The 71,202-nt window shown below is 45.9% G+C and overlaps 5 protein-coding genes and 2 pseudogenes across 5 annotated transcripts; 3 read left to right on the forward strand and 4 right to left on the reverse strand.

Moving 5' to 3' along the window:
• Nucleotides 1–1,288: 1,288 nt before the first annotated feature.
• LOC136550444 (E3 ubiquitin-protein ligase RKP-like) lies at nt 1,289–10,979 on the reverse strand. Its single transcript, XM_066542020.1, has 11 exons — nt 10,537–10,979; nt 7,924–9,536; nt 6,332–7,150; nt 4,692–4,852; nt 4,194–4,332; nt 4,020–4,103; nt 3,464–3,742; nt 3,231–3,362; nt 2,786–2,985; nt 2,286–2,490; nt 1,289–2,160 (listed from the first exon to the last, which is right to left on the reverse strand). The coding sequence occupies exons 2-11, from the start codon at nt 9,430–9,432 to the stop codon at nt 1,861–1,863; spliced, it is 3,828 nt and encodes a 1,275-aa protein (XP_066398117.1). The 5' UTR covers nt 9,433–9,536; nt 10,537–10,979; the 3' UTR covers nt 1,289–1,860.
• A 3,777-nt stretch (nt 10,980–14,756) lies between these two features.
• On the reverse strand, nt 14,757–16,755 carry LOC136552778 (uncharacterized). Its single transcript, XM_066544345.1, has 3 exons — nt 16,000–16,755; nt 15,755–15,905; nt 14,757–15,639 (listed from the first exon to the last, which is right to left on the reverse strand). Exons 1-3 carry the CDS (start codon nt 16,453–16,455, stop codon nt 15,071–15,073), a joined length of 1,176 nt encoding a protein of 391 aa, XP_066400442.1. The 5' UTR covers nt 16,456–16,755; the 3' UTR covers nt 14,757–15,070.
• Nucleotides 16,756–19,161: 2,406 nt separating this feature from the next.
• On the reverse strand, nt 19,162–27,936 carry LOC136549159 (E3 ubiquitin-protein ligase RKP-like; annotated as a pseudogene).
• A 4,107-nt stretch (nt 27,937–32,043) lies between these two features.
• Nucleotides 32,044–34,042, reverse strand: LOC136552779 (uncharacterized). The gene is made up of 3 exons (XM_066544346.1): nt 33,287–34,042; nt 33,042–33,192; nt 32,044–32,926 (listed from the first exon to the last, which is right to left on the reverse strand). Exons 1-3 carry the CDS (start codon nt 33,740–33,742, stop codon nt 32,358–32,360), a joined length of 1,176 nt encoding a protein of 391 aa, XP_066400443.1. The 5' UTR covers nt 33,743–34,042; the 3' UTR covers nt 32,044–32,357.
• A 4,180-nt stretch (nt 34,043–38,222) lies between these two features.
• On the forward strand, nt 38,223–39,609 carry LOC136549160 (uncharacterized; annotated as a pseudogene).
• A 703-nt stretch (nt 39,610–40,312) lies between these two features.
• Nucleotides 40,313–45,250, forward strand: LOC136552781 (putative MYST-like histone acetyltransferase 1). The gene is given in 10 exon segments (XM_066544347.1): nt 40,313–40,425; nt 40,427–40,646; nt 40,977–41,065; nt 41,257–41,316; nt 41,502–41,714; nt 42,155–42,223; nt 42,824–42,985; nt 43,148–43,241; nt 43,344–43,486; nt 44,834–45,250. Coding segments are annotated over 10 exon segments (1,332 nt in total). The 5' UTR covers nt 40,313–40,347; the 3' UTR covers nt 45,038–45,250.
• A 5,263-nt stretch (nt 45,251–50,513) lies between these two features.
• LOC136550445 (probable inactive receptor kinase At5g10020) lies at nt 50,514–55,204 on the forward strand. The gene is given in 5 exon segments (XM_066542021.1): nt 50,514–51,663; nt 52,524–52,768; nt 52,770–53,051; nt 53,053–54,199; nt 54,437–55,204. Coding segments are annotated over 5 exon segments (3,177 nt in total). The 5' UTR covers nt 50,514–50,741; the 3' UTR covers nt 55,018–55,204.
• The last annotated feature ends 15,998 nt before the right edge of the window (nt 55,205–71,202 follow it).

Genomic DNA, 71,202 nt, shown 5'->3' on the forward strand with positions numbered 1-71,202 from the left:
ACATTCATTCAATTCGATTCTGGGAACATACAGGCACACACACACATTGCTTCCTAAAAGAAACTGGTACAGTATGATCACTTCCACATTCCAGCGATAATCCACTGTTTGTTTCAGCTGTTCACTTCTACATACTAGCAACAACCACACCAATCATGACACCTGCAAAGCCTACAAAGACAGTGGCTAAAAAAGAAGAATCAAGCACAATCTGCATGTTCTTGTTGTTGACTTTAGGCTTCACTGCAGGCATCACCTCAACATGTAGCATCTTTATTTTTCAAACCTCTGCTACAACACTATCCAGTGTTTGCTTCACCAGTTCCAATTCTTCCTTCAAATCGGCGCAACAAACACCAGTTGCATCCTTCACTAACTGCACCCTCCGTTCCTGTGCTTCCAAGGCCATATACTCCTCAGAGCGGATGTATAGGCAAGTACTATCATCATCCTGCAATTGAAACAAAGGGCATAAATCAGAGATGAATCAACACACAGCGAGCACAATAATGTCAAAAATCATAACCTTGATTTTATACGGGCATTTGAGGTACCACTCGCCCTTTGTCGCCGGATGCTTGCTCTGGATGCGGACCAAAGCAACATGGCAAAAGGGGCACTCCCTTCTACCGCTGGTCGTCGAACTCGAGCCATTGGAAGTTGCCTTCATGGTGCTGCGACTCCACTTCCCGGACATGGCTTCAAAGTTGGGCGCCGCCATCGAACCGAGCCTCCAGAGCACCAGATGCCGCAGATCTCAGGTGGCCGTGCCAGACTGCTCCACCGTGGGCTGCGACGTCGGCTCAGGCAGGGGGATGGACGCTGGCTAGATTCTAGGGTTAGGGTTCTTAGAGGAGGGGAACGGAGAAGGATGAGCGCGGGTGGGGAACGGAGTCGGACGGGAGACGAAGACCGATAGGGCCACGGCAGCTTCTAACGCTAACAGGCAGGGGCATCGGTGTCCATAGGAAAGTCACGTATGCCTTCCTCGACCTGACAGTGGACCCGAGCTATTCACATACATAGAAAATGGCAAGCACCAGCAACACCCAAAACTGTAACAACATGTTTCAGAATACCCGAATTGTAATAGCATTTCTCCAACTTCGAAGAATTGTAATGGCTTCAATAAAAAAAACCAGAAAAACGCTTCTTCCTCAATGTTTTTCATTTCATTCATGGACTTTGCGTACACCGCCCTCCAATATTAGGTGTGCGAATAAATTTCACTTTGCACACTGTTATACGTGTTGTCGTACGTATACGTATGATGTGTACCCAGAAACACTTGAACAAGTAACCCTTTTTGCTGAAGCTAATTTACTGAATTGTTACAACTGACAGCATGTTACAACCGGGCAGGAAACAGAAAAATTGTTCACTCTTGACGCTACACCGTAGGGAGGAACAAAAAGAAGACTAGAGCTCTGATCAATATAAAGCATCTAGTTCTTTTATTTTGGCTAATTACAGAAGGTTGATGTTGATCTGTCACCCCTTTTTCTGTTTCATATCTCATATTTACACAATCGTGGAATCTCCCTACAACCTACAAAAATTGCGATTCCATGGATCCTTTCGGTGGTACTGGCTTCCCACCGTGTACAGAAACCTCCTTCTGCAGTAATGTTATTGAATCCTTTCTACTATTACCTGACCTTTACATACAAGGAAAAAGAAGAACCGTTTCTGACCTATGTGCACAAAGGTAATGCGGTCTTCCTGGAAAAGCAATGGAAAGATCTCCAAGCCGCCAACGCCTCAGCCCTCAGGTCAAGCAAAATAGATAGACAAATCAGTGGCATGATCTTCCTTCGGATCACGACACCGAAGGGGACCATGAGTAGAGTAGTGCATTTCTCACGAATCGGCTATCCTAGTAACTGATGTTACCACTGCATTGCAGAAGAAGCACCTCTGGTTGTTCAGGAGATGCCTGCTTATGCAGCCAAAACAGGACCGGTGATGGCATGGCTGGAATGTTGCATCAGAATCACAGTTGTAGCAAATGCAACAGGTGTCATCTGCTTCTTCATCACCCATGTTAATGCTATGGTCTTTTTCATCATCCACAGACACTGTAATGCGTCGGAAGTAATGGGAGAACTCTTCAAGCTGTGCTAGCTTTGCAAGGGAGGAATCCCCTAGAAGAACATTGCTCTACAGAAATACATAAATAATGGAACACTGTGTCAACAAAATAGAAAAGAAAATAACATAAAAACTAAAAATCAAACAGATCAAGGAAATAAGATACAAAATATAGAATGAGAAAGAAAACAAACCCAGTTGTAGCTCAGTAGGTACTGCAGCCCAAAATGGATTGTGGCAGGGCAATCCATGCTTGCAAACACTGCAATCACATCATTTAGCTCCCTTTGTTCTGATGTGCTGCTACATTCCATAAGACTGAGGATAATTCCGACAAGAGGAGCCAAGATCATAGTACGATTTGTTTTCTCTTGAAGCTGCCCTGGCCGTCTTAGTGTCCTGCATCCACAAGCTTCCTACTGGTTAAAAAAAAAGGCCCACCTACTTTCTTGTTGCATAAGCAAGAGAATTCCTATATGTACCATAAAACATAAAAATAGACCTACCAAGATGGAAGCATAATTAATTGACTCAGAATCAGCTTCAATTAATAAGCTCAAAGGAATCGCGGTAGCAATTTATTTAGGTACTGAACACAATATAGCTTTCAAAGATTGTACACCAAGCAGACTTTCAGTAAGAACATTCTACCTCTGAAAAAAAATCAGAAACTAAGATTAAGATGTTTACTTACATGTCAAAGAACTCTGCATCAGCTGCTGATATGATGTGGTTGAGAATAAAGACAACCAATTCAGTCAACCTCCGCAAATTCATATCTGGTCCCATGAGAAATGCACAAGGAATCTCTCGGGTACAGAATTCCAAGATTCTCGCAAGACAACATGATATATCAAAAATTACACTGCACTTTCTCTGCTGCAAATCAGCAACCTGAACATAACAGATGGTTGATCATATTTTTCATAATTGCAGGGTCACACCAGAGGAACAAAGGAACACATTGGTACTCTCATGATAAATCATATTGGAATAACTGGAGCAACCAAATCCCACAACGATTATATTAACTATATTTTATTACTATACAGCTGCATCATAGAGAAGAGGTTAAAGGATATGACTCCTGCAGGCTACGACCAACCAGCACACAGGTATAAAAAAAATAGATAGTCCACCTGGTTTTTATCTTGCATCTCCCGGATGGACATAGAGAACTCGGTCATTGTCCAGCTGAGTGTATTGAAAAGTCGATTGAGGAAGGAAAAGAACAGCTCTTGTTCATGAATACATGTCTCCCTCAGTAGAACCTTCGGAGGAAACCAGATGATCAAAATATTTGTTTGCATAACAATCAAATTGAACAAAAATAGGAGCGAATTAAATCAAAAGTAACAATATTTAAAAATACCTGAAAAGTTGCAGATGATGAGGATTCACCATTCTTAGAGGAAGCAAATCCTGAGCCTTTGCAGAACCGGGAAAGTATGTTTGTAACAGGAATCCATGATCTGTTGTTAAAAGCTGATAAAAGTGATCTAGGCATCTTATTTATAGCCTCCCGATTGTTTTCGAAAACAAGCATGAATTCTTTGTATTGTACAAGGACTGATATGGATTGAAGAAGAAGATCTTTCAAGTCAGGATTCACTATCCTTGTATCATCGAAGTGCTTGACAACCAGAGTGACCTATTATTGATAAAACAGAACCCTTAGATAACTTTGAAGCACTCAAAGAGTATGCTGAAACCTATCAAGAAATTAATCATGATTTGGTTCAACCGAACTATATAATTTAAAGTTTAAAATAGGCTGTTTATCTCTATAAGCTAAAAGACCTGAACTATAGCTACTATTAACTGCAAACCTTCAATAATTAATACTATTAATGTCAAGAATAAAGGTGCAATTAGGTTTCAAAGAAAAAATAATGAACTAAGAAGCATCAAGATGATTCAGTACATACAAATGGGGCCAGCCCTTGCATGAGAAATAATGCAGGGGAAACAAAAGGAGGATCGCTCCTTCGCAGTGCATGGAAACAATCCACCTGCAAAGGTAATAAGAAGAAAAGTCTCTTGGGTAAATAGATTCATTGTGAATGAAGAAAAAACAACGCCAAAGGAAACAATAAACCTACCAGTGATTCCACATAGAACTCAGGAACATAGTGGAAAATGTTATTTGAGTTACTAAGGACCAAAAGAAGCTCCACAACCCACATGCAAGTTGCATACATTCCCCTTTGCTTCCACTGGGAGAAAAGGGCGGCCCGGTACCTGAATGCACCATAAGAAAAAAAAGGCTGATTAACTCGGCGGCCTAAAAAACTATCATAGTGCTACTTGGATATCCATACCATAGAAATCAAAAGAACATAAATCAATGAACATCTCCATAAGTCATTTAGCTGCAAGGAATCTCTAAACTTGAAGGGAATGCTTTCCATCTGTCTCTAGTACCACTAACCAGTTGAATCTATTGTGAATAAGTTAATATGAACATCCCAGATCAAAACTAAATCCGAAAATCATGTCTGCAGCACAGTTCTAAACATTGCTAGCAAATGCGAAAAAAATTATCATTTGCCCATGGTAGTAAGAAAGCACAGAAGATTTATCATTTCAGAAAATCATACCAAACACAATGGCGTACACAATCCACCAAATCCTCATGATAGCTATTCCGGGCTTCTTTCAAACGCCTTACTTGCTCTGAGCATGATTTTTCTCGTATCTGCCTGTCAGTTTCTTCTAGTAAAGAAATGGACTGCGACTGCTGAGACATGAAATAAAAAGCCTGTACAGAACTAACTTAAATCAGTACTATCATTTGAATTAAAATCAACATATACTAATATCCTAGTAAACTGAGTATCAATGGATAATGAATGTATCGTTGACTCACTAGGGTCGTGTGGTGCATTTTATGTCAAAGGATGGCAAAGTCAATGAACAAGTAAATACTGCCCATTTGCAAAAACACAAGGCGTATTTATTTTGGGAAACTTCGTCTGTTCTGACCAATACTTAGTCAACCTATAAGAATTTTTGATAGTGCATAAAAATTACACAACCAGATATACTATGAAATTCTTTCAAAACATATTGGTTTTGTTGATAAAATAATATATACTGTGAGAAAACAATGGTAAGAGATTAACTTTGAAGAGTAGGTCAAAATATGCCTTGTATTCTTGGATGGATTTCTTTACAGTTACATGAGGACACAATGTTCAATAGTTCACCACAAAGTGAAGTCATCTAGAAAAAAATCCAGGTGTTGGCCGATGAACATGGCACATATTTTCAAGAAAAATCCCTCACTGCCACTCAAATCTATAACTATCCCTTCATTGCCATCCAAAATTATAAGTTCTCCTCGCTGCCATCCATTTAGAATTTTTATCCCTTCATTAACATTGCCGTTGCATGGACGTACCTTATTCCCCGAGCTGCCATCCATATAGATAATTTGTTCCCCTCAATGCCATTGAGGTAACGGAATGGCGTTTTCACAGTCGCCACGGTGTTGCAGGAGCTCACAGCGTCTGCCAAGGTGACGCCGCCGCTGATTGGCGTAGGCAGCTGTCGAGGCAAGGAGAAGCGCAATAGGGGCAGGGCCCGTGATGGGACGGATGATGCAGGGGGGCTAAGCCCCAACCACGTCTCATGGATGGACGGCGAGCTGCTTTGAGCGGTGCAGATGGAGCAGGAGAAAAAGGTCATGGCCGCTGCCTAAGACAGCCGCACCAACCATGTCAGGCCCCCAGAAGCCACGGTGCATGGACACATCACGCTCATCGAGGCGCACGCCGTAGCTCTTGAAGATGGCGCGCGCCAGGTAGCAGTCTCGTACATGGCACAATGACGTTCCGTTCCCTCCATGACATTGAAGGGAACAAATTATCTATATGGATGGCAGATAAGGGAACAAGATCTATTTAAGCAATGGTAATGGCAATGAGGGGATCAAAAATTCTAAATTGATGGCAGTGAAGGGAACCTATAACTTTCGATGGCAAATTGGCAATGAAGGGGTGGTTATAGAAGTCAAAGGCAACGAAGGATTTTCTCCAGGCAAAATGCATGCATGTACAAACTTGTACACCTAAGGTGATTGGATACATGCAGTTTGTAGGTGACTGAACATACACAGAACTAAGACAACTTATTCCGTGGCAAGTTGGGAACAGGTCATGAATACTCCACTGAAACAAAGATATGAATCCTTCCTGCAACATATATGTGTTTGTATGCTTAAAAAAATATCACTTGCCTGCCTAAAATTTGGTGAGATGCCCAGATGGTATAACAACAACATAACATCAAGCAGCTCTTCTTCTTTAAGTGCTTCCGACGAAGATTGAGTTTCCATTGGCATGTTTTCAAGACTATGCAGTGATTGGTATCCATATTCAATTTCTGCTTGAGCACTAGAGCTAGGTTTGTCTTCGATCTCATCACTCAGACCTCTACCATTGCACTCAGCAGCTACATGAGCAGACCTTTCAGGCATAGGCTTACATGGGCCTTTTGAAGTTGATGGCACATACTTAGCAGTTTCTTTGTATCTTAGGCCAACAGCAACATCTGTCACTGAGCAGCAACAAGGCTTCTGTACTGTAGTGTGTGTAACACGTGTCTCTTCATCATTCATGCAGCCTTCATCCCATTGTACTTCATTTTCCACAGCATCAAATTGGTGATGCATCAAAATACTTGGTGGTCCACCAATTCTAGGAATTACACTGTAATAGGCATCATTCCTAAAAAGCAATTGTGTCGGAAACTTGCGCTTTCCACCTTTGTGAAGAAATCCAACACCATTCCCACAGTTCGCTTTAGAGGATGATGCAGATCCAGCATAATCCATAGAAAATCCTTCAGACAACAAATGTAGGATTACTGTGTACAATGAAACAAGCACAGTGTTGTTGAAAGTCCCATTGACAACCATCCTATGATCACCACCTCTAGCTTTCAGCACCAAACTTTGTACAAAGGACCTAAATACAGAGCCTGGAGGCTGAGGCGAAGACATTGGTGGAATAAAGCATATTACCAAGCTGCAAAGCTCACGATGCATCTCCTCAATCTGCAAAGAAAAATAGCAGCCTGTGAGTATATGACAAGACAGAAGGGAGGGAGAGAGCTTTAGATATCTAGAATCAATAGTGTGCCAAAGTATTCTATTAAGCAAATGACAAAGTTAAATTGCAGGCCAACTGACTTGACAAAAAATCGTGCCTTGTCAACCCTAGTATGGGTGCCATGCACTAATGCCTTGCAAGGACATAGGCAAAGGGTATTGAAAGGTCAACCCCAAAAGCAGAAAGCATGAGAATCAGGCAACATACAAGTATAGAAAATAAAAGGTAGCAGAACGCATAAGTTCACTAATGCAATAATATCCAATCACAGCAGTGCAGTTTACTAAGAGAAATGAAGAACTCTAAACTAGGTCAACTACAAACACAATGCTAGTCAAACTATCGAATGGTGTAGGCATGTAGCATTGATGTCCACATGTCAAGTGCAACCAAATAATTGGAGAACATGATTCAAGTGAGCGTGAATATAGATCATCAACCTGAAACATTATTCGATGGTAGGATAGAGGATAAGTTCACAGAACAGTAAAAACTGGAGCTTCTTGTTGCTGTGGCAACATTATGTAAGAAGTGAACAGGAAGAAATGAAAACATGCTTCTTCTCTGTGCAAAACTCTTGCTGCTGTGTTAACATCATGTAAGAAATCAATAGGATGAAACAAATACATATTTATTCTTTGTGCAACACAGAATTCCTAGTTATCAGGAGAAGAAATGACTGCTTACAGCAAAATCTGCCGAGATGAAAGGAATTTACCTTTTTGATTGCATCTGAGAGTGTTGTCATCGTCAGTGTCATGCTAACTTCATCCTCAGAAGACCCAGGCCACCAAACAGATGGTACAAGGCACTGTAAATCCTGCTTATTTGGAATCTTCCTTGTAAGGAACCCTTCAAACGAGAAAGTGAAATCTTCTGCTTTCCACCATAAACACATTACATCTTTATGCCTCAGAAGGTGGCAAACCAGCGCTAAAAATGGATATGACCCAGAATACGGGCATTCTGTCAACACAAGTGGTGCAGCTTTGCACATGCAAGAAAGAGCCACAATGAGCTCGTGAAATAATGAAGTGCAGCCTGGGAACCGGAGGAAAAGGTCAAGAACCTGATCAAGGCATGAGAAATCATGTGGCTCACGAGTCCTGAAAACATCTAAGAGTAGAGTGGTCAACGAGCCCCAGGCAATATACTCAAGGCACCCCTGGCTCACTTCAATAGCACTGAAAAGTTCTGCACATATCCCTTCTGAAATTGGTCGAAAGAGTTCTTGCAGTGGTGCGAATTTTTTGACCCTCCTCAGTTTCTCAAAGTATGCTGATTCAGATTTCTCCAGGTTGTGAACTTCTAGCAATCGGAACAGACATCTAAGAAGATATGTCACAAACGACCAAGAGCGTGGTGGCACCTCCAATGGATCAAACCCATCAACAGGATACCTGAATGGATGTGAGCCAAAGTTCAGATAACAGCGCTCTCCTTCCGAGAGGGAGATTGCAGCATAATATCCCTTCTTAGGTTCCACATTGCGAATTCCATCAAAAGCAACACCAAGAGAAGTCCCATTCCTGTAAAAGGAGATTTCTCCTGCATCCAAGTTGATGCAGCAACCGATCACGTCACCTACTGCCCATGGCTGGCCATATGGCTTTTGGTCATTGTTCCACTTAGTCACCCTCCGGCCATCAAAGGAATATGAATCATCAGCATCACCAACACCTTTCTGATCAGTAAAAGGGCAAGAGAGAGTAGCCCATCCAAGCTGCTGAACTCCAGATGTCTCCAGGGTCACCTCATACATCCATTTTCCTTTCCACACACAGGCATTAGCCCTGGCACTGCTGAACGGGGCGGAGCTCTCAACAAGTAAAGGTCCCCTGACATTCCTGAAGCTACCGCAAATGCTCGAATCATCAAGAACCACCTTGCTCTGCCCAGCACCTTTGTCCACAATCAAGACTGAGCCATGGTATCCACGGTATCCACGGATGCATTTTTCCCAGTCAATATCAAATTTTCTAGCTTGATTCCTCAACACTGAGCGCACGAAGCCCGTATCAATTGGTCCAGGAGGCCGGACCACTGACCTGTGAGGGAGATCAAAGATGTGCTCTATCGTCCTCTCAACAGCCTGGTGCCCAATTTCATCATGATAGGACACCAAGTGCGACTTCTGGTGGCTAATTTTAGCTTCGTCACCAGACAATAACACAGCCAGCCCAGGGGAGAATGTACTCCTCCTATGGCTACTGCTTCCTTCCGCCATCAAGCTCAAGGGTGGCCTTAACGTGGAGCATCTGATTCAGTTGAACCCCATGCACGACGGAGAAAAGGAAGGATTGATCTTGCACGACGGAGAAAAGGAAAAACCTGATCAAACCATGGACGGATGGGTTAGACTAGAGTGACTAAACTGGATGTGCTATATTAAATTATCAAGCTACTGAGCAACAAACAAGACGAAGAGATTTGGGCCCTGTTTGGAACCACTTGTATGACAATTTTAATCTGATCAAAATTTAATAAGAAGCTGCGGTCTAAAGAATCTATTGTCTGAAAAAATCTGGGTGTTTGGCAATCCTGATTATTGCGTATAGATTTTCTGTATTCAGTGTAAAATGACTTGTATGCCTCTTAGGTTAAGAGTAGCTCATTTGTTGACTGAATACAAGCTGAAATCAATAATAATAATTTAGTTTGTTACAATAATAAAATCATCAATCAAATGGACAAAAAATGGAGCATTTCATTCTCTAAATTTTAAAGAAATCGAGATGGATACAACAATTAATCACTCATAGTGTGGCCAATTCAATTTTTCACCCAACAATTAATCTCCTGTTCTCTACAAAAAGTATAACCGACCAATTTGAAGCATGGATCTGGATGAGCCTGACAAAAGACGAGAGCACCAAATTCAATTTTCACGGCACAAGTATGATCATACTCTTATCTTGTGATGAGGATCACCAATCAAAGTAGCCTTTCCCCCGTCTGTTTAGGCCACAGGAATTCACCACACGCATGGCAGATTGGGAGCAGCAGCGCAGGAAGCCGTCTGACGGACCAAGCACGGTGGTGATGGATCTAACGGGGCCGCGGCGTGGGGGACGGGCCAATGAACTGGGGAGGCGGGGAGCGGCGCAGCGATGCACGGCAGGGCGGAGAGGAGGGGTGAGCGGGGGAGGGGCGACGGGAGGAATAAAGCTCGCTGTGGAGGAAACGCGGGCGTGAGCTCGCGGTACAGAGAACACGGACTACTACTGATTAATAGAGAAATAATCTACGCGTTTGGGTGGGATTTTCGCTTATTTTCATCTAGAATCTGATTAAACAGAAACAAACAGGATCAGCAAAACAGATTACTTACTGGCAAGAGATCGGTCAAGGAATCTCCACGCCACGCAACGCCACTTCAACATGATAAGAGGATGGAACGAGGACGTCGGCGCCGCCTTTCCATCGCCGACCGTGATGTCCCTGCTGATGCACACCGATTGGGGAGGCGGCAGAACAGGGGAAGGGTGAGAGAGGCGAAACTCTCAATTGAGAGGTCCCCGATATGAACGGGCTGAGGGCTCTCCTGTTGACCTGTTGCCGGCGATAGTCGGCGGCGATGGCGCGAAGGTTGGGAGCAGCTAGGGTTTCACCTTGGAGAAGTCACGAGGAAGACGACGCGATAGAGAAAGAGAACAAAACAAAAATTGAGACTATTTTTCAGATTAGACCTTTCCTTTCACGGAAAATACGGTTCTATTGTGGGCATGCTGCCTGCATACTCTGTATATACGGTTCTAAATTGTCCTATTCTGCTGGACTATTTCCGTAATCTTGTGATGAAAGTGGGGGAAATCCTCGGTTCTACAAAATGCTGCCTGTATGCAACTCAGCTCTTCCTTTTTTTTCTCCGAGAGTGAACTTCCCTTTGCATGTCTCTATACTTGTGGCTTTTACTTGATTTTTCCACACTCACCTAGTGCTGAGATAAGAGGATATCGACCTTTATCTCTTTTTTTTTTGCATCCAAAAGTAAAGTATTTATATACGTTGATGTTTTTTTCTTTCATACTTAATTGTAAAATTAGCCTTTCGTTGGCTTGAAGTGTTAGGGCCAACTGTTCGAGCAAGTCCATTAAGTTTATTTAGTTACTAGCAAACAATTCATATGTACAATCAACTTTGCCAAAATTCATTAGGCGGTGTAGGATGTCATCCTTAATCATTTACTATTATCTTCCTGAATTACTGGAACAAGAATTACAAGGATACCATTTGTCAAAGTTGCTTATATCAAGAAATAGACAAAAATAATTGAATAAGAAAGTAACATTTTTTAGCATGTGCATTTGATCTATCTATCATTATTTCTTCTATCATTGCTGTGTTACTGAAGTTGTTATTGCAAAGATACAACATGGGTCATCTCTTTGCTAAAAAGATGACTATGTCTTTCTAAATATGTGCAAGACCCAATTAAATAACTCGAGGGAAAACAGAAAAAAAATCTAATATGTTGTATTAGAGATATCATGTAATAAACAAAACCACTATGCAAATTCTTACATGGAGATTGGTAGGCGATTTAATTTGTTCACAGCATGTGTTATCTTGTTCCAGATAAAGGTTTCTACTTCATTATTCACCAATGTGAATGTTTTCTGTTTCTAATGATTTATATGTAACATTATAATATTATTAAACCACACAATATATGAGGGTGCCTTATTGTTTACTCTTTATGTCCACAAAAGAATGCAATTCTCGCATTTTGATGAGTCAAACAGTTTGAACTTTGACTGAATTTATATAAAAAAGTATTAACATTTTGTATACAGAAATAAGTACCATAAGATTAGTTATAAGATATATTTTGATAATAAATTTATTGAAGATATAAATGCTAAACTATTTACTATAAACTTGGTCAAACTTGAGCTAATTTACCGACATGGGTCCATTAATTGCATTCTTTTGTGGATGGAGGGAGTATTTAGCATGATTTCATTGACTACTTTTTTGAAGGGAATACTATTTTGAATAAGTTCCTCTTCATGCAGTGTTCGAATTGATGATTTTCCGTGGTTTTCAGTATGATTCTAACTTTTATGTTTGGCCTTTCTTTAAATCTCATTATTTTTTCTATTCTATTGTGTTTAAATTTTTTCCCAACGGAAAATTTGAAATATCTCTTGTTAAGCAATACTTTGCTATAAAATCATTTCATCGCATTGTTCACATAAAATAGTCTTTACCATGTTTAAATGTTAATTTTATTGGCAGCCCTAACAATGGCCAATTGTTACCGTGTACATTTAGGAAAACATTGAGTCAACCAAACAAAACTTGATGACCCTAACAACCCGGTTATGATATATCTCTAAACTCCATGTGACACCAAACGATCCACTTCCAAACTCCTGGCTCTAAGACACATTTTGCTTTTCTAATTGATCTTTTTACAGAGAAAAAAAACAGTCCTTTTTCGTTGGAAGAAATTAAAAAAAAGAATAATTGTTCTGAGTTGTTATTTAGGTTCGGGTACTTGCAAAATTACACATTCGACTACCTAAACTTGTTCTGAATTTGACTTACAACTATTAGGACAAGATGAGAACTCCAGACACGTTTAAAAAAATAAGTGTTTAATTTGTGAATACTCGAATTTGGATGAGGACTCGGGAAAAGTCTAACAGGCGCTATTAAAAAAAATTAAAGGAGTGCTAGGGGTTCTCAGGAAAAGCGTCGTGAGAACAGCAAAGAAGAGAAAATAGAAACCCCTTTCCCTCCTACTGCACGGGCAAGCGCGGGCCAGGGCAAGAGGCAACCGCGCCCACCCACGTCCGAAAGCGCCCTAGGCCATGTTCTCTCCCAAAACATCATATTTTTTAAGATTCTCCGTCACATCAAATACGAAAACGCATGCATGAAGCATTAAATATAAATAAAAAATAAAACTAATTACACAGTTTAGACGAAATCCACGAGACGAATCTTTTAAGCCTAATTAGGCTATGATTGGACATTAATTGCCAAATAACAACGAAAACGCTACAGTATCGTTTTGTCAAATTTTTCGCAATCTAAACTGGGCCCTAGCATGGATCCACCGTTGAATCGTTGACCCGTGCGACGTAGCACAGTTCACAACCACAACCATTCCGTCCGTCCGTCGCCGCAGCCGCTCTTGCCACGATCCTACATCGGCGAATGCTTTGGCAGGCAGCACAACAAGTTGGGCTCGACCGCTTTCACCTGCTGGATTGCTACGGTACTCGATAGCATACATATTTTTTGTCATTAATATAAAACAAGATGAGAAGCCCTCTCAAGCCTGAACTGCCCTCCTGGCTCTTCAGCCTGTTCGGGAGACCGTATCGTATCGTGGATTATTTATTGCTAGCTGGTTTGGTGTGAGAGAAAAATATTGTTCCTAGCTAGAAATTTACGATCGTTTATGAGCAAGCGAACAGGCAATGCTAGCTATAGCAAACGAACAATACGCAGAAAACCTCGGTCCTCGGCGGGCATATTCTGGACTGGAAAGATGGGAAGACGAAAGTTGCTTTGTAGCCGTCGAGAAAGACGTAGCCTACCCGCACAAGATTCGTCGATCACTACGCGTGGACGAGCGGGCCGATTACTTTATTCGGCACGTGAATCCTTCTCGTCCCTCCCGGGCAATCTCTATCCTGCTACGGTCTCTCTCTCGAAGCCTGTTTCCTTTTTTGATTTGAGAAATCTGATCGATGCAGAGGGTCGTCGGTCTGAGGCGGAAGGCTCTCGGCCTTCATCGGTTTGATTAATTTAGCCGGCGAGTACGTGGAGCAGGAAGGAACACGTGCGGTCGTGTCATGCACTCGTGCGTGCAGCCGTGACCCGTGAGCGGCCACGAAAGCGACCGAGACGATGGCGCCATCCTCTCGCCATTCTGTGTCGTTCGTCTCGTCCCGGGCCCGGAGGAGGAGCCCGGGAGGACAGGAGACCGGGCCGGGCGGCCCGAGAGCGACGGCGCGGGATCTGCTCGCGTCAGCTTTTAATGATAGTAACCCCCCGAGGCGTGTGGCACGGGGGCAATGCCGTCGGGCGTTGCAGGGCGCGCGCGGCCGGTGGCGGACGGCACCTGTGGACCTCTCCGATCCGCGGACGGGCCTGTGGCGTGCGGCGACCGCGTGCCCGTGCCTGCCGCTCCCGTGCGGTCGCGTCACTCGCTGCCGCGTCTTTTTGGTATAAGACAAGATGCGTACGTTCGCGCGAGCGGCCCCGCACGTGTTCGCGGGGACGTGACGACTCGCCGCCCCATCGTGTTGCGCACGGCGCCGCTGTCGGCCACCGGCCGCTTCCTGTTCCGGATCGGAGCGGGAGCACTGCGGCAGTGCGGCGCTGGAGCGAGTGCGGCGCCCCTGTTCTCTGGTCCACTCCACGCGCCATGTCGGTCTCGGAGGATATGAGATCAGCGTTCCGGTTTAGCAACGCTTGTTCGCTGGCGAAGAGATGCAGTTTGGGAGTAGGCACCTAGCACTCACAGCTTCATGTCGTCTTCTATGTCACGATCATGCGAGCAGAGTGGGCCGAGCACCAAATCATGTATCACACGAGCAGAGAGTGAGCCGAGCAACAAAACGTAATATACGCACCCATCGACCCATGCTTTAAGGATGGGAGGAAAAACAGGAGCAGGAGAATTTCGTCTCCGGCACTCTGCCAGTCATTTGATCCTCGTCACAACATGAAGCTTGTGCTAAGGACGGACTATGCAGCAAACTAATAAACAGACACTAGCAGCAGTCGGTCCAGTACAGGAACAAACACCTATTACCAGCGTAGCAAACTAAAACACCTAGCTACGACCCGCGAACGCTGTACAATGGCAATGGCATCAGATCAGCGGACCATCCAGTCGTGGTCTAGTCCCAGCTCCCGCTCAGCAGCGGCTTCACGTCGACCACCTCGCCGAACATCTTCACCAGGTCCGAGCAGCTCGCCGCGGCCTGCTGATTCTCACCCTCGCCGTCCTCCGCCTCCACTTCCCCCTCCAGCTGCAGCCCGAGCTCGTCCTCCACGTCGTCCGACGCCGCGATGAGCAGCAGCTGGCACCCCTCGTAGTTGAGCAGGTCCGACGGGTCCGCCGGCGCGTACCGCCGGCTGCCGAACGCGCCCTGTAGGTGCGCGGGGAACGCCGCCCGGCGCTTGCTCTGCAGCCCGCGGAACCCGCCGCCGTCGCGGCCGCCGGAGGGCGGGTCGGGGTTCTTCACCTGCACGAGGAACGACGCCTCCGGCTCCACGTTCATCGCCTCCTGCGGTTCCCCGGCGCCGCGGGTGCGGAGCTCCAGCTTGTACACGAGGTGTGTGCGCGACTGCGGGCTCCGCCCCCGCCCGCCGGACGTCTCGTGCTTCAGGATGCGGTACACGCCCTCGCCCAGCGCCCGCGCCGCCGGCCTGTGCCGCTTACCTCGCGTCGCCGTGCTGTACTCCTCTGCAACGAATATGAAATCTCAAAAAAGATCAGTTTTTTTTCTTCTTCCAATTGACAATGCTCGGCGAGACTCAGTTGAGTGCATGCAAGCTGCTCAGCACACCGCATACTGTACCTTCCTTGAGCGCGTCCTTGATGTCCTGGACCTTTGTGGTGACGAGCTCGACGTAACCCCAGTACGGGCGGCTGTGCTTCGCCGGGTCCGGCAGGCTCTTCTTCCCCATCACGACCAGTCGGAGCAACGGCTGCTCCTCGATGTTCACCTCCTGCGCAATCACTTAAAAAGTAATTATGAGTGTTCAATTCATATATGAATATGACGAAATTAAACAATGTAACTTTGGATATATGCATGTGTACCTCCTTGCCGTGGCCGCCTTCCGCGCCTCTCTCCTCGCTTCTTCCCTGGCCACCGTCGCCTTGGTGGTGGCGCTTGCGGCCTTCCTTGCCGGAGTCCGGCGCCTGCTTCTCTTCGACGCCGCGGCCGCCGGTGGACTCAGGGCGCAGGACGATGTACATGCGCTGCACGTCGTCGGGGCTGTGCGCCTCGTTCTTGTCTACCTTGGGGCGGTAGAAGAAGAAGATCTCGCCCTTCTCCTGGATCTCCACCTTGGGGTCTGGTCGCGTCTTCGTCTCCTTGCCTTGCCCCATGGCGGCGGCGATCAGCGGATGGACAGAGTTTGCAAACGATCGAACGAGTTGTGTGCTCGTGCCAGCGATGGGGACGGAAGCGAAGGTGAGAGTGGCGAGCGGCGAGTAGCGGCGCTGTGACTCGGTGGCAGTAAAAAAGAACGCATGAGGACGCATGGGTGTCATCGGCGACCTTCTGGCTACCTTACACGTGCGCACGTACGTGTCCCCGGCGCCGGCTAGAAGCGTCGAGTGCGATAGGAGATTCGTTACTCTTGTCTACCCCTATATGTTCCACACCTTGCATCTGACGGTCGATAAACGATGGGAGGCGGGACACGTGGCGCCGGTGGTGGGCGGTCTATGGCTAACTGTATGCAGTGCTTGGCACGTGTGGACGACGTGCCCATGCAGCACATTTGAGCTAGCATCACGTGACTACGCAAGCACGTGCCAAGACGAGAGGGCCATTCGAGACCAAAAAACAGAGTGACGTGGCTCCCATGACCCCATCGCCGTTCGGCGGCGCCGCTGCCGCGGGCGTGGCCTGTGTGGCGCGACGGCGCGGACGATGGAGCCAGCGCCGTGCTTTGGCAGCGTCAGCGTGCTGTGCCGCTCTGCCGCGTCGCTCGATGCGCGCTTCGATGCACCTCTTTGAGGGGATCGGGGGTGCTGACTCGCCAGCCCTGGCCCGTACTGCCATGGCGTTCTCGAACATAGGGAAGACAGCAATGCAGCATTCAGGCAACGATCGCGAAGAAATGCTTGATTGAGTGCTGGAACAGATGAACGGAGTGGGCTCGGCTTATTTTTCTCTCACAACAATTCAGTGAAAGCAGTATTTTTCAGCCAAGTTTCAGACCAGCGAACAGAGAATCTCGACCAGCAATTGCTAGTCTTCGTTTAGTTTATCTTATGCCCTCCTCTCAAATCTTGTATGCCAAGACCCTCGCGGCCTCGCCTGCTGCTGCAGTTCCTCGTAATCTTCACGGCCATGCAACCACATGAATTTCGATCTCTGCTCGTCATTTGGTCGTCAGCACAATATAAGCAGTTCTCTTGTTTCAGTCGTTTCTTTCCCTTTGCGCTGATATGCAGTATTATCAGAGAGAATAACGCGAGCGCCACCACTCTCTCTCCCTGGAACAGTTGAACACTTGAACAGAGTGAGCTGAGTGCCTGATTGGAGTTTTTTTTGACAGAGGTAAACTTAGCTTTTATAAAACATTTTTCCTATCCATCAGTTGTCTGAAATTTGTGCTTTGTTCAGGCGCCGTGTTGTTCAACAATATCGATTCAAGGTGTGTGCGTCCTCAGAGGCGTCTGCTCATCTGATGGCTAGTCACCGACAGCCATATTTCAGGCACCTGAAATATATCAGGATTTATTCGGGAATGCTACAGTGCGCGTCCAACCGTATGGACGCCGCGCTTTCTGGGCCCGTGCACTACTAGCTCAATAAGTTTATTTTCCTCTACCTTCGTTCTTTCATCGTTTCTCAAAATAAAAAAGACGGCGACATTCCCAACTAGCACGATCGTCGCAGCGTTCCCTACCACTTGCCCCCCCCCCCCCCCCGCTTGCCTTCTCCAGCGGCGACTACCTCCGCTTCCTCTGCCCCGAGGCCCTCGCTCGCCTCTGCGATGCCAGGCTGTGCCGCTAGAGTCGCGCCTACCGCCCGCCCCTGCCCTCATCGCCAGAGCCGGTGCCGGCATCCTTCTCATCACCTCCTCCTACAGCTGGAGATCGCGAGGGCGTCACGGCCGTGTCGTACTTCGCGCTCGCATCGAGGCTCCACGCGCCCCGGTGTCCCTAACAGAAGAAGCTTGCGGCAGCCAAGGCCGCGGTGCTCTCGCTCCACCACCTCCCAGCCCCGATGTGCCCATCGAGGCCGGTTATCAAGGTCCTCAACGCGCTTGCATGGTGGCCGCTTTCCACTAGAGTGTCGCTCCTGACATGTTGCAAGCATATGTTTGAATAGTTTCAGATGTTCCATAGATATGTTGCAAGTGGTTCATATAGATGTTGCAAAAGTAGACCAGGATGTTGCATATGTTGCAAAGTGTTCTAGATGCATGTTGCAAGTTTTCATAGGCATGTTGCAAGCGCTTGTTCAAAATGTATCATCTATTTCAAACGTATGTTGCAAGCATTTTTATCTGAATGTTGCATATGTTTCACATATATGTTGCAAGAGTATGTTTCGAAATGTTTCAGTTATTCCAGTCTTATGTTGCAATAAGTGTTTTCATGTTGCAAGTTGCAAGTATCTGGATTGCATATGTTTCACAAACATGTTGCAAGTGTATGTTCCAAATATTTTTTTTCTGCTTCAGACGTATGTTGCATTTAAGTGTTTAATGTTACAAATATTTTTTTTCAGAGGTATGTTCAGAGAGTCGTTGGGGGTACGGCCCCGGACTCATAGGAAGGGGCGCGGCGAGCCGGGGGCGGGCGGATGGGGAGCGCGGCGCGCCTGGGGTCCTGCGAACAACGTGTCCTCGTCCTCGTCCCGACTCCCGGGTTCCGCCCGCGCGGAGAGAAAGAGGGGAGGAGGTCAGGGGGAACGAGCGGCGGGCGAGGCGGACAGGGGCGAGGTGCCCACGCGCGCGGGTGCGGGACGAGGCAGGTGGGGAAGGACTACAGCGATACGGTGAGAGTGCGGTGTGTTTCCGATGGGCCGTTCAGTGCCGTCCGACGGAATCTTATCTCATTGGACGTCCAGGCGGCAACAATTCTCTTCTTTATAAAAAACCAAAAACATCCATACAATGTTATTGCTAGGATTGCTGGCTTACAGGAAAGCATAAACGAGCAACGGCAAACAAGCTAAAAAGCCAACAGAGCACCTAAACCACCACCGAGAAAGAAACATGTCTAAAGCAGAACAACCTAAAGAACTCCCTCCACCTCAAGGCCTGCAGTCTTCTTCCAGCACCTCTGGTTGTTCAGGAGATGCCTGCTTATGCAGCCAAAACAGGACCGGTGATGGCATGGCTGGAATGTTGCATCAGAATCACAGTTGTAGCAAATGCAACAGGTGTCATCTGCTTCTTCATCACCCATGTTAATGCTATGGTCTTTTTCATCATCCACAGACACTGTAATGCGTCGGAAGTAATGGGAGAACTCTTCAAGCTGTGCTAGCTTTGCAAGGGAGGAATCCCCTCGAAGAACATTGCTCTACAGAAATACATAAATAATGGAACACTGTGTCAACAAAATAGAACAAAAATAACATAAAACTAAAAATCAAACAGATCAAGGAAATAAGATACAAAATATAGAATGAGAAAGAAAACAAACCCAGTTGTAGCTCAGTAGGTACTGCACCCAAAATGGATTGTGGCAGGGCAATCATGCTTGCACAACACTGCAATCACATCATTTAGCTCCCTTTGTTCTGATGTGCTGCTACTTCCATAAGACTGAGGATAATTCCGACAAGAGGAGCCAAGATCATAGTACGATTTGTTTTTCTCTGAAGCTGCCCTGCCGTCTTAGTGTCCTGCATCCACAATCTTCCCTACTGGTTAAAAAAAAAGGCCCACCTACTTCTTGTTGCATAAGCAAGAGAATTCCTATATGTACCATAAAATCATAAAAATAGACCTACAAGATGGAAGCATAATTAATTGACTCAGAATCAGCTTCAATTAATAAGCTCAAAGGAATCGCGGTAGCAATTTATTTAGGTACTGAACACAATATAGCTTTCAAAGATTGTACACCAAGCAGACTTTCAGTAAGAACATTCTACCTCTGAAAAAAAATCAGAAACTAAGATTAAGATGTTTACTTACATGTCAAAGAACTCTGCATCAGCTGCTGATATGATGTGGTTGAGAATAAAGACAACCAATTCAGTCAACCTCCGCAAATTCATATCTGGTCCCATGAGAAATGCACAAGGAATCTCTCGGGTACCAGAATTCCAGATTCTCGCAAGACAACATGATATATCAAAAATTACACTGCCACTTTCTCTGCTGCAAATCAGCAACCTGAACATAACAGATGTTGATCATATTTTTCATAATTGCAGGGTCACACCAGAGGAACAAAGGAACACATTGGTACTCTCATGATAAATCATATTGGAATAACTGGAGCAACCAAAATCCCACAACGATTATATTAACTATATTTATTACTATACAGCTGCATCATAGAGAAGAGGTAAAGGATATGACTCCTGCAGGCTACGACCAACCAGCACACAGGTATAAAAAAAATAGATAGTCCACCTGGTTTTTATCTTGCATCTCCCGGATGGACATAGAGAACTCGGTCATTGTCCAGCTGAGTGTATTGAAAAGTCGATTGAGGAAGGAAAAGAACAGCTCTTGTCATGAATACATGTCTCCCTCAGTAGGAACCTTCGAGGAAGGGAGGGAGAACCAGATGATCAAAATATTTGTTTGCATAACAATCAAATTGAACAAAACTAGGAGCGAATTAAATCAAAAGTAACAATATTTAAAAATACCTGAAAGTTGCAGATGAGGAGATTCACCATTCTTAGAGGAAGCAAATCCTGAGCCTTTGCAGAACCGGGAGAAGTATGTTTGTAACAGGAATCCATGATCTGTTGTTAAAAGCTGATAAAAGTGATCTAGGCATCTTATTTATAGCCTCCCGATTGTTCTCGAAAACAAGCATGAATTCTTTGTATTGTACAAGGACTGATATGGATTGAAGAAGAAGATCTTTCAAGTCAGGATTCACTATCCTCGTATCATCGAAGTGCTTGACAACCAGAGTGACCTATTATTAATAAAACAGAACCCTTAGATAACTTTGAAGCACTGAAGAGTATGCTGAAACCTATCAAGAAATTAATCATGATTTGGTTCAACCAAACTATATAATTTAAAGTTTAAAATAGGCCGTTTATCTCTATAAGCTAAAAGACCTGGGCTGCTACTATTGACTGCAAACCTTCAATAATTAATACTATTAATGTCAACAATAAAGGTGCAATTAGGTTTCAAAGAAAAAATAATGAACTAAGAAGCATCAAGATGATTCAGTACATACAAACGAGGCCAGCCCTTGCATGAGAAATAATGCAGGGGAAACAAAAGGAGGATCGCTCCTTCGCAGTGCATGGAAACAATCCACCTGCAAAGGTAATAAGAAGAAAACTCTCTTGGGTAAATAGATTCATTGTGAATGAAGAAAAAACAACGCCAAAGGAAACAATAAACCTACCAGTGATTCCACATAGAACTCAGGAACATAGTGGAAAATGTTATTTGAGTTACTAAGGACCAAAAGAAGCTCCACGACCCACATGCAAGTTGCGTACATTCCCCTTTGCTTCCACCGGGAGAAAAGGGCGGCCCGGTACCTGAATGCACCATAAGAAAAAAAACGGCAGATTAACTCGGTGGCCTAAAAAACTATCATAGCGCTACTTGGATATCCATACCATAGAAATCAAAAGAACATAAATCAATGAACATCTCCATAAGTCATTTAGCTGCAAGGGATCTCTAAACTTGAAGGGAATGCTTTCCATCTGTCTCTAGTACCACTAACCAGTTGAATCTATTGTGAATAAGTTAATATGAACATCCCAGATCAAAACTAAATCCGAAAATCATGTCTGCAGCACAGTTCTAAACATTGCTAGCATATGCGAAAAAAATTATCATTTGCCCATGGTAGTAAGAAAGTACAAAGATTTATCATTTCAGAAAATCATACCAAACACAATGGCGTACACAATCCACCAAATCCTCATGATAGCTATTCCGGGCTTCTTTCAAACGCCTTACTTGCTCTGAGCATGATTTTTCTCGTATCTGCCTGTCAGTTTCTTCTAGTAAAGAAATGGACTGCGACTGCTGAGACATGAAATAAAAAGCCTGTACAGAACTAACTTAAATCAGTACTATCATTTGAATTAAAATCAACATATACTAATATCCTAGTAAACTGAGTATCAATGGATAATGAATGTATCGTTGACTGACTAGGGTCGTGTGGTCCATTTTATGTCAAAGGATGGCAAAGTCAATGAACAAGTAAATACTGCCCATTTGCAAAAACACAAGGCGTATTTATTTTGGGAAACTTCGTCTGTTCTGACCAATACTTAGTCAACCTGTAAGAATTTTTGATAGTGCATAAAAATTACACAACCAGATATACTATGAAATTCTTTCAAAATATATTGGTTTTGTTGATAAAATAATATATACTGTGAGAAAACAATGGTAAGAGATTAACTTTGAAGAGTAGGTCAAAATATGCCTTGTATTCTTGGATGGATTTCTTTATAGTTACATGAGGACACAATGTTCAATAGTTCACCACAAAGTGAAGTCATCTAGAAAAAAATCCAGGTGTTGGCCGATGAAAATGGCACATATTTTCAAGAAAATTCCCTCACTGCCACTCAAATCTATAACTATCCCTTCATTGCCATCCAAAATTTTAAGTTCTCCTCACTGCCATCCATTTAGAATTTTTTATCCCTTCATTTCCATTGCCGTTGCATGGACGTACCTTATTCCCCGAGCTGCCATCCATATAGATAATTTGTTCCCCTCAATGCCATTGAGGTAACGGAATGGCGTTTTCACAGTCGCCACGGTGTTGCAGGAGCTCACGGCGTCTGCCAAGGTGACACCGCCGCTGATTGGCGTAGGCTGCTGTCGAGGCACGGAGAAGCGCAATAGGGGCAGGCCCCGTGATGGGACGGATGATGCAAGGGGGGCTAAGCCCCAACCACGTCTCATGGATGGACGGCGAGCTGCTGCGATCGGTGCAGATGGAGCAGGAGAAAAAGGGCATGGCCGCTGCCTAAGACAGCCGCACCAACCATGTCAGGCCCCCAGAAGCCACGGTGCATGGACACATCACGCTCGTCGAGGCGCACGCCGTAGCTCTTGAAGATGGCGCGCGCCAGGTAGTAGTCTCGTACATGGCACAATGACGTTCCGTTCCCTCCATGACATTGAAGGGAACAAATTATCTATATGGATGGCAGCTAAGGGAACAAGATCTATTTAAGCAATGGTAATGGCAATGAGGGGATCAAAAATTCTAAATTGATGGCAGTGAAGGGAACCTATAACTTTCGATGGCAAATTGGCAATGAAGGGGTGGTTATAGAAGTCAAAGGCAACGAAGGATTTTCTCCAGGCAAAATGCATGCATGTACAAACTTGTACACCTAAGGTGATTGGATACATGCAGTTTGTAGGTGACTGAACATACACAGAACTAAGACAACTTATTCCGTGGCAAGTTGGGAACAGGTCATGAATACTCCACTGAAACAAAGATATGAATCCTTCCTGCAACATATATGTGTTTGTATGCTTAAAAAAATATCACTTGCCTGCCTAAAATTTGGTGAGATGCCCAGATAGTATAACAATAACATAACATCAAGCAGCTCTTCTTCTTTAAGTGCTTCCGACGAAGATTGAGTTGCCATTGGCATGTTTTCAAGACTATGCAGTGCTTGGTATCCATATTCAATTTCTGCTTGAGCACTAGAGCTAGGTTTGTCTTCGATCTCATCACTCAGACCTCTACCATTGCACTCAGCAGCTACATGAGCAGACCTTTCAGGCATAGGCTTACATGGGCCTTTTGAAGTTGATGGCACATACTTAGCAGTTTCTTTGTGTCTTAGGCCAACAGCAACATCTGTCACTGAGCAGCAACAAGGCTTCTGTACTGTAGTGTGTGTAACACGTGTCTCTTCATCATTCATGCAGCCTTCATCCCATTGTACTTCATTTTCCACAGCATCAAATTGGTGATGCATCAAAATACTTGGTGGTCCACCGATTCTAGGAATTACACTGTAATAGGCATCATTCCTAAAAAGCAATTGTGTCGGAAACTTGCGCATTTCCACCTTTGTGAAGAAATCCAACACCATTCCCACAGTTCGCTTTAGAGGATGATGCAGATCCAGCAGAATCCATAGAAAATCCTTCAGACAACAAATGTAGGATTACTGTGTACAATGAAACAAGCACAGTGTTGTTGAAAGTCCCATTGACAACCATCCTATGATCACCACCTCTAGCTTTCAGCACCAAACTTTGTACAAAGGACCTAAATACAGAGCCTGGAGGCTGAGGCGGAGACATTGGTGGAATAAAGCATATTACCAAGCTGCAAAGCTCACGATGCATCTCCTCAATCTGCAAAGAAAAATAGCAGCCTGTGAGTATATGACAAGACAGAAGGGAGGGAGAGAGCTTTAGATATCTAGAACCAATAGTGTGCTAAAGTATTCTATTAAGCAAATGACAAAGTTAAATTGCAGGCCAACTGACTTGACAAAAAATCGTGCCTTGTCGACCCTCGTATGGGTGCCATGCACTAATGCCTTGCAAGGACATGGGCAAAGGGTATTGAAAGGTCAACCCCAAAAGCAGAAAGCATGAGAATCAGGCAACATACAAGTATAGAAAATAAAAGGTAGCAGAACACATAAGTTCACTAATGCAATAATATCCAATTACAGCAGTGCAGTTTACTAAGAGAAATGAAGAACTCTAAACTAGGTCAACTAAACACCATGCTAGTCAAACTATCGAATGGTGTAGGCATGTAGCATTGATGTTCACATGTCAAGTGCAACCAAATAATTGGAGAACATGATTCAAGTGAGGGTGAATATAGATCATCAACCTGAAACATTATTCGATGGTAGGATAGAGGATAAGTTCACAGAACAGTAAAAACTGGAGCTTCTTGTAGCTGTGGCAACATTATGTAAGAAGTGAACAGGAAGAAATGAAAACATGCTTCTTCTCTGTGCAAAACTCTTGCTGCTGTGTTAACATCATGTAAGAAATCAATAGGATGAAACAAATACATACTTATTCTTTGTGCAACACAGAATTCCTAGTTATCAGGAGAAGAAATGACTGCTTACAGCAAAATCTGCCGAGATGAAAGGAATTTACCTTTTTGATTGCATCTGAGAGTGTTGTCATCGTCAGTGTCATGCTAACTTCATCCTCAGAAGACCCAGGCCACCAAACAGATGGTACAAGGCACTGTAAATCCTGCTTATTTGGAATCTTCCTTGTAAGGAACCCTTCAAACGAGAAAGCGAAATCTTCTGCTTTCCACCATAAACACATTACATCTTTATGCCTAAGAAGGTGGCAAACCAGCGCTAAAAATGGATATGACCCAGAATACGGGCATTCTGTCAACACAAGTGGTGCAGCTTTGCACATGCAAGAAAGAGCCACAATGAGCTCCTGAAATAATGAAGTGCAGCCTGGGAACCGGAGGAAAAGGTCAAGAACCTGATCAAGGCATGAGAAATCATGTGGCTCACGAGTCCTCAAAACATCTAAGAGTAGAGTGGTCAACGAGCCCCAGGCAATATACTCAAGGCACCCCTGGCTCACTTCAATAGCACTGAAAAGTTCTGCACATATCCCTTCTGAAATTGGTCGAAAGAGTTCTTGTAGTGGTGCGAATTTTTTGACCCTCCTCAGTTTCTCAAAGTATGCTGATTCAGATTTCTCCAGGTTGTGAACTTCTAGCAATCGGAACAGACATCTAAGAAGATATGTCACAAACGACCAAGAGCGTGGTGGCACCTCCAATGGATCAAACCCATCAACAGGATACCTGAATGGATGTGAGCCAAAGTTCAGATGACAGCGCTCTCCTTCCGAGAGGGAGATTGCAGCATAATATCCCTTCTTAGGTTCCACATTGCGAATTCCATCAAAAGCAACACCAAGAGAAGTCCCATTCCTGTAAAAGGAGATTTCTCCTGCATCCAAGTTGATGCAGCAACCGATCACGTCACCTACTGCCCATGGCTGGCCATATGGCTTTGGTCATTGTTCCACTTAGTCACCCTCAGGCCATCAAAGGAATATGAATCATCAGCATCACCAACACCTTTCTGATCAGTAAAAGGGCAAGAGAGAGTAGCCCATCCAAGCTGCTGAACTCCAGATGTCTCCAGGGTCACCTCATACATCCATTTTCCTTTCCACACACAGGCATTAGCCCTGGCACTGCTGAACGGGGCGGAGCCCTCAACAAGTAAAGGTCCCCTAACATTCCTGAAGCTACCGCAAATGCTCGAATCATCAAGAACCACCTTGCTCTGCCCAGCACCTTTGTCCACAATCAAGACGCTGCCATGGTATCCACGGATGCATTTTTCCCAGTCAATATCAAATTTTCTAGCTTGATTCCTCAACACTGAGCGCAAGAAGCCCGTATCAATTGGTCCAGGAGGCCGGACCACTGACTTGTGAGGGAGATCAAAGATGTGCTCTATCGTCCTCTCAACAGCCTGGTGCCCAATTTCATCATGATAGGACACCAAGTGCGACTTCTGGTGGCTAATCTTAGCTTCGTCACCAGACAATAACACAGCCAGCCCAGGGGAGAATGCACTCCTCCTATGGCTACTGCTTCCTTCCGCCATCAAGCTCAAGGGTGGCCTTAACGTGGAGCATCTGATTCAGTTGAACCCCATGCACGACGGAGAAAAGGAAGGATTGATCTTGCACGACGGAGAAAAGGAAAAACCTGATCAAACCATGGACGGATGGGTTAGACTAGAGTGACTAAACTGGATGTGCTATATTAAATTATCAAGCTACTGAGCAACAAACAAGACGAAGAGATTTGGGCCCTTGTTTGGAACCACTTGTATGACAATTTTAATCTGATCAAGATTTAATAAGAAGCTGCGGTCTAAAGAATCTATTGTCTGAAAAAATCTGGGTGTTTGGCAATCCTGATTATTGCGTATAGATTTCTGTATTCAGTGTAAAATGACTTGTATGCCCTCTTAGGTTAAGAGTAGCTCATTTGTTGACTGAATACAAGCTGAAATCAATAATAATAATTTAGTTTGTTACAATAATAAAATCATCAATCAAATGGACAAAAAATGGAGCATTTCATTCTCTAAATTTTAAAGAAATCGAGATGGATACAACAATTAATCACTCATAGTGTGGCCAATTCAATTTTTCACCCAACAATTAATCTCCTGTTCTCTACAAAAAGTATAACCGACCAATTTGAAGCATGGATCTGGATGAGCCTGACAATAGACGAGAGCACCAAATTCAATTTTCACTGGCACAAGTATGATCATACTCTTATCTTGTGATGAGGATCACCAATCAAAGTAGCCTTTCCCCCATCTGTTTAGGCCACAGGAATTCACCACACGCATGGCAGATTGGGAGCAGCAGCGCAGGAAGCCGTCTGACGGACCAAGCACGGTGGTGATGGATCTAACGGGGCCGCGGCGTGGGGGACGGGCCAATGAACTGGGGAGGCGGGGAGCGGCGCAGCGATGCACGGCAGGGCTGGAGAGGAGGGGTGAGCGGGGGAGGGGCGACGGGAGGAATAAAGCTCGCTGTGGAGGAAACGCGGGCGTGAGCTCGCGGTACAGAGAACACGGACTACTACTGATTAATAGAGAAATAATCTACGCGTTTGGGTGGGATTTTCGCTTATTTTCATCTAGAATCTGATTAAACAGAAACAAACAGGATCAGCAAAACAGATTACTTACTGGCAAGAGATCGGTCAAGGAATCTCCACGCCACGCAACGCCACTTCAACATGATAAGAGGATGGAACGAGGACGTCGGCGCCGCCTTTCCATCGCCGACCGTGATGTCCCTGCTGAATGCACACCGATTGGGGAGGCGGCAGAACAGGGGAAGGGTGAGAGAGGCGAAACTCTCAATTGAGAGGTCCCCGATATGAACGGGCTGAGGGCTCTCCTGTTGACCTGTTGCCGGCGATAGTCAGGCGGCGATGGCGCGAAGGTTGGGAGCAGCTAGGGTTTCACCTTGGAGAAGTCACGAGGAAGACGACGCGATAGAGAAAGAGAACAAAAACAAAAATTGAGACTATTTTTCAGATTAGACCTTTCCTTTCACGGAAAATACGGTTCTATTGTGGGCATGCTGTCCTGTATACTCTGTATATACGGTTCTAAATTGTCCTATTCTGCTGGACTATTTCCGTAATCTTGTGATGAAAGTGGGGGAAATCCTCGGTTCTACAAAATGCTGCCTGTATGCAACTCAGCTCTTCCTTTTTTTTCTCCGAGAGTGAACTTCCCTTTGCATGTCTCTATACTTGTGGCTTTTACTTGATTTTTCCACACTCACCTAGTGCTGAGATAAGAGGATATCGACCTTTATCTCTTTTTTTTTTGCATCCAAAAGTAAAGTATTTATATACGTTGATGTTTTTTTCTTTCATACTTAATTGTAAAATTAGCCTTTCGTTGGCTTGAAGTGTTAGGGCCAACTGTTCGAGCAAGTCCATTAAGTTTATTTAGTTACTAGCAAACAATTCATATGTACAATCAACTTTGCCAAAATTCATTAGGCGGTGTAGGATGTCATCCTTAATCATTTACTATTATCTTCCTGAATTACTGGAACAAGAATTACAAGGATACCATTTGTCAAAGTTGCTTATATCAAGAAATAGACAAAAATAATTGAATAAGAAAGTAACATTTTTTAGCATGTGCATTTGATCTATCTATCATTATTTCTTCTATCATTGCTGTGTTACTGAAGTTGTTATTGCAAAGATACAACATGGGTCATCTCTTTGCTAAAAAGATGACTATGTCTTTCTAAATATGTGCAAGACCCAATTAAATAACTCGAGGGAAAACAGAAAAAAAATCTAATATGTTGTATTAGAGATATCATGTAATAAACAAAACCACTATGCAAATTCTTACATGGAGATTGGTAGGCGATTTAATTTGTTCACAGCATGTGTTATCTTGTTCCAGATAAAGGTTTCTACTTCATTATTCACCAATGTGAATGTTTTCTGTTTCTAATGATTTATATGTAACATTATAATATTATTAAACCACACAATATATGAGGGTGCCTTATTGTTTACTCTTTATGTCCACAAAAGAATGCAATTCTCGCATTTTGATGAGTCAAACAGTTTGAACTTTGACTGAATTTATATAAAAAAGTATTAACATTTTGTATACAGAAATAAGTACCATAAGATTAGTTATAAGATATATTTTGATAATAAATTTATTGAAGATATAAATGCTAAACTATTTACTATAAACTTGGTCAAACTTGAGCTAATTTACCGACATGGGTCCATTAATTGCATTCTTTTGTGGATGGAGGGAGTATTTAGCATGATTTCATTGACTACTTTTTTGAAGGGAATACTATTTTGAATAAGTTCCTCTTCATGCAGTGTTCGAATTGATGATTTTCCGTGGTTTTCAGTATGATTCTAACTTTTATGTTTGGCCTTTCTTTAAATCTCATTATTTTTTCTATTCTATTGTGTTTAAATTTTTTCCCAACGGAAAATTTGAAATATCTCTTGTTAAGCAATACTTTGCTATAAAATCATTTCATCGCATTGTTCACATAAAATAGTCTTTACCATGTTTAAATGTTAATTTTATTGGCAGCCCTAACAATGGCCAATTGTTACCGTGTACATTTAGGAAAACATTGAGTCAACCAAACAAAACTTGATGACCCTAACAACCCGGTTATGATATATCTCTAAACTCCATGTGACACCAAACGATCCACTTCCAAACTCCTGGCTCTAAGACACATTTTGCTTTTCTAATTGATCTTTTTACAGAGAAAAAAAACAGTCCTTTTTCGTTGGAAGAAATTAAAAAAAAGAATAATTGTTCTGAGTTGTTATTTAGGTTCGGGTACTTGCAAAATTACACATTCGACTACCTAAACTTGTTCTGAATTTGACTTACAACTATTAGGACAAGATGAGAACTCCAGACACGTTTAAAAAAATAAGTGTTTAATTTGTGAATACTCGAATTTGGATGAGGACTCGGGAAAAGTCTAACAGGCGCTATTAAAAAAAATTAAAGGAGTGCTAGGGGTTCTCAGGAAAAGCGTCGTGAGAACAGCAAAGAAGAGAAAATAGAAACCCCTTTCCCTCCTACTGCACGGGCAAGCGCGGGCCAGGGCAAGAGGCAACCGCGCCCACCCACGTCCGAAAGCGCCCTAGGCCATGTTCTCTCCCAAAACATCATATTTTTTAAGATTCTCCGTCACATCAAATACGAAAACGCATGCATGAAGCATTAAATATAAATAAAAAATAAAACTAATTACACAGTTTAGACGAAATCCACGAGACGAATCTTTTAAGCCTAATTAGGCTATGATTGGACATTAATTGCCAAATAACAACGAAAACGCTACAGTATCGTTTTGTCAAATTTTTCGCAATCTAAACTGGGCCCTAGCATGGATCCACCGTTGAATCGTTGACCCGTGCGACGTAGCACAGTTCACAACCACAACCATTCCGTCCGTCCGTCGCCGCAGCCGCTCTTGCCACGATCCTACATCGGCGAATGCTTTGGCAGGCAGCACAACAAGTTGGGCTCGACCGCTTTCACCTGCTGGATTGCTACGGTACTCGATAGCATACATATTTTTTGTCATTAATATAAAACAAGATGAGAAGCCCTCTCAAGCCTGAACTGCCCTCCTGGCTCTTCAGCCTGTTCGGGAGACCGTATCGTATCGTGGATTATTTATTGCTAGCTGGTTTGGTGTGAGAGAAAAATATTGTTCCTAGCTAGAAATTTACGATCGTTTATGAGCAAGCGAACAGGCAATGCTAGCTATAGCAAACGAACAATACGCAGAAAACCTCGGTCCTCGGCGGGCATATTCTGGACTGGAAAGATGGGAAGACGAAAGTTGCTTTGTAGCCGTCGAGAAAGACGTAGCCTACCCGCACAAGATTCGTCGATCACTACGCGTGGACGAGCGGGCCGATTACTTTATTCGGCACGTGAATCCTTCTCGTCCCTCCCGGGCAATCTCTATCCTGCTACGGTCTCTCTCTCGAAGCCTGTTTCCTTTTTTGATTTGAGAAATCTGATCGATGCAGAGGGTCGTCGGTCTGAGGCGGAAGGCTCTCGGCCTTCATCGGTTTGATTAATTTAGCCGGCGAGTACGTGGAGCAGGAAGGAACACGTGCGGTCGTGTCATGCACTCGTGCGTGCAGCCGTGACCCGTGAGCGGCCACGAAAGCGACCGAGACGATGGCGCCATCCTCTCGCCATTCTGTGTCGTTCGTCTCGTCCCGGGCCCGGAGGAGGAGCCCGGGAGGACAGGAGACCGGGCCGGGCGGCCCGAGAGCGACGGCGCGGGATCTGCTCGCGTCAGCTTTTAATGATAGTAACCCCCCGAGGCGTGTGGCACGGGGGCAATGCCGTCGGGCGTTGCAGGGCGCGCGCGGCCGGTGGCGGACGGCACCTGTGGACCTCTCCGATCCGCGGACGGGCCTGTGGCGTGCGGCGACCGCGTGCCCGTGCCTGCCGCTCCCGTGCGGTCGCGTCACTCGCTGCCGCGTCTTTTGGTATAAGACAAGATGCGTACGTTCGCGCGAGCGGCCCCGCACGTGTTCGCGGGGACGTGACGACTCGCCGCCCCATCGTGTTGCGCACGGCGCCGCTGTCGGCCACCGGCCGCTTCCTGTTCCGGATCGGAGCGGGAGCACTGCGGCAGTGCGGCGCTGGAGCGAGTGCGGCGCCCCTGTTCTCTGGTCCACTCCACGCGCCATGTCGGTCTCGGAGGATATGAGATCAGCGTTCCGGTTTAGCAACGCTTGTTCGCTGGCGAAGAGATGCAGTTTGGGAGTAGGCACCTAGCACTCACAGCTTCATGTCGTCTTCTATGTCACGATCATGCGAGCAGAGTGGGCCGAGCACCAAATCATGTATCACACGAGCAGAGAGTGAGCCGAGCAACAAAACGTAATATACGCACCCATCGACCCATGCTTTAAGGATGGGAGGAAAAACAGGAGCAGGAGAATTTCGTCTCCGGCACTCTGCCAGTCATTTGATCCTCGTCACAACATGAAGCTTGTGCTAAGGACGGACTATGCAGCAAACTAATAAACAGACACTAGCAGCAGTCGGTCCAGTACAGGAACAAACACCTATTACCAGCGTAGCAAACTAAAACACCTAGCTACGACCCGCGAACGCTGTACAATGGCAATGGCATCAGATCAGCGGACCATCCAGTCGTGGTCTAGTCCCAGCTCCCGCTCAGCAGCGGCTTCACGTCGACCACCTCGCCGAACATCTTCACCAGGTCCGAGCAGCTCGCCGCGGCCTGCTGATTCTCACCCTCGCCGTCCTCCGCCTCCACTTCCCCCTCCAGCTGCAGCCCGAGCTCGTCCTCCACGTCGTCCGACGCCGCGATGAGCAGCAGCTGGCACCCCTCGTAGTTGAGCAGGTCCGACGGGTCCGCCGGCGCGTACCGCCGGCTGCCGAACGCGCCCTGTAGGTGCGCGGGGAACGCCGCCCGGCGCTTGCTCTGCAGCCCGCGGAACCCGCCGCCGTCGCGGCCGCCGGAGGGCGGGTCGGGGTTCTTCACCTGCACGAGGAACGACGCCTCCGGCTCCACGTTCATCGCCTCCTGCGGTTCCCCGGCGCCGCGGGTGCGGAGCTCCAGCTTGTACACGAGGTGTGTGCGCGACTGCGGGCTCCGCCCCCGCCCGCCGGACGTCTCGTGCTTCAGGATGCGGTACACGCCCTCGCCCAGCGCCCGCGCCGCCGGCCTGTGCCGCTTACCTCGCGTCGCCGTGCTGTACTCCTCTGCAACGAATATGAAATCTCAAAAAAGATCAGTTTTTTTTCTTCTTCCAATTGACAATGCTCGGCGAGACTCAGTTGAGTGCATGCAAGCTGCTCAGCACACCGCATACTGTACCTTCCTTGAGCGCGTCCTTGATGTCCTGGACCTTTGTGGTGACGAGCTCGACGTAACCCCAGTACGGGCGGCTGTGCTTCGCCGGGTCCGGCAGGCTCTTCTTCCCCATCACGACCAGTCGGAGCAACGGCTGCTCCTCGATGTTCACCTCCTGCGCAATCACTTAAAAAGTAATTATGAGTGTTCAATTCATATATGAATATGACGAAATTAAACAATGTAACTTTGGATATATGCATGTGTACCTCCTTGCCGTGGCCGCCTTCCGCGCCTCTCTCCTCGCTTCTTCCCTGGCCACCGTCGCCTTGGTGGTGGCGCTTGCGGCCTTCCTTGCCGGAGTCCGGCGCCTGCTTCTCTTCGACGCCGCGGCCGCCGGTGGACTCAGGGCGCAGGACGATGTACATGCGCTGCACGTCGTCGGGGCTGTGCGCCTCGTTCTTGTCTACCTTGGGGCGGTAGAAGAAGAAGATCTCGCCCTTCTCCTGGATCTCCACCTTGGGGTCTGGTCGCGTCTTCGTCTCCTTGCCTTGCCCCATGGCGGCGGCGATCAGCGGATGGACAGAGTTTGCAAACGATCGAACGAGTTGTGTGCTCGTGCCAGCGATGGGGACGGAAGCGAAGGTGAGAGTGGCGAGCGGCGAGTAGCGGCGCTGTGACTCGGTGGCAGTAAAAAAGAACGCATGAGGACGCATGGGTGTCATCGGCGACCTTCTGGCTACCTTACACGTGCGCACGTACGTGTCCCCGGCGCCGGCTAGAAGCGTCGAGTGCGATAGGAGATTCGTTACTCTTGTCTACCCCTATATGTTCCACACCTTGCATCTGACGGTCGATAAACGATGGGAGGCGGGACACGTGGCGCCGGTGGTGGGCGGTCTATGGCTAACTGTATGCAGTGCTTGGCACGTGTGGACGACGTGCCCATGCAGCACATTTGAGCTAGCATCACGTGACTACGCAAGCACGTGCCAAGACGAGAGGGCCATTCGAGACCAAAAAACAGAGTGACGTGGCTCCCATGACCCCATCGCCGTTCGGCGGCGCCGCTGCCGCGGGCGTGGCCTGTGTGGCGCGACGGCGCGGACGATGGAGCCAGCGCCGTGCTTTGGCAGCGTCAGCGTGCTGTGCCGCTCTGCCGCGTCGCTCGATGCGCGCTTCGATGCACCTCTTTGAGGGGATCGGGGGTGCTGACTCGCCAGCCCTGGCCCGTACTGCCATGGCGTTCTCGAACATAGGGAAGACAGCAATGCAGCATTCAGGCAACGATCGCGAAGAAATGCTTGATTGAGTGCTGGAACAGATGAACGGAGTGGGCTCGGCTTATTTTTCTCTCACAACAATTCAGTGAAAGCAGTATTTTTCAGCCAAGTTTCAGACCAGCGAACAGAGAATCTCGACCAGCAATTGCTAGTCTTCGTTTAGTTTATCTTATGCCCTCCTCTCAAATCTTGTATGCCAAGACCCTCGCGGCCTCGCCTGCTGCTGCAGTTCCTCGTAATCTTCACGGCCATGCAACCACATGAATTTCGATCTCTGCTCGTCATTTGGTCGTCAGCACAATATAAGCAGTTCTCTTGTTTCAGTCGTTTCTTTCCCTTTGCGCTGATATGCAGTATTATCAGAGAGAATAACGCGAGCGCCACCACTCTCTCTCCCTGGAACAGTTGAACACTTGAACAGAGTGAGCTGAGTGCCTGATTGGAGTTTTTTTTGACAGAGGTAAACTTAGCTTTTATAAAACATTTTTCCTATCCATCAGTTGTCTGAAATTTGTGCTTTGTTCAGGCGCCGTGTTGTTCAACAATATCGATTCAAGGTGTGTGCGTCCTCAGAGGCGTCTGCTCATCTGATGGCTAGTCACCGACAGCCATATTTCAGGCACCTGAAATATATCAGGATTTATTCGGGAATGCTACAGTGCGCGTCCAACCGTATGGACGCCGCGCTTTCTGGGCCCGTGCACTACTAGCTCAATAAGTTTATTTTCCTCTACCTTCGTTCTTTCATCGTTTCTCAAAATAAAAAAGACGGCGACATTCCCAACTAGCACGATCGTCGCAGCGTTCCCTACCACTTGCCCCCCCCCCCCCCCCGCTTGCCTTCTCCAGCGGCGACTACCTCCGCTTCCTCTGCCCCGAGGCCCTCGCTCGCCTCTGCGATGCCAGGCTGTGCCGCTAGAGTCGCGCCTACCGCCCGCCCCTGCCCTCATCGCCAGAGCCGGTGCCGGCATCCTTCTCATCACCTCCTCCTACAGCTGGAGATCGCGAGGGCGTCACGGCCGTGTCGTACTTCGCGCTCGCATCGAGGCTCCACGCGCCCCGGTGTCCCTAACAGAAGAAGCTTGCGGCAGCCAAGGCCGCGGTGCTCTCGCTCCACCACCTCCCAGCCCCGATGTGCCCATCGAGGCCGGTTATCAAGGTCCTCAACGCGCTTGCATGGTGGCCGCTTTCCACTAGAGTGTCGCTCCTGACATGTTGCAAGCATATGTTTGAATAGTTTCAGATGTTCCATAGATATGTTGCAAGTGGTTCATATAGATGTTGCAAAAGTAGACCAGGATGTTGCATATGTTGCAAAGTGTTCTAGATGCATGTTGCAAGTTTTCATAGGCATGTTGCAAGCGCTTGTTCAAAATGTATCATCTATTTCAAACGTATGTTGCAAGCATTTTTATCTGAATGTTGCATATGTTTCACATATATGTTGCAAGAGTATGTTTCGAAATGTTTCAGTTATTCCAGTCTTATGTTGCAATAAGTGTTTTCATGTTGCAAGTTGCAAGTATCTGGATTGCATATGTTTCACAAACATGTTGCAAGTGTATGTTCCAAATATTTTTTTTCTGCTTCAGACGTATGTTGCATTTAAGTGTTTAATGTTACAAATATTTTTTTTCAGAGGTATGTTCAGAGAGTCGTTGGGGGTACGGCCCCGGACTCATAGGAAGGGGCGCGGCGAGCCGGGGGCGGGCGGATGGGGAGCGCGGCGCGCCTGGGGTCCTGCGAACAACGTGTCCTCGTCCTCGTCCCGACTCCCGGGTTCCGCCCGCGCGGAGAGAAAGAGGGGAGGAGGTCAGGGGGAACGAGCGGCGGGCGAGGCGGACAGGGGCGAGGTGCCCACGCGCGCGGGTGCGGGACTGAGGCAGGTGGGGAAGGACTACAGCGATACGGTGAGAGTGCGGTGTGTTTCCGATGGGCCGTTCAGTGCCGTCCGACGGAATCTTATCTCATTGGACGTCCAGGCGGCAACAATTCTCTTCTTTATAAAAAACCAAAAACATCCATACAATGTTATTGCTAGGATTGCTGGCTTACAGGAAAGCATAAACGAGCAACGGCAAACAAGCTAAAAAGCCAACAGAGCACCTAAACCACCACCGAGAAAGAAACATGTCTAAAGCAGAACAACCTAAAGAACTCCCTCCACCTCAAGGCCTGCAGTCTTCTTCCAAAACTCCACCGGCCAACTCTCCAATCTCCAGTCTTGTCATCCAAAAATCTGGCATCCTATTGGGCGCGTTCGCAACCAGACCAGCCGGCTGATCCTTCTCAGCGAACACTGTTATCAACCAGCCGCTATAGTGTTTATCTCTCACAAAACCAAACAGTTTTAGCCAAGTTTTAGACCAGCGAACGGGGCCATTGTCTTTGAGAAGGATTCGTCATCTCTGCTGAAACATAAAAAATTTGTAAAAGTTTTTTTAGAACTCCTCGGAAACTTCTTCTGGACCCCCATTTTGTTTCTAACGTTCCAAAGACCCCACAAAACTATGGAAAACATGAAAAGTTGATTGTGATAGTCCCTAACCCCAAAGGTATCCCATTTTCAAAATGGGGATCTCGCGCAGCAATTGCTACTCTTCATCTAGATTATCTTCTACCCTCCTCTCAAATCTGTATGCCAAGACCCTTGCCTCCTACAGCTCCTCGTAAAAGGAGTTGCCAATCTCACGAGTTTCGATCTCTGCTCGTCATTTGGTCGTCAGCACAATTATAAGCAGTTGTTTCTGATGTTCCTTTCCCTTGTGCTGATGATCTGGGGTGCAGTATTATCAGAGAGGATAACGCGGGCGCCACCACTCTCTCCCTGGACCTAGCCTACACACACCCCGTCAAATCTCACCCCCCAGGCAGACAGTATCTCAGACCGGGCAGAAATTGACGAATGTTCGTGGCATTCCAAATCAGCGATCAATTTTCAGACATCACAAACTTTCTTTTTTTGGCAAAAAAAAAATCCCACGCTTTCTATTTTTAATAGCGGTGCAGACTCCGCATGCCAGACTCCCCTCCGCTGCTCTCGTTCCTCCGACGTCAGCACTGACACAAACTACGAAAAAGCAAAACATTTATTTAAATGCTATAACTATAACTGCTGAACGTGATCCATTTTAAATTTCGTCTGCACCCATGTGTTCTACGTAGATCCCTAGTTCTATGGTAGCGAATTATGCGTACTAACTTATACATATAACTGATAACGTATAACTTATGCGGAAAATTTGAAAACTCAAGAGTCATGAAACACAACTTATTTAAAAAAATTATTAAACACAAATGAACGAATTAACTTATAACTTATGCCAAAACTTGCAAACACAAAAGTTGTTAACACACAGAGGAACGAATTAACTTATAACAAAACTTAGAAACACAAAAGTAATAAAAATACAACTTATGTACATTAGTTATTCAATACAACTTGTGTGTATAAGTTGTATGTTATAAGTTAGAGGTTAATACATATAATTTACAAATAGAAAAAAAAATTGTTCGAAACATGCAATTGGGGTTTAGTTTTATTCGCTTCGTCACGTAGAACATAATAATGCAGACGGAACTAAAAATAAATACAAGGTTCTGAAATTATAGGCTTATAGCATTTGGAAATAAATGGTTTGATTTTTAGAATGACGTCAGCATGCAGACTAGCGGGCGACTAGGTGAGTGCTTCGTCCGTTCGCGTGCGCTCGCATGTCAGATCGTTCGTCTAACAGGAAATGGGTGAACGGCCGTGGGATTGGATTTGAGATCTCAGACACTGGTCTCCACACAAACGCCAAGTCCATGCACTAATCCACCATATCCACAAGCCCATGGACAAGCTCCCTGTAGACCACCCAATTGGACCAACCGCACGGCCGGCCTCTTCCCGCCGCTAGTCGCTGCAAGCGCAACGTCCATGCACGTCCCCGCGCCCCACCTCCTCCCCGCGCCGCCCAAGCCTCACTACCATGCCGCGCTCTGCTTCACCGCGTCCGCGTCCGCCGCGCCGGCGAGCCCCACGGCCGCCCGCAGGGCCGTCATTGTCGGCGGCGGGCTCACGGGCCTCGCCGCGGCGACGCACCTTGACGTCGCTCTCCGTGCCGTTCACGCTCGTCGAGGCCTCGGACCGCCTCGGCGGCCGCGTTGCCACCGACGTGGTGGACGGGTACCGCCTCGATAGGGGCTTCCAGATCTTCCTCACCGCGTACCCGGAGTGCCGGCGCCTCCTCGACTTACCGGCGCTCAGGACTCCGGCCGTTCTATCCCAGTGCGCTCGTCTTCGTTGGCGCTGGGGAGCCAGTTCTACCTGCTATCCGACCCGTTCCGCCTCCCGATGCATTCCCTCTCCGCGGTGTTCTCCCCCGTGGGCACCCTCTCCGACAAGGTCCTCGTCGGGCTCGCGCGCCTCTGCTCGGCCGCCACCCCGGACGACGTCATCCTCTCGGCGCCGGAGACGACCACGGGGGAGCACCTGACGCAGCTCGGGTTCTCGTCCTCCATCGTGGAGCGGTTCCTGCGGCCGTTCCTCGCCGGGATATTCTTCGACCCGGCGCTCGACACGTCGTCCCGCCTCTTCGAGCTCGTGTTCAAGCGCCTCGCCCTCGGCGACAACGCCCTGCCGGAGGACGGTATGGGCGCCATCGCGGAGCAGCTCGCGGCTCGCCTCCCCGCGAGCTCCGTCCGCCTCAACACCCACTGCCGTCGCCATCGACCAGTCCGGTGTGACGCTGGACACCGGCGAAAGCCATCCCCGGCGACCTCGGCGTCATCGTCGCTGTCGAGCAGCCACAGGCCGAGAAGCTCCTGCCGCAGCTATCGACTCGAGAAAAGGCCAAGAAATCGGAGAGGAGCACCGTGTGCCTCTACTTCTCCACCGACCGGGCGCCGGTCCAGGACCCCATTCTGCTGCTCAACGGTTCGGGCAACGGGATCAGTGAACAACATGTTCTTCGCCACCAACGTGGCGCCGTCGTACGCGCTGGCGGGCAAGGTGCTGGTGTCCGTGTCCCTCGTCGGCTCGTTCGCCGACAGGGACGACGCCGATCTGGCCTGACGAAGTGATCCGTGAGCTCGGCGGGTGGTTCAGCTCCGGAGAGGTCGCGTCGTGGACGCACTTGAGGACGTATCGCATCGGGTTCGCGCAGCCGGACCAGACGCCGCCCACGACACCGGCGGGGAGGGACCCGAGAGTGGGTGAAGGATTGTACGTGTGCGGCGACCACTGGTGCTCGGCCACGTTCGACGGCGCGCTCGTGTCCGGAAGGAGGGCGGCCGAGGCTCTGGCCAAGGACCGGGGACTATGAGCCTGTGTTTGAGTTGGTTTGTGCTGCACTGCAGTGGAAAGAAAGTTCATCTCGCATGACGAACGAGTATTTTTTGAGTGACTAGTACATGTACATGTTCAATTCAACGGCTAAATTTCACCTCATAAATTCCTCTTCCTAATATAATTCATGTTTACTCATTTAATTCACATGTTTTGTGCACCATGGTACCATTAGTGGCGTGCAAAAAATGATCGCAATACATTACTAATTCGAAAATATCGTTTTGAACTGTAAATTGCGAGGTATGTAGTATCGAGTGACTACTGACAACCCTTTATAGCATGGAACGGCTTCAGGTCCTAAACGTCTTTCACAAGAACTCAAGAAGCAATGATAAAAAAATGATAATACATCTTCCTAAAAAATTACATCTTACATTGTTGTATACGAATGAAATACCCCGCTTCAGGTCACTGGACAATGGCCATGATCTGAGCTCTGTGAGTGACTGGAGACTGAAGAAAGAAGAAGACCACTGTTATTCCAGAAGAAAAAAGAAAGGAGGGAGGAAATGTCGTCGCTATAGCTTTGATCAATCAATTAAACTGGACCGACGTGGCGCAAGTTAGCCCACACACGGAGCTTCTTACGTCTGGGTCCCACAAGTCATCCGGAGTTCCGGACCAGTACAGTCCAGAAGGCAAGGCCCCAAACAGTCCAGAAGGCCCAACCCCGAACCGCTCACATCGGATCTGCTCCGGCTCTGACGACGAGATGGGCTCCATGGAAGCGTCGACCGCGCCGGAGAACGGCTCCGCCGCCGGTGGTGGAGCCGGGGGCACGGGGTGCAACTGGGGCGGGCGCCGCGTCGAACGGAGGCGGCATGGAGAGGAGGCTGAGGTCCTCGGCTGCGTCCGCGTCGTGGGCGGCGCACCTTCCCTTGGAGGTGGGCACGCGCGTGATGTGCCGGTGGCGCGACCAGAAGCTCCACCCGGTCAAGGTCATCGAGCGCCGCAAGGGCTCCGCTTCCTCTTCCCCCGCCGACTACGAGTACTACGTCCACTACACCGAGTGTAAGAGCCTCCGTGCCTCGCGTCTCGTCAGGATGCTTGCTGTCTAGGGTTAGGTTTTGTGCTCTTCGGCTTTGGGGAATTTTGGCCTTGTCATGTAACTGGCTGATTGGGTGTAGAATACATTGAATTGGAAAGGTTTTTGTGATGAATTGAGCTTTCTGTTTCATGCCTTTGCACATTTTAGCAATGATCGTTCTGCTGGTAGAGAATTTAGTATAGTCACAAACTCTTCCAACAATTTTAGTCGGAGCAAAGGCTGGTCTCTTGTATTAACTGCAGTCTGTTTTGATAATTGTGGACTGATATATCTTAAATGATTTGAACTCGCAGTCAATAGAAGACTTGACGAGTGGGTTAAGCTTGAGCAGCTTGATCTTGATACTGTCGAGACCGATGTTGACGAAAAAGTAGAAGATAAGGTAAAGGGAAATGCACACTGTTATGTTGCTATACATACTAACGATAGCTATACCATTTTCTTCACATTTAGTCAGTGGTAGCACCATTTGATTGCCAACATTTTGGTGAAGCAATGTCTAACTTTTATTGACAACACCGCTTTTGCAAGATGAATGCTTAATATGATTATTATCTTTTGATATTTTTCCAGGCAACAAGCTTAAAGATGACACGGCACCAGAAACGTAAAATTGATGAAACACATGTGGAGGTATGCTGCAGATTGTTATTACTCATTGCACACTTACTATTTTCACTTAAATGTTACGTGAAGATTTATTATCTGAATGTTAGTTGAGGCATTATCTCTCTGTGCATTCAGTGCCCCCCCCCCCCCCCCCCCCCCCCCCAAAAAAAAAAAAAAACTTGCTCATTTGACCTCAATCGTTTTGGTAGCAAGGACATGAGGAACTTGATGCAGCCAGCTTGCGGGAACATGAAGAATTCACAAAGGTGAAAAATATCGCGAAGATCGAACTTGGGAGATATGAGATAGATACATGGTATTTCTCTCCTTTTCCACCAGAGTACAATGACTGCCCGAAGCTGTTTTTCTGTGAATTTTGCCTCAACTTCATGAAGCGCAAAGAACAGCTTCAGCGGCACATGGTGAGCTTTACTTGTTTGTGCTTTATACCTTGCCTTTTTGTTAGATACATGCTACTACTATGATATAAAAAAACTCTTTGTATTACTTAGATATCTTGTTTGTCTAAACTCATCTATCATCAATTTCTGTTTAGTTTTAACCTAGGTGCTAGACTGGTCACCCAGAGACTAGGAAGCAGGAACTAGAGTATCAAGACATCAACTAGAAGTTCTAGGTGATTTTGTACTGTCTCAGCAAACATCCATATATTTAAGCAAACAAAAATAACTATATGAAAGTAGTCGTACAGTACGCAGGTTGGCACTTCTTGCTATTAATCAAGTCTCAATAAGTATTCATATGGTACTTACTCATGCCAAGGTCGCACGCAAACAGATGCCCTAAAACAGCGGATGGTTGCTTGAAGTGGTTCTTAATACCATTTTCTTTGCTTTTGCAGAAGAAGTGTGATCTTAAGCACCCCCCAGGCGATGAAATCTATAGAAGTGGAACTCTGTCAATGTTTGAGGTAAGTTTTGTATCCATCTTAGCTTCTTCCATAAGTATTTTCTATCTGAACATCTTAATTCTTGATCCTGTTGGTTTTATTGACATCTTGTTGATCGGGTACCAAGTTTTTACTTCCGCTGCTTTTGAGCAATAGCAAAGTTTTTGAGAAGATGGCTCAAGCTGCAGTTCTGTGAATAGTTACTTACATATACATACATACTGTAGCAGTAGTTAACTAGTTATAGCTCATACATTAATTAACAGCAAGCCCATTTGATCCCAAGCAAGTTGGGGTAGGCTAGAATGTCTTAAGAGTTTCTAGCAAAATGTAAAATAACTAAATAATTCCATGCATTCACTTTGTTATGAAGTACTTTGCTGATTCTGGAAAAATATGGTACCAAATTTTTTTGTCGAGTTGTAGTTGGTCAATTGAAAGATCTTTTGAATCCCATGGCTGCAATGTTTAGGAACATGATCATAGACATATTATTCAAGAACATGTAGAAGTTAGGAGCCACAATTACTGACATTCAGCAGTATTCATGTAAATTCTATTGTCAAGCTGCTCGATTTTACTCTGGAGGATAAGTAATTGATAATGCTTGTACAATGACAGGTTGATGGGAAGAAGAACAAGGTTTACGGACAGAATCTTTGTTATCTAGCCAAGCTATTTCTTGATCACAAAACCTTGTACTATGACGTTGATTTGTTCTTGTTTTATGTCCTGTGCGAATGTGATGATCGAGGATGTCATATGGTGGGATATTTCTCTAAGGTAAAAGTTCACAACGACAGGAATCTATGATATATTTTGTTAAGCTGCTTCAGTAGCTTCTGTACAAGATATGTTTTGCGCCATTGGAGTGGAGCCTGATCATTTAATGCTAGAGAACATATACCTGCATTCTGTTGAATGGTTTTTTTTTTCACTTTTCAGGAAAAACACTCTGAAGAATCTTATAATTTGGCTTGCATTCTCACTCTTCCCCCATACCAAAGAAAAGGATATGGGAAGTTCCTGATTGCTTTCTGTAAGTATGGCATGTATAATCACTAAATTTTAAATATCCTGTGGGTCAAAAACTAGTAGTTCAGGCATTTTGTTCACTGATAAACTGTTTTTGCTGTTGTAGCATATGAGCTTTCCAAGAAGGAAGGTAAAGTTGGGACACCAGAGCGCCCTCTTTCTGATCTTGGTCTGCTCAGCTATAGAGGTTATTGGACTAGAGTGCTTCTAGAAATTCTAAAGAAACATAAGGGCAACATATCTATAAAGGTAACACCCTTCCATCCAGATATACCTTTTTTTTTGGCTGTACAAATTTCAAAAGCTGATTGAATTATGATACAGCAGCTCTAGAAAGAAACTTTCTCTTGGCCATAATTCCTCGAACTACCCTACCTAACCCTTGGTCTATGATAAAAAAATGTTACCCTATGTTTCATAGATTACACTTCAATAAGTAGATGGATTTTCTATGCTGCAATTGTGTGTTAGTCAAGCATTCCCTAAATAAGGACATTTAGTAGTTTTGTTGAACTTAATCTATGCTCAGGGTCTTTTTTGACGAGGAAGATTACCTCAGGAATGTTTGGGTTTAGTTCAGTTCTGGGATCCTCTTTCCAAATATATCCTAAATGCCAGGTTGCCAGTGGAGTCAGCTGTACATTCTTCCGTGCTGTTTATCTTGTATAAAATCTGGCTTTTCACTTTAGTCATCCTGCACGTTTTGCCTGGGCCCTGAAACTTTTGGGTGCATGTGAAGCGACCAATTTGGTGGTATGTATCATCTGGATTTTTCTGGATATTTACGGGATTGTAGCTTATCAGCACAGTGTACTGTGTCGCTGCCATAGTGCCATTCAGGGAGGCGGTATATACGTGCGGTAGATTGTCATACCTGGCTTTAGCTCTTCAAGCAGTAGTTTTTTGGGCTGAAAAACTGCTAGATTGAGCAGTTAGTCAGGTTTTTTTTTTTCACTTCTAGGAGAATCATGTTTGTTACCGAAACCATTATAACATCATAGAAGAGACGAAACATGTAAATCTTAACATATATCATAGGCAGCTGTAACTTTTAACATCAGAGGTGCAAGGATTGCAGCGAACAATATGCTAGATTCAGATTCTTCAAGCCGTGTAAGAAGTGTACTGAATAGCTTGTGTGTGTTGACAGAGCCACGTGCACCCAGTGAAATATGCAGAAACTTCCTCCATGAAGGACATTTGATCCATGTGCTCTCTGGGCCTTCTGCCTGTACCTTCCTGTTCTTGTTGCTGCAGCTCTTGAAAACATTTGGACATATGCAAAGTAGATCATCAGATGAGAGTACATGGAACAATTGTAATCTGATCGTCAATTGTTGTTGCCTTCTTGTCCCACGGCGCCACCTCGTGCTTTACAGAGGCACATGGTCGTAGCAGACCTTAGGAGTTCACTGTTTTCATGAAGACATATACCTACATAAGCATAGCGAGTTACTCTCAACATTCATAAAGGTTTCTGAATCCAAATGGTAGCATAACACTACCATGTCATCTAGGAGTAATCGTCAATTTGGACCGGATGGTTCGTACATACAATTTCAACTGTTTCTAACACGCTCTGGTACTTGCACGCAGGAACTGAGCGACATGACGGCGATAAAAGCAGATGACATCTTGAGCACGCTGCAGAGCCTGGACCTAATCCAGTACCGCAAAGGGCAGCACGTCATCTGCGCTGACCCGAAGGTCCTCGACCGCCACCTCAAGGCGGCGGGCCGGGGCGGCCTGGACGTCGACGTTAGCAAGCTGATCTGGACTCCCTACAAGGAGCAAGGCTAATAAGGCGCAACTGCTCCCAGCCCCAGATTAGACGCGCTGACCGATGCAGTCATGTACATACCATTTGCTACTAGGATCTCCCCTCAGCTCAATTCACTCGTGTACCGTGAAACCGTAGTCTGTAACTTGAAACATCCACATTGTTGTGTTTGTGCGGCGCTAGTCTCCGAAAGCGAAAGAACCATAACCCAACTCGTTACTCTTGGTTCGTAACTACCCCTTGCATTAATCATGCTACCTTTTTTCTTTGATAGCCAAATCAGGGCGTGGAACCAGCACTCCAGCAGTGAAGTGAGGCTGGTCTACGTCCCCATGATTGAAGGGAAACACAGCTGTGCGGCTGATGTGCTGACTGTGCCGCCCGAGTGGCCATTGCCAGATACGGTTCCTGCCCAGCCACTCAATCGGAAAAGGGTGCCTGGCCCCGTGCCATGCCAGGTTCGTTCATGCGTGCATTTCTGTTTGCCGTTGCTGTGTTGCACGTTGGGCGTGGCCGTTGTAGCAGATTGGGCGTACCGGCATGCACCTGTGCGCCCATATGGGGCCGGCCGCCGGCCGGGGCGTGGGGCACGCACGCGTGTAGCCGTGTAGGAGTACGTGCTTGCGGCGTGTCCACCCATGAGCCTGGTGACACGTGAGAGGTGGCATGAATGGGTGGGGGACAGAAACAAACTGGGGTGCAAGGACTGGGTGGAAGACGACAGATGCGGTTGCGGATTCAGCCTTCAGGCGAGGGGATGCCGACGGAGACGGAGACGAGATGAGATCCGTCGTGGCGTGGGGGCCGAACGCTCTGCTCTTCTCTGCAGGCCGCGGTGGTGCTGTGCTGGCGCGTGCGTTCCACCCACCTGGCACCGGCGGTCCACGAGGGAGGAGGCTCCCGTCCGCGGGCCCTGTTTAAAGATAGAGCGCGAGAGCGAGACCATCCTACATTCCTACTCCTAGACTCCTAGTTCCGCAGCGTCAACTCGCAGCTTCGTGCATCTACGCGTGACTCGCTCGTTTGGCTTTGCTGGCTGAACGTGTAGCGTACGAGTATGCTTTTGGAGTCTTCCTTCATGGTGGAAGAAGCCGTTGAGCAAAGAACCCCGTGTTTCCATCCTATGCTCATCCTCCTCTTCAGAAAGAGGCACCAAAACTCCAAAAGCACCAAGTTTGGGATAGATAGATGGCGAGTGTACACGTACACCCAGGCTGCCAGGCACAGGCACGCATGATTGGGACCGGTGGTGCCGTGCCGTGCGCTCGCTTTCTCACGAGGCCCTATAATCATGCGCGCACAGCCGCTGTCTCTCCGGTGGTTAGTCTAGCACTCTAGCCTAATCCTATTCCTCGGGGGGCTCCTTCAGCGGCGCGGCGGACGGCATCCTCCGCTCCCGGTTCGCGCCGCGTGAGCGGTGTGCGGAATGCGGCACGGATGACGGATCCGCAGGCTGGATCCCTCTGCCCAGCTTCTCTCCTCTTGTCCGTTGCCCCGCCGCGCGGTCCCCACATGCTCCCTGGCATCGCGAGAGCCGTCGGTGATGGGGTTCGGTTGGGGACTCAGGACGCGCCGAGCCCTTTAATCCGAATTGTTTAGCCGGCCACGTCTCGCCGCCCTGCAGTACCTACCTACCATCCCCTACGGCCTGTGCCTGTGGAAGGCCCGTTCCGACATCCCTCGTCCTTTCCTTTGCTTTTCATACCAACAGTATTTTGTTCCAAAAAACGGAAGAAAAAACATCAGGGAGTATCGTTTTCTTATTAATCCACTACTGTATCAGCTCAAGACAGAGTGATCATTACCGTATCTACTAGAGGAAACGGAAACCCCTCGAGACAGCGATGACCGCCCGCGCGGGCCGGCACCGAACAATTGACGCGACAGATAAGAGGAAGCGGCGCAGGGACCCGGTGCGCGCAGCGCGGTGCGCGCAGCGCTGGTGCACTGTAGCATAATAGCATGCATGTCGCGGCGAGCGCGAGCGGACGAAGAAAGCGAGGGCGGAGACGCGGTCGCGGTGGCGCGTGGCGGTGGCGCGCTGTATAATAACTGTAACCCGCGGGGATTACCTCTGCCTCTGTAAAGCACGAGGTGGCGCCGTGGCGCGGATGCCGGATGCCGCCACGGAATGGAACGCGCCGGGCCGGGGGGGCGCTCGCTTCCAGATATTCCTGTCGCCGCGCCAACTTTCTTCTTTTTATCTCAAAAAAAAAAAAACACCCTCTCGGGTCGGGTGGCTCTCGCCTCTCGTTCTCTCGCTGTGTGTCTGCGTGCCTGTCGACTGTCGTCTGTCTCTGGAAGATTTTTTGGAAAAGGAAATTTCCTGCCGGCAACAGGATCGGGAGAGACGGAGGCGGCGTGAGTCTCCCTGGCACTGGGCCACCCTCCACCCTTATCCTTCTGCCATGCCTGGCCCACCTTTGTTTAGCCTTTACCTTGTGTACACAACGGACTGTCAGACCCTGGGCCCACACTGAAAAAAAGACAGTACCACTTTCCACTGCCGAGCTTTTTATATACAAGACTTATAAACAATGTTTGTCATCGATGTGTTACTGTTACGACGATCGGGTAAAATTAACATCCTACCGCTATGATGCATGCCTGGCTCATCAAGTTATTAAGCAAACGGACCCAGGGGTTTAGCTGCAACAGACAGACGCGTGTAAAAAGCATCATCTCGCTGAATGCAGTGACGGATTACTTTATCAGATGATTCAGACCGAAGCAAAGCGCCCCCCCCCTCCTGCCCATCGATGGCAGCTTTGCTGAGTGGCCTGCTGCTTAATCCCCGCCCTTTGGGTTTGTGGTCGTACTACCATAGCATGAACTGCCGCCCCATATCTTTGCTGTCCTTTCCCATCTGCCACAATCATCACCCTAATTCTCTCTGGGCTCGAATCCTTTTTCATTTGCATTTTCTAACTCACCGACCTTGGCTAGGGTCATCTAACATTCTGACCTTCTGACCGTGGAGTAGTACTAGACAAATGCATTTCTTTTTGTCCTGCCTGTGATGTGAGCGTCGTTCTACTTCTACACGGTTTTGGTTTGGTTACGCACGGTACCAGCTCACGTGCATTGTCATTGGGCTGGTAGTCCCAACCATTTCCCACTCGGCATTCTTGGGTTTCAGTACCGTGTGAAACGTCACTCGGTTACCGACTCCCCGCATAAATTATAGCACTAGCGCTGCGTGCCAAATCAGCTGAATGCCGATACGGCATGCCTTCGGAATTTGCTCCCGAGAATCGAGATTCATAGCAACACGGCATGATTATAGTATTATAACACATACGGAGTATATACCAATCAATCGTTTAGAAACTTCCTCATCACTTCACCGAGATAATAATAATAATAATAATAATAATAATAATAATAATAATAATAATAATAATAATAATAATAATAATAATAATAATAATAATAATAATAATAATAATAATAATAACAATAATAATAATAATAATAATAATAATAATAATAATAATAATAATAATAATAATAATAATAATAATAATAATAATAATAATAATAATAATAATAATAATAATAATAACAATAACAACTGGACATGTAAGGAACATAATACTATGCTAAAAATGCTAGGATTATCTATTTTATGATTGGTCCTATGGTTGCATAATATGATAATGATGGACTCATCAATCATCAATAATAAAAACAAACAAACAGCTTCTTCTACCACATGGCTCTGTGCTAAATAAGCACTAGAATTCAAGCTCGGTCCTCGCACCACCAGTAGGCATCCCATGCAGCATGCATCCTGCTACTATTCTACTACAACCACGAAATCAAGGGGAGGAAATTAGGAGGAATATTTGACTAGTGCACCTCCAATGCAATCAATCAATCATGCCGCGGCCGCCCCTTTTTAAAACAGGAACGGACCGAAAATACTTCTACCAAATATGTTCCCTGTCCTGGCCTAGCTAGCGCGCGCTTTACAATCCTGATTAAGCTGCATGTTCCTTTTCCGCGTCCCCGCTAATGATTTCTTCCTATCCCATGGCTGGCCGGCGGCTGGTCACTCGACAGCTCCCGGGCGTTGGAAGAGAAGAGAAGAGAAGAGAAGAGAAGAGACTCGCTCCAACAACGCCCATCGCGCTCGCTGGATTGATGGATACGAGACACGCGGTCATTTTCAGCGCATATTTTTCCTCCTAACAGCAAGCATCACGGTCACGGAATCGGGATATCATCCATCCAGTACCACTTTTAAGTAGTCCTTCGACATTATTTGCACTCTTCTCGCCATTTCTTCTGCTCATCATCCTTAAATACACCCTAGGAAGATGTACTTAATTAGCAAAGGGCAAATTTGGTGGAGCAAATTTGCGCTATTACCTCTCTTTTACTTGCGTATTTGATTTGATGAGAAACCATTGTGTGTTTGACCTGTAAAGTTTATGTCTCCCGTGATCTACATCTACGTGGTACAGAAATCTCCGGTGGCTGGACTCGGACATGTCTCCTGAATCTAAGGCCCCAATGTCTCTCTGAAACGAGGCTCCATCCATGAGTTGCTGAAATTAATCCCCACACTAAGCAAACCTCCATTGTTTTATCACGTCAACACGTCCTCATCACCAAATATGTGAATGTGATACGCGTTGATTTTTTCCCAACACTAGTTCGGTTCTGAGTTTCTTGACGTGGGCAGCTGGCCTGTTTGAGTGAGTGGTCTGAAGAAAGCATATGGGTGTGGTGGGGGGGGGGGGGGGGGGGGGTTTGGGGGGAGAGAGAGAGAGAGGTGAGGAAAAGAAAAGCAAGGGGCCGGGCAGGGGCAGAGGCACAGGCAGCTCACCTGAGCTGGAGAGGAAAGGGGTCAAAGACTGGAACAGCCTAGGGGCATGTGGGGGCTCTTGCTTTCCTACCGGTACCCGGTGCCTCCACACATCATTTTTGCAGATTCTTTTATGTTTTCTTTTGCCCTCCCTTTTTTTGATTAAGATGGATGACAGGATGACTGGATGAGCGAGCCATGTTTGCCGTCTTGGTTGCTCAAATCTTTGTTCATTACTGTACTTGATATGTTCATCAGAAACAGGTTAAATGCTGGATGAACAACTAACATTTATCAAAATTTCATTATATTGGTATAAACCCCCCCTCATTTCTTGACAGAGAAAAGCATAATAGCAGACCAGACAAAGATGATGAAAGCAAGAATTTCACTAGGACATACAAAGAACCGAAACAAGAAATAAATGAGTAGGAAAATGCCTAACACAAGGATCTACATTTTGCTACAGAGATGTGTCGTAAGCAGCCCAAAACCATGTACCCACTCCACAGACCACAGTAATACCAGTCCAAAGCAAAGCAAAGCAAAGCACCCAGATCAGTCACAGCAGTCTCACAGCTAAGCACTCCAAAACTGCTAAGCACACCACTCTCGCTACCCCTACTAGTCGTCACCACTCTCCTCTCACACAACACAACCACCTGTGACTTTCCACTCTGTACTCTCCCTCCGTCTCTCTCCTGTTATTACTCACCCATCCCCTCCCGTTTCCAAAAATTTGGCCTTTCTCTCGGCTCTCGCACATCTCACTACCACCACCTCACCTCTCTCTCTCTCTCCCATCTCCAATGGCGGCCGCCATCCCCACCTCCCCTTCCTCCTCCTCCGCCTTCCGCAAGCCCTAACCCTAGGTAGGTAGGTCGCTCCATTTCCCCCCACTCCCCACTTCTATGGCTGCCCTCCTCGCGCTCGTTCTCCTGCTGCTTTCCGGGGGCGCCGCCGGCGACGACGTGGCGGCGCTGCTCGAGTTCAAGAAGGGCATCGCCGACCGCGACCGGGACCGGGTGCTGGGGTCCTGGTCCCCGCCGGCGACGACCGAGTCCGGCGGCGGCGGCGGCGGCTGCCCCGCCTCGTGGCGCGGCGTCGTGTGCGACGGCGACGCGGTGGTCGGCGTCGCGCTCGACGGCCTCGGTCTCGCCGGGGAGCTCAAGCTGGGGACCCTCTCCGGCATGCGCGCGCTCCAGAACCTCTCCCTCGCCGGGAACGCCTTCTCCGGCCGCCTGCCCCCCGGCATCGGCTCCCTGTCGTCGCTGCGCCACCTCGACCTCTCCGGGAACCGCTTCTACGGGCCCATCCCGGGCCGCCTCGCCAACCTCTCCAGCCTCGTCCACCTCAACCTCTCCCACAACAACTTCACCTCCGGCTTCCCGACCGACGGGATCCAGCAGCTGCAGAACCTGCGCCGCATCGACGTCCGCAACAACAACTTCTGGGGCAATGCCACCGATCTACTCGCCAAGCTCCGCAATGCCGAGCACATCGATCTCAGCGACAACCTCTTCACCGGGACCATCGATTTGGACATCGAAAGCCTCGCCAGCATTGGGAACACGGTCAAGTATCTCAACCTCAGCCACAACAAGCTGGACGGCGGCTTCTTCCGGAATGAGACGGTGGGGGCCTTCAAGAACTTGGCGGTCCTTGATTTGAGCAACAACGGGCTTGCTGGGACAGTGCCGAGGCTCGATGCGTGGTTCTCACTGGAGATTTTCAGTGTAGCCGGGAATGGGCTATTCGGGATGATGCCTGAGACACTCCTCCAGAATTCCATGCGGCTTGTCGAGGTTGATCTCAGCAGGAACGGCTTCTCAGGTATTCTTGTTGAATTTTGTGATCTATCACTATCAGAGTTGGAATCCCACTATAAGTTGAATGGTGATGATCTATTTAATATTTCTTGTGTTTTTTAATTCCATTGACAATGCGAATGGCCATGCTTCCACCGCTGTCATGCTTAGATTGCAAGCTGCAAATCATATTTTGGGCATTGGTAGACATGCATGTCTCTGATGGCGACGAATTCCTTATGATGGCATTTCAAAAATGATTGCTGCATCTTGAATCTGGAAGACTCCATTTGTTTGGAAGATTTGATAAGCATACACAACGACAGACTCTTGCATGAATACAGCATGCATTTCGTGGTTTAGACGGTGTGCCGTTTCTTTAGACGGATATCGTCAGCAATCTTGTAATTGCATGCATGCTGGCTTACAGTTCATTTTGGACTATTTCCCCCCTTGTTTAAGCTGTGCATATTGCGTTTACAGCATTTGTGATATTAGCAATAATTTGTTATGTAACTAAGCAAACTATTATGCATCAACCAACAATTTTCTGATAGCTGGCAATTGATATTTCCCCCCTATTATTAAACCAACTATCATGTTGATTCTTGGATTGTACAAATTTAGGCCTTTTTTCTGGATCTGTGCCCGCTAACATCACTTGTTTCACATAGGATTTCTTCAATCAAGAAATTGACATACTATTTCAGTGCTATGGAATGGGATTGACTATTGTGAATGTATATCTTGGTGTTTGAACATGTATGTTTTAGTAATATGACGGCTTACTATGTATCCTATCTTACCTACTGTCCTTCACAGATACTCTTGTCATTGACATTTGTCTTAAATTGTAAATGACACATGCATCCTCTAATTTTTCAGGGTCAGTGCCAATTGTGAATTCTACGACTTTGAAGGTGTTGAATCTCTCTTCCAATGTTCTATCAGGATCATTACCAGCCACCATGGGCAAATGTACCTCAGTTGATCTGAGCGGGAACCTGTTTTCTGGGGAATTAGCTATATTGCGTTCCTGGGATGGGATTGTTGAGGTCATTGACTTGAGCTCAAACAAACTGGTGGGAAGCTACCCAAATGATGCCTCCCAGTTTCAGAACTTAGTGTCCCCTGAAACTACGGAACAATTCATTGTCAGGATCTCTCCCTTCAGTGTTGGGTACCTATCAGAAGTTATCTGTCCTTGATCTGAGTCAGAACACACTTGAGGGATCTGTGTTGCCTACTTTCTTCATGTCACCAACTTTGACTGTATTGAATCTTTCTGGAAATAAATTTTCTGGAACTATTCCATTTCAGTGCACCCATTCAACGGAATCAATACTTCTTTCATCCCAACCGGCTCTTAGGATTGTTGATCTGTCCAGCAATTCTTTGACTGGACCATTGCCAGCCAGATATCTCTAACCTGCAAAAACTTGAGTTCCTTATTCTTATGATGAATGAATTGTCTGGGGAGATTCCCAGTGAGATAAGCAAGCTTCAAGCACTGGAGTATCTGGACTTATCACACAACCACCTCACAGGCAGAATTCCGGATATGCCTCAAAATGGCCTGAAGGTGTTCAATGTATCTTACAATAATCTACAAGGAACTGTTCCTAGAAGTGTTGAAAAGTTTCCTTTATCTTGCTTCCGACCTGGAAATGACTTGTTAGTTTTCCCAGATGGCCTTCCTGCTTCTGGAAATGATGATTACACCGGAGTTGGTCAGAGCCAAACATCTCATGGACATAAGGCTGGTGTTCGAGTTGCTCTTATTATTGGCTGCATTGGAGCTGTCTTGCTAGTTATCTTCATAGCCCTAGCATTCTATGTGGTCAGATCTCAAGAGCTTTGCGGAAGTAATGGATTTAGAAGTCAGATTACTATCAGTGATCTAAAGGGGAGAATAAGCCGTCCAAATCTGTTCAAGTCCCCCAAAGATAATGTTATACCAAGTAAAACAAGTTTCTCAAATGATCATCTCTTAACGGCCGCAGCTAGATCGATGTCTGCCCAGAAAGAGTTATTGGCTGAAGCCTCTGTTGAATATGGCTACACTGATCCAAAGGAAGTTGCTGAGTCCACAAGTTTAGGTGTGACTGAGACTTCTTCTGCAATCCAGGCTCATGAGTCTTCTCCACGGTCTGCATTGCCAACATCACCACATTTTGCTGACTCTAGATTCCTTGAGGAACCTGTAGCTTTTGAAGTGTACTCTCCAGACCGGCTGGTTGGAGAATTGATTTTCATGGACAGCACTTTGGTTTTCACAGCTGAGGATCTGTCACGTGCACCAGCGGAAGTTCTTGGAAGGAGCAGCCATGGAACAACGTATAAAGCTGTTCTACAAAGTGGGCATGTCCTGACAGTGAAATGGCTGCGTGTTGGTCTTGTGAAGCATAAAAAGGAATTCACAAAGGAGATAAAGAGGATTGGCACTATCAGGCATCCAAATATAGTTTCATGGAGAGCATTCTATTGGGGCCCTAAGGAGCAAGAGAGATTAATTATTTCTGACTACGTCAATGGTGATAGCTTGGCACTTTACCTTTATGGTAAGCATCTCAGGGCTCATGGTCATCTTCATTTTAATCATCTTATTCTTTTGGCTTGTTACATTCCTCATTTAGTCTGGAGAGTCTTACATAATTCCGTGGATGAAAAAATGTTCTATGCTGTTACTGTCATACTGTGTATGAATCTAATAAGTTGCATAATTTTATAGAGGTTTCTAACCAGACTTAAGGTTTACTTCAAGTCACTGGTTATAAAGTATTTGCTGACTGATGCAGAGTCAACTCCAAGAAGATACTGCCGCCTGTCAGTTTCTCAACGTCTCAGAATTGCCATCGACCTAGCTCGTTGCCTCCAGTTCCTACACCATGAGAAGGGCTTCCCTCACGGCAACTTGAAGCCAACTAATATATTCTTGACTGGTCCTGATCTCTCTCCAAAGCTGGTGGATTATGGCCTGCATAGGTTCATGACTCCAAGTGGCACTGCCGAGCAAATACTGAATTTAGGAGCACTAGGGTACCGAGCCCCGGAACTGGCAAACGCGGCCAAGCCTGCACCTACGTTCAAGTCCGACGTGTATGCATTCGGGGTGATTGTCATGGAGATGTTGACGCGGAAGAGTGCTGGAGACATCATCTCAGGCCAGTCCGGCGCGGTCGATCTAACTGACTGGGTTCAGATGTGCAACAGGGAAGGGCGGGGAACCGACTGCTTTGACCGAGACATCACCGGCTTGGAAGAGTCCCCAAGGATAATGGACGAGCTGCTGGCGATCTCGCTTAGGTGTATCCTTCCTGTAAATGAGAGGCCTAACATGAAGACAGTCTGCGATAACCTGTGTTCGATAACAGCGTGAGTTTTCCCTTTGGTTTCCCTTCCCAGTGTACATGTAACCGATCGATTTTCTGTCCGTTGGTCCCGATTTTTCCCGTGGGTTTTCCAGAGCCTTGTAGCCAGGGTTTGTTTGATTGGTAACTGCTAGTGTAAAGAAGATTCGATCCACCCATTGATTGATTGATATCAACCATTGCCGTCTTTCTTAATGAGTTGGAACACCGGTGTCTCTCTGTTCACTGGTCAAGTTCTTCACACTGAACATTTCCCAGTGAATTGTGTTGTGCCGCGTACTCTTGTCCCTCGCTGCTGCCTGCTACTGTAGCTGCAATACCAAACATGCTATCCTGCAGCTGATCTGCTGCCCATGTGAAATTACTGGCCTCACATGCGGTTCTGGAGCCGCTGCAGCATGTGTTGGGGGAGCAGCTGCAGCTGCAGCATGTGTTGGGTTTCCAGTGCCCCTCAGTAGCAACAATCCTGGCACAAGGATTTAGGGTCTGTTTAGTTTTCAAAAATTTCACATTGAATCTTGCGGTACATGCATGGAGTACTAAATGTAGATGAAAAAAACTAATTGCACAGTTAGGTGAGAAATCGTGAGATAAAACTTTCGAACCTAATTAGTCTATAATTAATACTAATTATCAAATGCAAACTGAAAGTGCTACAGTAGCCTAAACCCACGAAAATTTTGGGAACTAAACGCTGCCCTTGAACGAAACACATGATGGGTCGTTACTGAAACCGGTCCATGCTGCAGCCTTCAATTTTCGCAGTGGAAATAGGAGATTGGCAGGGGGCACCACACCACACCATGTTCTCCCGGTCAGAAATTCTCCCATTCCACCTCTGAATCCGATCATCTTCATCTGAGCCGTCGACCGGCAGCTACCCGATGCCGGATGAACGGTCTCGATGATGCCAGTTGGCATTGGCCGCTGGACAGCGCACTGAGACTGGCCAGGTGGGCCCGCGGTGTTGCCATGGTGAGAGTGCTTTGGTTGCAGGCAGCCTTGCAGTTGCAGTTGCAGGAGCAGGAGCCGGCTTATCAGTTAGAATCTACATTATTTTTTTCTCATAGTAAAACAGCTTCAGCCAACTTATGTATCAGCCGAACAGCAATGATTCTGATTAGTGAAAGACACTGTGGTGTGGGGTGTCTATATGGTCCTTGGCTGCACCAGTCATCGTATTGGCACTATTGTCAGCGGACCATCAATTCGCAAATGCACTTGTCCTTGTCCATGATTACCGCTGATTCTGAGCATCTTTTGAATCTGCCGGATCAATGCGATGTGCAGCCTTTTGGACGCCTTCCAAGGGCAGCAACTTAAGTTGTACTAGTGGTGTATATTTTCTTAGGAGCCAAGCAAGTTGATCATGATTCAAGTATCCAAATCCAGCCATTTAGTTGTCACGGCACCCGTGTATGGCCAAATGCCATGGTTCAGGTCCCACTGACTGACTACATGGCTTTGGTTGGTAAAGCCTGTAGATGACAATGAAAACTGCTGCATGCACTTCTGAATGAATTAGGCTGCAATGCAAAGCCTTAATGACACTGACAACACGTTCTCGCACATACGGAAAACAATGTTAAAGAGTCGCAAGAACTAGTAACAAGTAGCATGCCCATGGATGCTACTGCTGCATGATGGCAATTTGCTGCTCCACACGCCGCTGTGTTCGCGGAGCTCACCAAGCCGCGATCTCCCAGCGAAAGCGAAAGGGATTAAGCAAAACAGTGTACCATCCGTCAGGGCTCATACAGTCACCAACGAGCAGACCAACTGATGCTGTACTACCACACACATAGTATCGGGTTCATTAGTAGCGGTGAGATATTACACGGAAGCTGTAACGCAATGCAAAGCTGCGAGCGGAACTTTTGCAACAGGGAATGACAGCTTTCAATTCCATCTATCCAGTTCTCCTGAAGCCACGAGAGCACGAAGCTGCGGCCCAAAAAGTCCACGCGGGCCTTTGAGAAACCTTGAAGGCCCGTGATAAAGCCCACACATGCCCAAAAGGATTCGTTGGGACAGTCACAAACTCGCAATATGTCGCAAAGGTCGTTTCGCTTATCCGGTTAGACAACCAGACTATCCATGAGCACATCTTAGGCCCTGTTTGAAACAACTTAAATTGCCCACGCTTCAATTCGAATCTCGTTTCCTCCTACAGCTAGCTTTGATTAGAAGCAAAGGAATGTTCACAAAGAAAAAAAAAGATTAGAAGCAAAGGAAGAAAAAGCTTGGAGTTTGGGAGTTTGCTTTGCTTCAAGGAGAACTCGGTAGTCGGTAGCCTGGCGCCAGCGGACCTCGGCTTGGAGAAGCTCAACGGCCTTGACCTCTCCCGGAGAGGCTCACTAGGGCCATCTCCGATATCCCCTCATCTGGTGACCTCGCTCGAGGAGGCACGCCAAGGGAACGGGGGGTGGGGAGGAGGAGCTTGACAATGCGGAGGAAAGTGGTGGCTTGGTGGCGCGGAGGAGGAGCGGTAGTGTAACACCCTCGGTTTTACACCGTAAATCATTTACTAAAGCATATCATGAGCATCCATGTTTATGTGTTAATGCATGTAATGAAGAGTGTAGATCAACTTTCGTAACTCAAAACTGATCAACAGAAGTGCGAAATGAAAGTTAATTCCACAATCATGTTATATCACTTAGGGTTTAAAACCAATTTTTATTAAGCAAAAATGGTATTAAACACCTATGTGACATTTAAATAAAGTTGAAGGTACAAACCTTGTAGATGGCAATGAAATACTTGTTGTCGAAAAATATTATTGTTAGATGGTATTTCTAATAGCTTAGAAATGGAACTTGGATTAAAATTCAGCCCAAGACAACAAATTTTCAAGTTGAAAACGGTGTGACAATGCTATATTAGTGAATTAATTCTGAAAAAATTAGCTAAAGGCTTGTGCTATATTTTTGCTTGGTGGGTTGCATCTAAGTAAGTACTTGTCAATGGTATAGGGGTTGGTTTAGTTAGTATGTGCTTTGGTCATCAATTAATTGCTACAAAAAGTTCAAAAATGTTGTTTGGGCGTCGGTTGACTGCATCAACTTGGCATGCTCATATTTTCTTCTCTAATCTACCTTGGTCTATGAATATTGCTCCATTCAGTAGCCCTAGGTACCATCTTCAGCTCGGCCAGGTTGGTTGGGTCGTAACCAAGTTAGATGGGTCGTGGTTGACGCTTTAAAAACCTGTGCACAACACGTGCTCGACCGGTTTTCTAGTGTGGGCGCGGACACCATGCCTCGGGGGCACGGCGTCGCAGCATCGGCGTGTCCGATGCACGCACGCACGCACGCACACACGCGCGACGCTACGCTCGACGTGTCGCTGAGGGCCGGTTGGCCTGGCCACACGGTGTTGTTGTCGTCGCGGGCCTGACGCCCTGGCCAATCCGCTGCCGTCTGGCCGCCCTGCCACGCTGTGTCACTGCCGCTGCTGTTGTGTCACGTCGTGTCGCGCCTGCACGCCTGCGCTGCGCTGCGCTGCCTCTCCCTTGCCAGGTGGATGCCTTCCGCATGTGGCCATGCACGCCGTCGCCAAGCCATTAATGGCGCTACAGCGCGCGGGCCATGGCCTATCGTGGACGCACGTGCTTGTCCCCTGTGCTTGGACGAGGGTCCCTCACCCATGGCAACCGCACCCCGCCAAGGCGCACACCAGTCGAACTACTGACCGAGCCCCGCCGTCGTCCCGTCCGCCCACGTGCCCCTGCTTTTTCCCCTACCGCCGATGCTACGCTACGACAACGCCTGGATGCGAGAGACGCCTCTCATTAATTCCACACGTCTACACCTACGCTCTCTTGTCCTCTCACCGTCTGTGCCACCCGCAGCCTTGATGATGGTTGGCCGGGCGCCAATTTGGCGTTTCTGCCCCGGCGAGCCGTTAAGGCCGCGCTTGGCCGTGGGCACGGACAACTCGCTCGCCATTCACCCACTGTCCAATTCATCGTACCACTACCTGTTGACACAAAATGTGACGCACTGTGCCTCACACACAGCAAGCCGAAAAGCGTAGCTTCAATCGGGTTCCCGGGTGTTTCGTGATCCAGAAGCGTGCCAGTCAGTTTGACCTGAAAACTAACAAGGGATAAAACAATTAAATGCCAAACCAGAACATGTCGGGTAATACCGGACAGTTCCACATATACGGCCCTGAAGCCACTTACAACGACATACGGCTATAGAGAGCTGTCTGCCAACAAGTTCATAAACCATTCGGCTAACCGTAAGGTGAATGCACGTAAAGACCTAATTACCGAATGCATGTGCATGGGAAGACATGTTTGAACAAGTGAAATTAATTATGAGTTAATGCATAACCAAGCTCGGCAATCCAGCCGAATTGGGGTCCACGAAGAAGGAACGTACAAATAAAAATGATTAAACTAAACCAAAACCTGCATCTGCCGCACGACACCTAGTTTCGTTAGAGCTTAAACGTGATTAACATGCATGAATCCGCAACATGTAACAATCTAGATTAAAGCAATTCAGCCATTATGAGCATGTTATCTATTTAGCAATGATCGTTGAAGCACGAATAAAACCACGAAAGAGATAAGGCCGAACAATATCAATCTAGATTGGACAGAAGTGTGTTACAAATATATGAAAGGTTTAAAACATGCAACACTAGATAACTTAATGAATCTATTTAGATTTGCCATATCTAATATAGAGCCGGTAACTATCTCGCTTTCACTAAGCATATTGAGCAAACGCCTGCCGCACGGTATTTACTCATAAACAAAGCATAAGTGAAGACTTCTTGATTGTCAAGCAAAGATCTGCCGCACGACCATTGAAAATAAACAAGACTACTTGCATCACGTCTAAATCCACCGCATGATACTAAACATGATAACAAGGTTATCGGAACTTACGGAGGTCGACGGATCGATGATTCCTCTCGAAGAACTCGACGACACGACAAAAGGACTCGAAAGTTGGCACGGGGCCGGTTGTATTGATTTGGTTGTGTACCCTTATTACAATGGTCGAGGGTCAATATTTATACCCTAGACAAAATGTGAGTCCTAAAGGACTACGATTTACAAAGGAACTTCTAAACAAACTTGGAAACTTACGATTCCTTACCCTAAACTTATAGATTCCTTTATTAATACAACTCTCATCTTTCCAATCGGTCTTGCCTGCCATCTTCTGTTTTCCCGAATGGAGTTACCGCCTTCCAGAGTAACCGATCGCACAAGCATTTAGCCGACCGCTTGTGTTGTTTGCCGAACACCCTTCTTCCCGCATGTGGGTCTACCTATCATCTTCCAGAATCGACCAAAATCCAGTGTTAACACATGCCCCCTCAATTTCGGGATAAAAGTTGTTTTATTCTGAAATTGACCACAAGCTCTTTCATCCTCCTAGGTCATCACCGTTCAAAACCACAGCCGCTGCCCAAAAATTCAAGCTTTCAGCGCAACTTCGGACCTCCTTCAAATCTTCAATGGCGACCCAAGATGAAATCCCAGAGGTAAACTTTACTTATATTCGGCAACTTTCGTCTTATCCTCCTGCTCTTCTTCTGATTTACTCCCCTCTGATTTCAATCGTCTTCTAAAGGAATACAAGAGCCAGATTTTGATCCCCTATGCTGCCAACCCCGACTCCTATTTCCTCGGCCCAATGGGAAATCCTGACGCTTCTGAAATTATTGAGAAGGAAACCCAAAGAATTCCTTTCAAGTCTGGGATTACCTCGTCAAACCGATGGCCAAACACGTTCAAAAATTGGCCATTTCCCCCAATCACCGGATGGCGTAACTGGTACAGGAGAATGCTGGAGAAAAGCAGCAGCCACTGAGAAAGTCAGGACATCAGTCATTGTCTGGAATTATCTTTAGCAGAGACACCCAGGAATGTCTCCCTTCTGATAGCAGCTTCTCATTTTTGGTCTGACGCCATCAATGCCTTTATCTTTGGTCATGGTATTATGACCATCACTCTAGCCGACGTATTCATGATGACTGGCTTGAATGTGTCATTGCCAGTATATCCCTACAAATACAAGAGCAAAAGTAACCAAAGAGCTGTCAGCTCTGGATGTGGATGGGTCAGACATATTCAGAACTACATGAATGCATCTGGCGCCGTCTCTGACAAAGAGTTGAAAGCCTTCATGAATATGTGGCTATGCAGATTCATCTTCTGTGGAAAATCCAATGAACCAACCCTGAATCACATGGTAATGGCTGAAGACTTAGTTGCAGGCACTCAGATCCCACTAGGCAAATATCTCTTAGGGTCTGCTTATCATATGATGCATCAGATCACCCTTCAGATGCGCCAAGGTGGAGAAATTTCTTGTGTGAATGGTCCCTGGTGGCTAATTCAAATGTGGCTCCAACTATATATGCATCAGATAACCCCTGTGAGCCTTTTCAACCTAAGTTTCCCCTCAGTTAACTATGCTGAAGGCAGCACAGCAAAGGTTAAGGCTTGTCAGACTTACGGGGAAGCAGCAGCATCTATAAGCATTGATATAGACATTGGTCATTTCTTCAAGCTATTTTTCAAAGGATTCGGCAATGTGCTCTGGTTTCCTTACAGAGAAAATGAAGATCTGACTTTGCCCTGCAAGTTTAGCTATGAAATTGGTTGTTCAGGCCAAGAATCCACAGAGATTTTCAACTCCTTTATCAAACCTTGCACTTTGCCAGCCGAATTTCATCATGGGAGATTAGTACAATCCACCTATGAATTCTATTATCCAAACATGGTGGCCAGACAATTAGGATGTGGCCAACTGCCTCTAAAATTCCTCTTCTCAACAATCATAAAGTCAAGGGAAGTAATAACAGAAGGAATGGAAGCCAAGAAGGTCTTTGAATTAGGATGAGAATTGCCAATATATGAACCATCTCCATTTGGGCTAATAGATGTTGCTCATCCCTTCTTTGTTTCTTGGTGGCAAGAATGGCATGCTCATATCTTCAATATATCAGTTCATTCTTTATGCAAAAACTTGCAACCCGACTTTGCTTCTGACAGTGAGGTAATTTCATTATGCCCATCATTTCTTGTTCTTGAATTCACTTCTCATTTTAACATCTGGTCATGCACAGGATCTTGAGTTTACTCCCCCAACCAAAGCAATCCAGTACTATTCGACTGGTCCCAAGCCTGCCCTGGGGTTTGATGCTCCAAACTTAAAGGAATTCATGAAAACTTCTGCAACTTTGGATTTAGCACCTCTAAAGGCACTCATGAGAACTCCTGCTACTTCAGCTGCTGCATCTTCAAGAGGAAAAAGCAAAAGGAAAACACCTGAAAGTTTTCTCTTACCCAAAAAACCAAGGACCAAGAAAGCCAGATTATCCCTTAAGGCATGAATCTTTTATTTTCTTATCAGGTCAACAATCTCACTTAGCAGTAAGCCTGACTACCTCTATATTCATTACTTCCATTGCAGCCACAAGTCGAAATTCCCACACTGGGCAATACCTCAGCGTCTGCAGAACTAACCCCTGAAGTTCCTACTGAAGATGAAGAAATTTATGATAGCAAAATTTCAGAGACTCATGAAGCTGAAGGTTCAAAGGCTCATAAACCTAATGAGACTATAGGTAACATTGTTCAACCAATTCTCCTTTTCTTTCTTTTTAATAACATCTACTCTCTTATGCTCATTATCATTCACTTCACTGAAAATAGATGAAATCTTAGATGAACTGGCAAGGGAAACCTCTCCTGATCAAGCTCCAAACCTGTCCCCTCTGAATCTTCAGCCAAGTTCCCTAGCAAGCCAGGGTATAACCCATCCTGATGATCAATCATCTCAGCAGGTAATCCTTTGTTTTACACTATATTTTAGCAAAATTACCCAATCGGCTAACACCTTCTTTCTTTTCTTTTCTTTAGAAGAACATCGCTAAACCGACCACCAGCTACTCCTTCTCTATTGAGGATTACATCATTGAGAAAGGTGAAGAGATTACTTCCCATCAATCCTTATCGCTGGAAAATCAGTCCCGGCTAAAAGAGGTGATCATTCTGCTAAACAAGGATATCATCAGTCTGGTTCAGGATGCAGACCAGATAAAAGACCTCCTTGATCTTATTGATCAAGATATCCCATCTGCTCTCAAGGTTCCCCTAGAATCTGCAGCCCATCTTGACGACCATTTTGCTATGGTGAGAAGGGCAACCAAAAATATATCTTCGAGGACCGCTCTGCAGAAGGATAGATCTCTGAAAAAGCTGGAGATTAAAGATCTTCACTCTCATATCCAGACTACGAGAAATTCCTTGGCAACCTTGGAGCCTAAACTGAAAGCCATGGAGGATGAAAAAAACAGACTAGAAGCTCAACTAGCCGAACTGAATGCCAAAATTCAGTCTCATAGGGCCCATATAACTAACTTGCCGAAGAACATAGAAGCAGCTTCACTAAAGATAGCTTCGACCATCAAAGAAGATCAGCAGATCAAGACTAAGCTATCCAGCATCTAGAGTTCTGAAGATGAAGATCAAAAAGTGCTAGATAATGTTAGCCGAATCAGGACTGAGGCTATAGAGGCAATTAATCATCTTCTGAACCAGTAGACATTGGATTTGTAATAAACTTAAGTGTGATATCTTCTTCCCCTTGATTAACCAGCTTTATGTTCATTTATTTTTATTCATTCGAAAGCAATCGGCCCCTTTCCCTTAAATTACTCGATTAGAATGTAGCCGATTATCTCCATTCTTCTGATAGCCGAACGAATCCAATTCAAACATTGTGAGGGTATAACCGAACAATGTTGGCTCCAACAAACCAGGGAGATATTCAAGCGACGTTCGACTTAAACCATGCCTGGCCCAGTCCAGTAATGGCCCAACCGAAAGGGAAAAAACCTACTCCGCCGTTCGGGATTCTCGCCCCACAACCCCGTGGAATTCGCCACGATCCTTCGCTTCGGCTTATAAATAGACCCTTCCGTTAGCCTTCATCGCTATCTTCGCCTCAGCGTTCTCACATCCGTCTCCTCCACTTCCTTCGTTCGATTCATTCCAGAAGAAAACCCTAACCTCCATCAAAGCCAATGACGAACAGTGGCAACCGTGGCAAGCGTTCTACCGACAGAGAGGCTGAAGGAAGCAGAGCATCGCGCTGCCGGCGTCGTGGGTATGATTCAGCTCTTTGCCCCCTTTGCAATTTCCTTGTTCATCTCTTAATTTCGATTTTTCTTTCCTCATTCATCAGGATAAGGGTCATCAGCTCCAGCCAATACCATCTCCTTCCTCCGGTGACGGCAGCTCAACCGGGAACTCCATCATCCGGCTCCTCCGGGTCTTCCAGCTCTTCAAGCTCTTACCATTCCAATCCTTGGGGTTCGGCAGAACCAGCAGATGCACACCATCCATACTCTCACGAGGAGGCGCTCAAGTTTCGCCAGGAAAGAGACGAAGCCCGGGGGGAGCTAGGCGACGTCTCCAAGAAGTTCAGCATCGATCAAGCCGAATGGGAGGACCAGCGGAAGCAATTCTGCGACGCCATCACCGGTTTGATATCCTCATTTAGTTTTATCATCCTGGCTTCCTTTGCTTGCCGACTCATTTCTTCTTTTCTGTCCAGCTCTTTCTGCGGAGAATGACCGCTTGAAGGCGGCGGCGAACAAGATCGCCGACAAGGTGAATGCCCAGGGGGAGACATCCGAAGCACGCCTTGATGCTGTGGACGGCCGCATTGATCAGGCCGTCATCCAAGGTGTGCACCTCGGTGCTTCTCTCGGGCTGGCGGCAATGACCTCCCAAACCAACGAGGACTACTCCTCCCAGCCAGTTGGCTTCATTGGAGGACGCCCGGACGAGATCGACGACATTGATGAACGTCTGGAGGCCTACGATGATCATGCCGCTGCCCTTGCTAAAATCACAAACCCCCAGTCCATCCTCAACAAGTTATTTGAGGAGTAGTTTGTATTAGGATGAACTTTTATAAATAATCTCGTCCTTTGGAATAATATTTACTTCTTTGACTCTTTCCACTTGCGACTATCAGAAAAATGCTGAAAACAACCCAGTTTTGGATAAACATTCTTGTGCTAGAGGCGATGCAAACTGCATCGGCTATTTTGTGCTAAAGGCGATATGAACGATATCGGCTATTCTCAATCTTGTATCTGATTTTTAGGCCAAAGGCGATTTTCTCTTTGTCGGTTTTTCTGATTTACATTCATGAACCAACCTCAACACTGGGGTAGTATTTCTTAAGAAATCTTCCATTAATAGCTCTGGTAAACTCCTCTCCAAATAAAGTCTTTAATATGTATGCATTGCCAGGTACACATTCTACAATTCGGAAAGGACCTTCCCAATTTGGAGACCATTTGCCGAACGCTCTATCCTTTATTCCAACTAGCAATATAGTTTTCCAAACCAAATCTCCTTTTGCGAATTGCTTCAGCTTAACCCTTTTGTTATAATACTTGGCAACGCGCATTTTATTTTTCTCAATATTTTCTAATGCCTTGAGACGAATCAAATGTAAATCTTCCAATTCATCCATCATCAGATTCTTATAGTCTTCTTCTGCCAATTCTTTCTGTAACACAATTCACCTCGAATCTGACCATAATTCCCATGGTAGTACGGCATGATGCCCATAAACCAGTTCATAGGGAGACGTTTGAGTGGATCCATGACAAGCCATTCGGTAAGCCCACAGTGCTTCACTAAGAACCAAGTGCCATCTCCTTGGTTTTTCATCAATCTTCTTCTGAATGATTTTAATCATAATCTTATTTGATGCTTCTGCCTGTCCATTAGCTTGTGCATAATAAGGAGAAGAATTATACAATTTAATCCCCATATCTTTGGCAAAATCACAGAATTCCGAAGAAGTAAACTGAGTTCCTTGATCAGTTGTTATAGTCTGAGGAATCCCAAATCTGTGAACTATATGTTCCTTAACAAAACTGATCATATTCTCTGACGTTACCTTCTTCAACGGGATAGCTTCAACCCACTTGGTGAAATAATCCGTAGCCAAGAGTACAAACTTGTGTCCCTTAATAGAAGGAGGATTGATCTAACCAATTAAATCTATACCCCATCCTCTGAACGGCCAAGGCTTGATTATAGGATTCATAGCAGACGCTGGAACTTTTTGAATATTGCCGAATTTTTGACAATTGTGACACCCTTTGTAATATTCAAAACAATCTTCCAACATAGTTGGCCAAAAATAACCAGTTCTTCTAATTATCCACTTCATCCGATAAGCTGACTGATGTGCACCACACAATCCTTCGTGAACTTCATACATCACTTTCTTGGCCTCTTCTTGACTTAAACATTTGAGCAATATTCCATCGATGGACTTGTAATATAACTGATCATCAAGAAACACAAATTTGAGAGCTTTGTACCTGAGTTTTCGGGAAACCTTTTGAGATGGATCTTTCAGATAATTGGTAACTTCGTATCTCCAATCACCATCTACTTGATCAGTATTTAAAACATCTTCTTCCATAGCAAAAACTTCCCGACTCTCTTGATATCCAGAAGCAGCTTGAGCTAACTTATTTGCTTCTTCATTGCACTCTCTAGGGATATGATGCAAGGTCACTACCAAAAAATTCTTCAAAAGTTCTCTACACTCCTCATAATATTCTCTTAATACATTGTTCTTGCATTCATACTGACCATTCAGTTGATTAATCACCAACTCAGAATCCCCAAAGATTTCAACAGCATCGGCCTTTACTTCTATAAGAAGCCGAAGCCCTCTAAGCAATGCTTCATACTCTGCCTGGTTGTTAGTAACACGAAATTCAATAGGGACTGCATACTCAAAAGTTTTTCCTTGTGGGGAAATCAAAAGAATACCAGCACCACCACCTTTGCTACAAGATGATCCATCGAAGAACAAGGCCCAAGGCACAATGTTTATCGCCTCAACAGAAAGATCCCGATGTTGGGTAATAAAATCGGCAATAATTTGACCATTTACCGCCTTTGCCGATTCATATCTTAAATTAAATTCCGACAACGCTAAAATCTATTTGCCAATTCTTCCATTCAAAATCGGCATTGATAGCATATGTTTGATTACATCAAAACTAGAAACCACCACGCATTCGGAATTCAACAAATAGTGCCGAGATTTGGTACATGAGTAATATACACATAAGCAAAGTTTTTCTGCAGCCGAATACCTTATTTCCGGGTCTAACAGCTTTCGGCTAAGATAAGCTATGACTCTTTCTTTTCCTTCAAACTCTTGCATAAGGGCCGATCCTATCGTTAGGCTATCGGCCGCCACATACAACTTAAAAGGCTTGTCAAGTTGTGGAGGTACCAGCACAGGTGGTGCCTTCATATATTGCTTGATCTCATCAAAAGCCTTTTGTTGCACGTCGCCCCATACAAATTTTTGATCCTTCTTGAGCTTTAATAACGGAGAAAAAGGTAAAACTCTCTCTGATAGATTGGATATGAATCTTCTTACAAAGTTGATTTTGCCTAACAATGATTGTAATTCTGTGAGATTAGTTGGCGGCACAACTTTGTCTATTGCTTCCATGCTCTTTTTCCCAACTTTAATCCCCCCTTTATGAACTAAAAATCCCAAAAACTCACCAGCCGAAACTCCAAAGGCACATTTGTTTGGATTCATCTTCAAACCATGCTTTCTTGTGCACTCCAGAGTTTTTCTTAAATTGGCTAAATGTCTTTCATGATTTCTAGACTTGACTACTACATCATCGATGTATATTTCTACAATCTTGCCGATCAGCTCATGAAAAATATAATTCATAGCTCTTTGATAAGTTGCACCGGCATTCTTTAATCCAAACGTCATGACTATCCATTCAAACAAACCAATATGACCAGGACATCTGAAAGCTGTTTTTGAAATATCTTCTATTGCCATAAAAATTTGATTATAGCCAGCATTACCATCCATAAAACTAATGACTTCATATCCTGCCGATGCATCTACTAGTAAATCGGCAACTGGCATTGGGTAACCATCCATGGGAGTTGCCTTATTAAGATTTCTGAAATCTATACAAACTCTCATTTTTCCATTTTTCTTGTATACCGGTACTATATTTGAAATCCACTCTGCATACTTGCATGGCCGAATAAAGTTTGCTTCTATTAATCTTTCAACTTCCTTCTTTACATCGGCCAATACCTCCTCTTTGTATATCTTCCGTGGAGGTTGTTTGTAAGGACGAAATCCAGGTTTAATGGGTAATCGATGCTCAACAATGGAACGATCCAATCCAGGCATTTCTGTGTAATCCCAAGCAAAACAATCTTTAAACTCCTTCAACAGATTTATCAACTTTGATTTATATTCTGGGTCTAACTTCGCACTAATATACATCGGCCTTGGCTTAGAATCATCACCAAAATCAATTTCTTCCAATTTATCAGCCGACATAAAACCACGTCCCAACTTTCCTTTGTTGCCATCGACAGGATTTCCCATTAAAAATTACTATGAGAGCCGACTGCTTGGATCGGCTGTTGGCCTTCGCTGAAAACATTTACAGGACCTTCTTTCCACACTTTTCCGGAGAAACAATCAACGCCTTCATATTCCCAGTAGGTAGACTCTGTGGCAGCAACACTTACCGAATCATCAGCATGTACAATTTCAACATCATCTCCAATCCATTGAATGAGAATTTGATGCATGGTTGAAGGAATGCAGCAATTAGCATGGATCCAATCTCTGCCCAAGAGTAGACTATATGCCCCCTTGCCATCAATGACAAAAAAGGTAGTAATCAGAGTTTTTGATCCAATAGTCAGCTCGACATGGATAGCACCTCGGGTATCGGAAGGATTGCCAGCAAAGTCCCTAAGCACCATGTCAGTTTTCAACAATTCTTCATTAGTCATCCCAAGTTTCCTGAAGGTAGTATAAGGCATGATATTGATAGCAGCCCCTCCATCAACAAACATCTTGGTCAAAGGCTTGCCATTGACATATCCTTTTAAATAGAGTGGTCTCAAGTGACGATTCTTGATTGGTTTGTCAAAAACAGCTTGCTGTGTTAATACAAGCTGGGCCATCAAATCCTGACATTCACTTTCATCAAAATCAGAGTACACCTCTTCTTGGACATCTTGGCTTTCGGGAGCTATAAACTCTGATGGGAGGAAGAAAGCCATGCAAGCATTAGCCGAAGGACCACATCCATCAGGCTTCTTTTTAGGACGCCATATCTGCTTTGTTTCGGTAACTTTCAGTTCCAACTCCCTATTCCTCAACCGTTGCACTCTTCTTTTCTGACTTTTCCTCAGGCCTGGAGAACACCACTGTCCTTTTTGCCATACGTATTTATAGAAGTCAGCTTCTTCATCATGCACTCTATCATGCATCCAACCTGAACCTGCAACTCTTTTCCTTTGCTGATTCTCAAAGTCATCTATTTTTAAGCGCCGATCATCTTCAGGAACCTTCGTTCCAAGTCTTTCATAGACGGGACGGCGGTTGACTCGAGATTGCCTATACTCGGAGTACTGAGCACTACACTCCGGACAATTATTTCTTGCAGGCAACCTCAAGCCTTCATTCCAACAATGCCTAAAGAACGAACAACCCCAATGAGACTGCTCCTGTTCTGTCATGTATTCTTCTTGCTCCCTTCGGTATACTTTTTCCTCATACCTCCGGCATTCTTCCATAAACCATTGCTTCTTACAGTATTCCTTCTCTTGTTCCCTCTGCCACTTGTTTAGTAAAATACGTGATGTAACTCTGGGTTTAGAAGTTTGACCTTTCTTGGTTCGGCTATTCTGAAACCGAACTCGTTGCTGCAGCTCTCTACTGGTGACTTGCCGATCCGGGTCAACAGCACCACTTTCCTTTGCTCTATCAGAAGTCAACACCTTCACCTTGCCTTTACCTTTGAGATCATTGGCAGAGACCATATTCATAGAGAAAGAAATCATCTTTTGTGGAAAAGGCTGATCATCAATTTTCATCTTGCCATCAAACCTCAAATGTCCCTCTTGGATAGCTTTCTGGATTCGTATCCTGAACACTCGGCAATCATTGATAGAGTGAGAATTAGTGTTATGGAAACCACAATACTTTTTGTCTTTCACTCCTTCAGGACGTAGCATAGGATGTCCTTCTGGCAGCTTGATGCGTCCTTCCTTTATCAACAATGCAAAAAGTCTGTCTGCTTTAGTAACATCAAAATCATAGGTTCCCTTTTGTTGTTTCAACCAACGTTGACTAACTTGAGTGGGTTCCTTTGCCCAATTTAACTCAGCTGCAGCTATTTCATCTTCATCAATATACTCAGTCGCTTCATCCAAAAAGCCTTGATACACCTCATTAGTAGCATTGTTTTTCTAAAAGCGATTATCTCTCCTGAATCCTTGGGCTTGATTACTCATAGCTGCTAAACGCTGTGCAAGTTGGCCAAGATCATCAAACTCTAAACCGAACAACTTCTCCCTGATATTCGGCAACATTCCTGCTATAGCTATTCCAGGTAGTTGATCATCTGGTAAATTTAGAGAATAACACATATTCTTGGTCTCCCTAAATCTGCGAAGATACTCCAATGGTGTCTCATTTGTTCTCATCCTCAGACTCATGAGATCAACCAACTTCTTCTCATTGGTACCCGTATAGAAATATGAATGAAACTTCTGCTCTAGTTCTGCCCACGTACCAATGGAATGAGCTGGTAGAGATGTGAACCATGTGAAAGCTAGTCCTGTAAGAGACAAAGGAAAATATCGAATCCTCCAAGCTTCATCTGAAGCAGCTTCTCCAAGCTGCATTAAGTACCGACTGACGTGCTCTATGGTACTAGTATCATCTTGACCAGAAAACTTGGTCAAATCTGTTGGAGGCTTCACCCTTGGAGGCAATGCCACTCTGTTGTACCATTCTGGATAAGGAGACTTGTATGAATAGGATTGATTCTTTGGCTTCAAGCCAAACTGATTTTGCATCATATCAGCCATCCTGTGCATCAAAACATCAATGCCTAGATCCTGATTTCCTTGTACTTGCATTACAGAAGGCAATCCTGAAACACTTCTATACCCTGGATTTGGCACAGCATTGATAGCACTGTAATCAGTAAATTCTTGATATCCATCTCCATACATATTCTTCTGCAATCTGTTCGATGCTGGAGAAACTCTATAAGCTGAAGGTGGCACTTCTCCTGTGGTACCAAATGTC

Source organism: Miscanthus floridulus, chromosome 4 (assembly GCF_019320115.1).
Source record: "Miscanthus floridulus cultivar M001 chromosome 4, ASM1932011v1, whole genome shotgun sequence".
Lineage (NCBI taxonomy): Eukaryota > Viridiplantae > Streptophyta > Magnoliopsida > Poales > Poaceae > Miscanthus > Miscanthus floridulus.

Excerpts from the sequence above, each read along its gene's own strand:
- LOC136550444 (XM_066542020.1), bottom strand. The coding sequence starts at position 9,432 with ATGGCGGAAGGAAGCAGTAGCCATAGGAGGAGTACATTCTCCCCTGGG. Across the intron at positions 2,986-3,230 it reads AGATGCAAGATAAAAACCAG|GTTGCTGATTTGCAGCAGAG; the intron begins GTGGACTATCTA and ends TGTTATGTTCAG. Across the intron at positions 2,161-2,285 it reads ACCTACTGAGCTACAACTGG|AGCAATGTTCTTCTAGGGGA; the intron begins GTTTGTTTTCTT and ends GTATTTCTGTAG.
- LOC136552778 (XM_066544345.1), bottom strand. The coding sequence starts at position 16,455 with ATGACACCCATGCGTCCTCATGCGTTCTTTTTTACTGCCACCGAGTCA. Across the intron at positions 15,906-15,999 it reads AAGGCGGCCACGGCAAGGAG|GAGGTGAACATCGAGGAGCA; the intron begins GTACACATGCAT and ends GTGATTGCGCAG. Across the intron at positions 15,640-15,754 it reads CAAGGACGCGCTCAAGGAAG|AGGAGTACAGCACGGCGACG; the intron begins GTACAGTATGCG and ends TATTCGTTGCAG.
- LOC136552779 (XM_066544346.1), bottom strand. The coding sequence starts at position 33,742 with ATGACACCCATGCGTCCTCATGCGTTCTTTTTTACTGCCACCGAGTCA. Across the intron at positions 33,193-33,286 it reads AAGGCGGCCACGGCAAGGAG|GAGGTGAACATCGAGGAGCA; the intron begins GTACACATGCAT and ends GTGATTGCGCAG. Across the intron at positions 32,927-33,041 it reads CAAGGACGCGCTCAAGGAAG|AGGAGTACAGCACGGCGACG; the intron begins GTACAGTATGCG and ends TATTCGTTGCAG.